Here is a 72089-nt window from a genome sequence, read left to right as displayed (position 1 = left end):
TTAAAAAAAAACCCTTTTAAAAAGGAAAGCTTATTTTTATAAATTTCAGGAATTTGCACATTCACACGTACTTGATTGAAAACAAACGACACCCAATAAAGCTGAAACTTAGCTTTTATTGATAGTACCTCTTCAAAGATGTTGCATTCCAGGGCTTGTTGACCAACCTTCCCACCATAGTCTCTAATGTATATGCCCCCTTCCCTATGACTTCTGCAATTCTGTATGGGCCTTCCCAGGGTGGCATCATTTTTTTGACTATCCCCACCTTTCTTTTCAGAACCAGATCACCAGGGGTAAAATCTCTGTGTTTCACTTTTTTGTTATGACTATTCGCCAACACTTGTTGGTATAATGCTAACCTTATTGCTGCAGCGTCCCTCTTTTCGTCTATCATATCGAGGTTCAATCTTAACATTCTGTCGTTCTGATTTCGACTCCATGCTAAGCTTCTGCTAGTTGGGACCAAGTGCTCAACCGGTATAACCGCCTCAGTACCATATGCCATTGTAAACGGGCTCTCCCCAGTCGGCCGCCTTGGGGTGGTTCTGTAAGCCCATAGGACGTTCGGGAGCTCATCCAACCACTTCCCTTTATGGTCCTCCAGCTTCTTCTTAATGCAGGCGAAAATTGTTCTGTTTGTAATTTCTGCTTGTCCATTGGCCTGGGGATGACTTACTTAAGCTAACTTCTGATTAATTCCATATTCCTCCAGCAGCTCTCTTACTTGCTTGTTGTCGAGGTTCGTGCCATTATCCATGACTATCGACCTCGGAACGCCGAAACGGCAGATAATATTGCTCCAAATAAATCGTCTCACATGAGTCTGAGTCACGCTTGGATATGGTTCTGCTTCCACCCACTTAGTGAAGTAATCCGTGGCCAGTAGCACATACTTGTTCTGAGCTCTTGCCGTTGGCAGAGGACCGACCACATCCATCCCCCATTGCGTGAAAGGCCATGGTGAGGCCATTACGTGCAATTCCTCAGGTGGTTGGTGGATCAATGGTCCATATCGTTGGCATTTATCGCACCTTCGAGAGAACTCCTCCGCATCTCTTGACATGTTCGGCCAGAAATACCCTTGGGTCATTGCTTTATGCGCTAACGATCTTCCCCCAGAATGATTGCCACATACACTTTCATGAATAGCTCGCAGCAACTGCTGCGACTCTGCGGGGGTGACACACTTCAAGTATGGGCCAGAGTAGGACCTCCTGTACAGCTGGTTATGCACGATGGCGTATTTTGCAGCATTCTTCTTGATTTTCCTAGCTTCATCCCTTTGCATAGGCAAAACGCCATCTCGAATATAAGTGATGATGGGGTCAATCCAACTTGGTTCATACGGTATGACATTGACTTGCCAAGGGTCAGAGTCTAGAGGTTCTTCGAAAATAGATGGCTGGGTCAATATTCCTATTGGAATCACCCTCGTCAACGTCTCGCCAAAACTCGAAGCACTACACACTAACCGGTCCGCATCTGCGTTCTGTTCCCTCGGTAACTGTATGAATTCAATCTTTACAAAGTCCTTGGCTTTATGCAGAACGGCAGAACGATATGCCTCCATCGTGTCATCCTTGGTCGCGTACTCACCATTTACCTGCCGCACAATCAACTGCGAGTCACTATAAACAGTCAAACTTTTGACCTGTACCTCTCTGGCCAACTTTAATCCATTCAGCAACGCCTCGTATTCCGCTTCATTATTGGTGGCTCAGAACTCAAGTCTGAGTGCTTGACTCAAAGAAGTACCCTCTGGGGTTTGCAGTTTAACCCCAATTTCAGCCCCCATCTGGTTAGAGGAGCCATCCACATAAAATTTCCAAGAGCCGCATCTAAGGTCTTCTTCCGTATCCTCAGAGTCACATTCTAGCAGGAAATCGGCTACCGCTTGTCCTTTGACAGCTGTTCTCGGCTCATACGTTATGTCAAATGAACTTAACTCTATGGCCCACTTTGTCATTCTGCCCGAGAGCTCTGGCTTGTGCATAAGCACTCTGATTGGAAAAGTTGTTAGAACAGCTATAGGGTGGGATTCGAAATAATGCCTCAACTTTCTTTTTGCATTTACAAGTGCAAGTATCACCCGTTTGGCCTTTGAGTATCTTTGTTCTGCCTCTGTCATTGTTTTGCTTACATAAAATACCGGGTGTTGCACCCCTTCCTTGCAACGAATCAGAACGGCACTTGTCGCGACACCAGATACTCTAAGATATAGAAATAACTTTTCTTCTGGATCCAGGGCTGACAGGACTGGTGAATTCTGCATATATTCCTTCAAATGGGTCAATGCTTGTCGTTGCTCATCCCCCCAGACCTGTCTTCCATGACTCCGAATCGTGTCAAAGAACGGCTTGCAGCGATCTGACAATTTTGAAATGAATCGACTTAATGCAGCTATTCATCCTGTGAGAGCTTGCACCTCTCTGATCGTCTTTGGCTCGGCATTCTTAATCAAAGCCTCTGCTTGAGTGGGGCTAACTTCGATGCCTCTGTGGTTGACCACGTATCCCAAAAACTGACCGGAACTCACACCGAACGAGCACTTGGTTGGATTGAGCCTCATCCCATATCGCCTCAGCACATCAAATACATCTTGCAGATGTTTTAGATGATCATCCTTCTTCCTACTCTTTACCACCATATCATCAATATAGGCTTCCACAATCTTTCCTATTTGATCCTTGAAAATTTTGCTAACAAGTCTTTGATAAGTTGCTCCCGCGTTCTTTAGTCCGAAAGGCATAACTTTGTAGCAGTATGTTCCTCGCTCGGTTACAAAAGAAGTTTTTTCTTCATCTGCCGGGTCCATAGGGATCTGATTATAACCTGAATAAGCGTCCAGAAAGGTTAAACACTCATACCCGGTGGTGGCATCCACCATTTGATCAATCTTAGGCAGCGGGAAGCTATCCTTCGGACAGGCTTTGTTCAAATTGGTGAAATCAATGCATACTCGCCATTTCCCATTCTTCTTCTGCACGACAACGACGTTGGACAACCAATTAGGGTAGTGTACTTCTCTGATAAATCCCGCATCAAGCAGCCTATCAACTTCTTCCGCTATGATTTGATTGCGTTCTGGAGCAAATCTTCGTTGCTTCTGTTTCACTGGTTTGAAATTGGGATTGACATTCAAGGAATGACAGGATACGGAGGGATTAATTCCAGGCATGTCTAGGTGACTCCATGCAAATACATCGGCATTGTGAGACAAGAAGTCAACTAGCTCTTGCTGCTCTTCCCTGGTCAGTCTTATTCCTACTCTGGTAGTTCGTTCTGGCCTGGACTGATCGATCTGCACATCCAGAAGGGGCTCTTCGGTCAAGTCAACTGACTCCTCCACCCTGTTCTGCTTGGGCGGAGGTTCCTGTAATTGCTATCTGGGGCTTGCCGGTCGGACGGACGCCTTCCCTTTCCCAGCATACTTTAGTGTGACGGAATAACACTTTTTGGCTGCAACCTGATCCCCCCGAATGTCTATCACTTTATTTCCATCGGGTCCGAGGCACCTCATGACCTGATGCAGAGTTGAAGGTACACCTTGGACTCTGTGAATCCATCCTCTTCCCATCAGGAGATTATACGAGGGGTGAATTTCTACAACCACAAAAGTTTCCATAAGAGCTCGTTCTGCAGCTTGAACTTCTACTTCCACCATTCTGACAGGTTCCACCCTCTTGCCATCGAACCCTAACAGGGGATTTCCAGTGGGCTTGAGCCTCTCTGGTTTAATCTCGAGCCGATCAAATGTGTCCCTCGGCATGACATTCGCACTGCTCCCGGGATCGATCAGAACTCTGCGCACCAAGCAGTCCGCCACTGTCAAACTGACTACCAACGGGTCTTCATGGGGGACTTGAACACGCTGCAGGTCTGTCCTATCGAACTTTATCTGCATCGACGTGATCTGCTGGTGTAGAGTATTCACACTGCTGACCCTTTTCTTCATCTGCGCCTGCCGTAGGCGCGCTCGGAGTAGCTCATCCGAATCTTCGCTAGGCTCGGGTCGACCGTGGATAGCATTGATTATACGAACTGGTTGTGAATTGTGGGAGCTTTGTTTATGACTCCTTTTTATTTGTTCCACCGGTCGATTCTGCTCTATCGCCGAGCCTTGAACATAACTCGCGAACTCCCCTCTAGCTATCAACATCTCCACTTGCCTTCTCAAATTCCTGCATTCGTTAGTCTGATGACCGAAATCAGAATGGAAAGCACAATGTTTAGTCTGATCCCTCTGTTCGAGGGGTTGCCTAATTGGCAGTGGTGGATGAAACTTATCTTTGTTCTCCTGATATAGCCTCGCTAGAGTGACCTTCAGCGGAGTAATCAGCTCTTCCTCCCTGGACCTCTTTTCTGCCTTCCAGGAGGTCTGACGTTGCGGCTGAGCCTGCTTCTGCCTGATTTTTGCCTTGGACTTTTCCTCGGTCGACACGAGCGACGCTGTCCGAGCATTGGCTGCCTCCTCTTCTTCTAGGCGCACAAAGCCATCGGCTCTTTCATTGAGTTCATCCATAGTCGTCGGCGTGTTCACTACCAAACTGGTGTGAAACGGAGTTCCACGTGTCATGGCTAACTTGAAGGCTTGAACTGCTGTAGAAGGGTGGCATTCGATCACCATACTCTTAGTGAGATTAAACCTGGTGAGAAAAGCCTGGAGACGTTCATCTTTGTGCTGTCTCATTGTGAATAGGCTCGAGATGTCCTTCGGCGGACGCTTGTTCCCATAGTACTGGCTTATGAACCGATCGCACAGGTTTCTGAAGCTACCAATGGAGCTCCTAGGCAAGTTCTTGAACCAGCTGAGCGCCGGTCCAGCTAGGCTTGTAGGGAAACATTTGCACATTAAAGAGTCGTTTTCTGTATTCAGGGCCATTTTCAACTGGATATGGTACACATGATCGATCGGATCGGTTGTTCCGTCAAATAGAATAAAGACTGGCATAGCAAACTTCCTTGGATGCGGGGCATTCAGGATCTCGTCGGTGAATGGTGAATCAACCGTCCGAGCTGCGGATTGGAGTGCTTCATTCTCTCTCTGGAGTCCAGCGGTAGCTCTGTGAGCTACGGTTCTGCTCTCCGAACCGCAATGAGTGATTGTAGCCATGGAGGGCCGGTAAGACGGATCGAACGACCGTTCCTCTATGAAGTCTCTTTGCCAAGGCGACACTACTCGGCGGCGATCAACCTCTATCACTTCCTCTCGGTTGAACCTTTCCCGATGCGGATCGAAGGTCATGGCTTCATTCTGTCTAATCTGCTCATGTCGCGGATCAACGTGAGTCGATCCTTCGTGATCCTCAACTCGATGAACATTTGGCGGCAAATTATCCATCATCCTTTCATCACGATGGTGAGCTGACTGATTGTTCTCGTCCTGCTCACCTTGATACGCGATATTAGATTGAACACCTCCTTCACCGACCGGAAGTGGATGCAAAACCGCAGGTATTTGCTGATGTTGCATTCCAGCCTTCAATTCTGCATTCTCTTTTTTGAGAGCTTCGATCAAGTTCATCAACTCCTCAAGCTTCGTTTACTGGATAGCCTCAATCGGATTGGAGCTTTCACCTATCATTATTCCTGAACGGAGTAAATGCATTAATCTCAAATTCGTGAGTAGATCTGAGCTTCGTGAGTGCGAATTTTTCAGATCTGGTTTCGAATTCTCCGAATTATGCTTATGGTTGACGAGATCTGAATTGTCCGAATTCTAAATCCGTCAGATCCTGCCACAATCGAACAACTCGTTGTTGCGTTGTTCTGAAGCCACTTCCGCCAAAGCAACAGGAACTAAGATTCCTCCAGAGTAGGTCACAATCGCTCAGATCTGGATCCAACTCCCAAAGATTGAGTTTCGTTTCCACGAATTGGTCTGAATCCACACGATATTGATCAGTGATCAATCAATCTTCAACGATTCCCACAGACGGCGCCAATTGAAGATGTAAGAAATTCATACTCCATTTCTCTCTCTAGAATTCTTACATTTCAACCAAAAAATATCCCCTTCTTCTTTCCATTACTTCTCCTATTTATAGATATTTACAAATGTTGACGGACTGCTGGATCTGGGCCTGTTCCTCCATAAGTCCTGGTCATCTTTGATGGGCTTATTCGCGTTCGGCCCATATGGCAGTGTCTTTTTATGGGCCTGACCCATCTATACGGACCGGATGTCGCGTTTGCAAGTCATATTCGGCCCATGTCATCTTGGGCCTCCTCAGCAATATTCGACACTTATCACTAGCACTCATTCTCCATTTCCCGGTGCATTAATATTATCAACTATGTTATCAATAGATGAACTTCCTATCAAATTCGAATCCTTTTTAAGTTTTCTCAGTTGACTACGAGTTTGCTCTATTTCAGAGTCATACAATATTATTGGTTCTGATTAAGAGCGATGACCTAACATGCACTATATCAAATTACACCAATAGTAACAAAAACAAAAATTCTAAGTTAAAGAAAACAACAAGAACTCATAAAAGGTTTAAAAACTAAAGCTTCTATCCCGTAAGCGTCTTTACCTTTGCCGCAAGATTCCTGTACTTGAAAAGAAAAATAAATAAGGTGAGATATCAGAAAATCCTAAAACTAAGAATCAAAATAAAGCTAATTTTCAACTCAATAAACAGTTACATAGTCCCTGGCAACAGCGCCAAAAATTTATGTGAGTTCAATTATAACCACTCGCAATAGCATGAATCTTTGCAAAATAGGGCTATATTAAGGGTGTCGATCCACAGAGACTGTCGTAGTTTATTCAAGCATCCAATTAATATGATTTTGACTCAATGTGAAAAGTTGATTGATTTGGTTGTTTGTCACGAACATAAAATTAAATAAAAACTAAATTAAAACAAAGAAAAGATCAAGAGAGAAAAAGTCTTAGGGATTGACTTCACCACGAATCTAGTACTATGGTCAACCATTCAACCTTAGGAAATTCTTGCTTCAATTGAACTTTGGATCGAGCCTTAAGAACATAGGCTCGAGCCCTGACACTTGAACTTCTCCAAAATTACTATTTTAACTCTCAGCTTACTTCAAATGACTGATAATGACTCTGAAATCTTCAATGTCAGTCTTTTCAGCATAAAAGCTCGGTTTTAACAATTCTTTTGGGAAAGTACCTAAAACCATGAAATAAACATAAATCAGTCTAAAACTGGATACAAGTACTACTGTAGGTCTTAACATATGCGTATTTAGAGGCTCGAATAGGCAATATTCAGCGCTCATCAGAATCCTGAAACCCTATTTGCCAGTTCTAGAATTCGACCCCCTTGTTTGAGGAATTTGATCTCCCACTTTAACAATCAAATCTTCCTCTCTTCTTGATCTAGAATACCTTTAGATATATTTTGTTTGCCTTGGATTCTAGAGGAACAATCCTCTAGTGAGGTAGGGATTGTACTATGTTTATACACTTGTTATGGTTTCTTGTTTCCTTTGTTGTTGATAGACATTGTATGCATATAAACTGATATTCTAGAATTGCATTAGATATATTTTGATTATATCTAACCTAGGGTGTTGATGCGACCCTAGCGTGTGCACAAAATAATGCACAACATTTTGAGTTTAGAAATTAGTGTTAAGTGGGCATCATACTTTAAATCTTTAAACCGCTTAACACTTATACTATGTAGTATGAGTGAGAAAGGATCGTCCAAAGAGATTATACCTGTTAGAATTTAACTTCAACTCTAATGTATCAAATGATTGCAAAGGAGGGTTGATTGTTTGATTACACTAAAATTCAATTAACTAAAATGCAATTAAAATAAAACTAAGTTAAGATAGGGATTTAAGAAATGAGAAGTGAGGTCTTAGGACATAGGAATCGCCACCAAACTCGTTCACCAAACCACACACTTTCAACTAATTAGGAAAAACATTCTTGTAATCTAGATATGACTACCAATAGCAATATTAAGTATGGACCATCAAATTCAAGCGTGAATTGTTTACCTAACCAACATTTAATCTAGAGAATCATGGAATTTGCAATAATATGCCATGGAATATCAAATTCAAGTATAGATTGTCTACCTAACAACAAATAAACTAATGTGTAGCACAACCTATCAAGCCTAAGCATAATTCATCAAATTAATTGACAATCCCATCCAATAAAAACTATCGATATCTATCACTAGATTCTTAATCAACCACACATAGACATGCAATTAAAATAGAAAAACAAGTGTAGAGATCAATTCCCAAATAATCACACATAAGACAACATGTAATCATATAAAGAATCAATAGGAAGAATTAAACCATAGAAATCAAAGGAGAACCCAAGATTCATTTTATACACAAGGTTATAGCATTAATCACAAAATAAATTCCCCAAAAAGTTAAAAAGAAAAGTTTAGAATTACAAACTTAGGGCTCATCTAAGCCCCAAGGAGAAGTCTAGCCAATCATGTAAGAGGTGGGTATAATCTTGAAACCCTCAAGGGCAATCCCCAAACATGGCTCCATCTTCTTCCTCTTCTTCTTTGTTGAATTCTAGAGAAAGAGTGTGTGTAAATCTTGAGATGCGTTCTTGGTGCCTCCACTCTTTTCTTTTCTTCTAACCCTAATCTCTCACTTTCTAGAGAGAGAAAACTCATAATATATAAAACTTACAATATAAAATAAAAAATATCCCAAAAGCTAAAAAGTGAACCCCTAACAAATGGTTCAATTTAATTTATATACAAGTTCCATGGAGTAGTGAACAAGTCAGAAAATGGCCTTCTAATTGGTGCAATCTCGCAACCATGTGGTAGGTAAAGTTCGGGCCAACGGGGGAATAAAACAGCTCGCTGCCAACGTCATTCTCGATCGATCGAAGATAGCTTCAATGGATTGAAGCTTACTTCAATCGATCAAAGCTGACGTGGCATGAAAAATATCTTCTTGGCCTTATCTAGATCGCTGAGCTGGTACCGCCTTCATTTCGATCGATCGACATTGAAGATATTGTCGATCGATTGGGAACTTCTTCGATCAATCAAAAACTGTTGTCCAGTGCAGTTTTTCTGACTTTTTTTGGATTTTGTTCTTGACTCCAAAAAGGAGCTAATAGGATTTTTTTAGCCTGTTTGAACCTTATTAACCTAAAATAGACAAAAACACAAATTAGAACTAAAACGGAAAAATAAGATAGATGAATGGACTAAAATACCCTAACTTAAGTGCTAAAATGTATCACATTTGGGCACTCATCACACCCCCAAACTTAAATATTGCTAGTCCCTAGCAATGAATTACAAAGAAAAGAAAGAAATAAACAACTATAAACTAGAAAGCAATAAAATGATAACGTCACTTTCGTAGGGAACACGATTACATTTGGCGTATGCAACAAGCCTTTTAAACCCCTAGGTTACCCCTAATGGACGAGTGAAGTCTCGTGAGGGTTTCCAGAAATGATACCAACAAACATTAAGCTCTTTCTCACTAAAGAGGCACCAACATTCCAAACAAGTATTGGGAGAAAACTACCTCAAGTATGCAATTTTTCAACCATCTTTAAGCAATTCTCCAAAATTTAAACAACAAGCAAACAAATATAGTCCTCCACACATCAAGAAAGATGATCATGCAAATCAAAATAACTCTAGAATCATTTTTAAGTAAACCGGCATCAAATATGTTACTATCTTAGCTAACTAATGAAATGGTCACAACTGGCCACAAGCTAGCACACAAATCTAGTACCGATCATCAAGACAAATAATGAACATTTTATTAAGATTTATTTGACTAGGTGCACTTATTCTTCTTCTTCTTCTTCTTCTTTTTTTTTTTTAATGGGATCAAAGATGGAAGCATGGTGCAATGTACTGATCTCTTAAGCTTTCTAGAAGATTCATAAGGTTAGCGTTAGGTCAATGACTCCCAAATCAAATGGCTTTATGGCATTAGGTGTAGAGACACCCCTAAGGACTTACAAGCTCACATTTACTAGGTAACAAATCAAAATAACCTCCATCTAATCATTTCCCACTACTCACCTTTGGTAAGAAGTCCTCACTTCTTCTTTTTTTTTTAACATACAAAGTATGTACAACGACAAAATAAAAGGTAAGTAAGGAAAAAATAAAAATAATAAAAATAAAAATGCAAGAAAAATAAAGAATGTAAGGTTTTTTTATTTTTTATTTTTAGGAACAGTGTTCGATCAATCGAAAATTCCGACGATCGATCGAAAATTCGAGATCCCGAGAGCTGTTTTCAAGGCAAAATGGGGGCCTGCAGGCTTCGATCGATCAAAAGGGGGTTTCGATCGATTGAAAGGGCCTAGGTAGAATCAAAATGCTGAAATTTTTTGGAAAATTTTCTAAGGCAAAATTTTTTCAAAACCCCAAAATGCATGAAATTTGTCATGAATTGCAATGGATCGTCAATGAAACTATCTAGACGACACAAGAATAAAAAGAAAAAGAAATAGGGAAGAAGTAGAGTCGAAAACTCTACGAAAACTAGTGTTTAACATTTCTAGCAAGACGTTAGGTCAACTCACTAATCAAAAGAATCAAAAACTGGATATGAAACATCCTTATTGATCCTCTTGTCCATTTTCTCATTTAATGCCTCACTTACAACAATGAAATCATCCTCCAAAAAAATAACTTGAAAAGAAATGAAATAGATGATTTTGTTCCTTTCATCCACGGTCTTGAAAACAAAATCAATAATGGTTGCCCTTGCATCATTTTTATGCTCGTGAAGTGTATTCAAAGAATCACTTTCTTTGTGAATTGGCAAGGCAATGTCTTTCAAAGACTCATTTGGAATATCAAGAAACACCCTCTTTTCATTCCTCTTCTCTTTCTCAAAAATAACCATCTCCTCACCCTCCAAGATAGCTACGGAGTCCATTAGAGAGTTCACTTCATTTATGGAGTTTTCAAAGTCAAAACCACATCTTTCATACATTTTCAAAAGGCACTCCTTGAAAGGGTCCTTGGAGAGAATAGAATGAAGGTTTTCTTCCAGTTTTCCCTCCTTTTCCTCTATAGTGGTCAACATCTCCTCACTCTCAAAAGTATCAACGGTCAGAATTAAATCATTATCAAAATAAGGAAAGTCCTCATAAGTCATGTTGTGCTCTATTGAATTAGTCATTGGTGGACTCATCAATTCTTCTTCAAATTGCTCACTTCCTTCCGGACATAGCTCAATGCCTTAACCAGATTTTTCTCTTTCTCTTATGTCTTCAAGCCGAACTTCATTTAATCATATCTCTCTCATTTCAAACTTTCAAATGGTATGGGTCTCATCCCATAATTCTGACTTGAAATGGCCTTTTTACTCTTGTTAATCTTAGGGTCCGAAGCTAACCCGAAGTTAAGATTACCACCCTTTTCGATTTGATGTGGTCGGAAACAATGAGTAGGACATTGTTATGACATTTATTACATAGTAAGGAGCATAATGACTATTTTGCCCTTACATAGTTATGGACTGAGTTAGGACCTAGTTAAAAGTTTGGACCTTCAGGTTTGAGTCATTACATTGATTAAAACAACAACCCTAAACTAAATACAAACAAACATTATCAGAAATCGATTTTGCAAAAAAAAAATAAAAAAAATTGATATTCTAGAAATTTACACTTACTCATAATCCAGGGCACTTCGATGTTGCCTAAAAATTAGCATGGAGTTCTGATTGTTTTGATGCGATGTCGCAGAAACCTTAACTCCTCGATTTGATCTTGCAGAAACCGTGCAATCCTACCTTTGGGAGGAAAAGCCGTTCGTTGATGCAATCCTCAGTTAATTAAGAACCCCTAACTTTGGATAACAAAACATATACTCTTTCTCTCTCAATACACACACACACACTCTCTCTCTCTCTCTCTCTCGCTCTCTCCCTCTCTCTCTCTCAGTATTTTAGGAAACCCTAACTTTGGATTTCATTTTGGTTAGGAATATGAAACGAGATGTCTGTCATGGAAGCAGATGCAATTGTTGACTATAGTTTCCCTCCGAAACTAAGGCAAATGTATAGCTAAATAACTGACACACTGACGTCAAAGCTAAATGGGTATTTCAGTAATTTGTCATAGCAATGCGAGGGCATTTTAGTCGATTAGATAGGTCCGTTAGTGCATTTGACGGTCCGTCACAATGAAGGGAGCTTTGTGTAGGTTAGTTTCATTTTTGAGGGAGGTCCGAGTAATTTCTGAAACCATAGGAGAGGTCCCTATCGTTATGACATACCATAGGGGAGATCCATATAATTAGCCCTAATCAAAATGTCAAAGAAACTTTTAAAGAGAAAGAAATTGAAAAAAATTTGCTTCCTAACATCTCGAATTTGTTTTCTATTATTGCTTCTTGCATCTTGTTAATCTAAATGGCTCTTTAGATTCTCTATAGCAACCGTTGTGTCTCCATATTGTATTTTGAAGGTTAATGGTATCATCTTCTAACTCAGGGCTATGTTATGGTTGTAAAGATGTTTATTGTAATTGCAAATTGTTGGCTACATTTAAAGACTGCAACGAAAGAAACATGGAGATTGATAACATGGTAGATCAGTATTCTCGCATCGGAGAAAAAGAAACCTTTCAAATAATTTTCTTGTCAAATTGATGTTGGTGTTTCTACCTTTGTGCGCGGAGAAGAAACACTATTGTAATAGGATTTTCTATTTCGATGAAATTTTTTGTTATAAATGTTTTTTTGATCATTTTTGTTGTTTTAATATTTGATTTGGTCGCCAAATAACCTTAAGTTCAAAGATATTATCTCTCCTTCCAAATGGAGAGACTGAGAGTTCCAAATGAGACAATTATGAATAATAGTTGAGTCTGGTGAGACAATAAACCAATAAGCCTAGAAATTCGATGGAGCTTGATAAGCCATACATTTATGTCATTGTAAATGATTCTAGAGCACAATTTTGTAAATGATGAGCTCTTAGACCGGAAATAGTTCTCGGAAAAAGATTTGTGCAAAAAATTGTTAAGCTTCAAAAAATTGTTAAGCTTTCAAATACTACTTCTCTATCTTTGTTTCAACGAATTTTGGGAAAAAATAACTCTTTCAAACTCTATTTTTATCTCAATGAGTGTTATGCTTGAAAGTCTGCAGGAAAAAGTTATCGATCAATTAGAAAAAATATGTATCAAAAACTTTTCATGGAAATAAAAATTAGCCTCTCATGGTAAGCGGCAGGGTTTTGCAACAAGACCAACAGAATTTTTCAAGGGTCCTTTTTCATCAATACTCAAGCTAGACCTCCTGATAAATTTGGTGAAGCTTGATAGATCTTAACCGATTGATGATGATAAGATTAGCCAAATCAAATCTCAGCAATGGAATTTGCCAATACGGTCAAGCAATGAATGGTTTTGAGACGACAAAGAAAGATTAATTCAGAGGTTTTTTTTTTTTTTTTTGGCAATTGGGTTTTCTCAGTTTCTCTTTTTTTAACATAGTATTTTTCATTCATAATCTGATTGTAATTGGTTTCTTTTGAATTACATTCTGTTATTATAACAACTGATTTAGAACAATTATTAACTAATAAAGGAATAAGGTAAAATTATTTCATTTACAAATCCTTATGGTATACCGTATACATAAATAGAGAGAGAGCACGATAGAAACATATATATGTACGCGTGCTTGTGTGTATGGAGACAGATTTCTACCTGTATGACAAACTCAACATTGTGAGGAACGATAGATTTGGAGGGTGAGAGAAGGATTCTTAGTTTAAAAGTTTGAATTTTTCCAATTATTGGTTATATTCTGATCAATTTAATTAATTTTTCTTCTTCAAGTACTTGTTATATGAGCCTGACCTCGTCACAAGGAGGAAGAACAATCATCGAAAGAACAAGTTCTCACAATTCAATAAAGAGAGTTCTCTTCGTTCCTTTTCCCTTCTCCCACATATATATATTTTTTTACTTTTCCATCAACAGAGGTGTCTCATACAAGTTCGGGAAACCTTGAGGTGATGAAATTCTTGAAAATGAGTTTCAATTTTGAAAAAATGTTAACGTAAATGTCAAAAGAAACCCTTTGGCATCAGTTGAGGCACTGAATACGGTTATACTATTAACTTTAAACACATCCTTCCCCCTCCTCCCAAAATGGCAGAATACAAATTCATTTATCAATAAACATAAAATCAATATACTAGAAAAGACAATGGAGAGGGATGGGCAGACATTACCAAAGTTGAACATCAAATGACTCCAAAAAGATGCTATCAATCTTCTAAAGGTTCAACAGAAATGATAACCTTACTGAAGCCACTTCCAACAATATAAACAAATATATTAATCCCAAAAAGTTAAAGCAAGGTCACACGAGTTAAAACACAGGCCGGATGAATTGCAAGATGTTAGTCCAAACATTGACCTCCACGCGAACAAGCAAAGGAACCTAGTCAACTCCCAAATGTCCAAGTTTAGAATTTAATGCCGCAAGTATCTTCCTTCTTGGACCCTAAAACAGTAAAAGTGAACATAAAATGAGCAAGAGACTAAAATTTTTGAGGGCGAGAGTCAAATTTCTTGCTGATATTAACAAAAAGAAAATGAAAAATAAATAAATAAATAAAAAAGGGCATTTCCTAAATCACAACCCATAAAACCAATGATCCACAAATATAGAGACGCTGCCAACTAGCGGCTGAAAGAGATTCAATAAAGCCACACATGTTTTGATCTTCATCTAAGCAGGGCGTGGAGAAGCATATGGTCCACCCAACAAATTATTGTGGGACCTAGATGGGTTGGTTGTTGGATATGGTCTGAATATCAACATATGGGATGACTTTTTGGTCCCCGGTCTTGAAAAAAAAAAAAAAAAAAAAAATTATAATGTTGCCAGAGTAGGGCAAGAAATGTTCTGCTTCTTCTGGGAATGCTCTAATATCAAATTGATGTAGAACCAAAAGAAAAGAGAGGAGAAGAGAAGAAAGATAGGAGAGGGAAAGAATATAGAGGGAGAAAATCACCATATCAATATGCTTATTAATTAATAATCATCAAACAGTGTCCAACTCAATGTACCAAGCCCTACATATATAGCAATGAAATAAAACCCTAATCAAACACTAATACCAAATAAAAACCTAAAATAAGGACTCGTTTGGGGAAGAATTCGAAAGATTTGTTTTGCTTTTTTTAGCTGAAAACACATAAATGTACATAAAAAGGTTCTTTTTTTTGGGGGGGGGGGGTGGTCCAAAACAATCGGAAATCATGTTTATAAGTTAACTCGATGATTGTGGCAGATTTATTAGGTCTTCATTATAGGTTAATGTTAAGTTTTTTATTTAGGGATTTGATTTTTATTCTGATTTTATTTTTATTCACTTTCAATATTTGTAATTTTCCTTTTATATATAATGATTGATAGTGAGGCTCTCAAATTGAGAACGCCAATTTTACCAAGTTACTTTTTGGTATCAGAACCACTTATCATATAATTCAATTTGGTATCAGAGCCACTGCCGGAGATGGCAGCATAAGCATCATCTCCGGCGGCGGTCTAAGGTTCAGCCACCACGCCATCTCAAGGCATCATTTTTTAAATTTCTCTTCCGTCGTTTGATTTTGTTGGAGCTTTCTGTTTTGTGTTGTTTAAGGTTTATGTTTTGTTGGAGCTCTCTGTTTTCGCCCAAGAGAATATTGCACGGCCTTTTTCCTGGCGTTGTTCCAGTATTTCCAGCTTTGTTTCTCTTTTTCATCTCTCGGATGAATCGATCCAGTATATGGAAGCTCTCCTCCCAGGTGGTCCAAAACAGTCGGAAATCATGTTTATAAGTTAACTCGATGATTGTGGCAGATTTATTGGGTCTTCATTATAGGTTAATGTTAAGTTTTTTATTTAGGGATTTGATTTTTATTCTGATTTTATTTTTATTCACTTTCAATATTTGTAATTTTCCTTTTATATATAATGATTGATAGTGAGGCTCTCAAATTGAGAACGCCAATTTTACCAAGTTACTTTTTGGTATCAGAACCACTTATCATATAATTCAATTTGGTATCAGAGCCACTGCCGGAGATGGCAGCATAAGCCTCATCTCCGGCGGCGGTCTAAGGTTCAGCCACCACGCCATCTCAAGGCATCATTTTTTAAATTTCTCTTTCGTCGTTTGATTTTGTTGGAGCTTTCTGTTTTGTGTTGTTTAAGGTTTATGTTTTGTTGGAGCTCTCTGTTTTCGCCCAAGAGAATATTGCACGGCCTTTTTCCTGGCGTTGTTCCAGTATTTCCAGCTTTGTTTCTCTTTTTCATCTCTCGGATGAATCGATCCAGTATATGGAAGCTCTCCTCCCAGGTTAAGAACCCATATTTGGGGGTATCCTCTTAGCATTTGACATGTGCTAAGGGTCTCTCGATGCTATTTGTGCCTTGTTTAGGTTGTCGGTATGTTCGGTAGCATTGTCCTTTACCTTGTTGGGATGTCGGTGTGTTCGGTAGCATCATCCTTTACCTTGTTGGGCTGCCGATGTGTTTAGTAGCATGGTGTTCACCGTTTCCACATCTCCAACAGTATTGTTGGCACAAATGCCTTTAATTTACACCTCTTACTATTTTGATGATTACAAACAAAGATGAAAAGTGCATTTAACATATCTATATTGAGATGCAGCAAAACAGGATCATCATTAAGAACAAGGCATGGAAACACCATGGAATGGAAAGCACAAAGGAGAGCGTATATATCATCAGCAGGGATAGTATAGAATAGTGAGAGTAGATTATATGCAAGGCAAGATAGTTTATAGCCTTTGGTTTAAAGCTCAAACTGTCATTCATCTTGCATCATTTCATACTTCATGCAAACTAAGTAATCTTACTCAAACTAACCGATCAGATGGCTAAAGTAACCGATCAGATAAATGAATCAAATGAAAAAATATGGTGTCTGATGTAATCGATCACTTCAGTCATGTAACCGATCAGATTGATCCAAGTGATTGATCAGATCACCTCATAGTATCGATACGATGCCAAAACAGTGAAGTTTCAAATTTCTGAGACAGCATGTAACCGATCACTTCATCTATGTAACCGATCAGATGAAAGGATGTGATCGATCAGATCACTCCATCGATAGGATGAAGAATCCAATGAACTTGAAAGTTTGTGATTTAACCAAGTGATCGTTCAGATCAATTGATGTAACCGATAACATGATTCAAAACTTAGAAAGTGCGGGGAAATAGGATCTAATCCTACCGATCTGTTCCATTATCTAACCAATCAGATGCTCCAACTGCCCAAACAGATGAAGCATGTGTCCGATCACTCAAGACCAAGTCATCACACAGATGACTCATGTGATCGATCAAATGGGTAAAAAGTCAGATTTCTTTTGCCTGTAACGGTATTCTTGGCAAGGCTTTTAAATCCTATCTAATGCCATATGAACCTCTATATAGACACATCAAGGTTTTGATTATAATATACTTCTTACACTTCGAGAGAAAAACCTTGTGATCATAAAGAAACTTGCATTGATCATTGTCTCATTCATATCATTTAAGCTTTAAACCTTTCACTATATTCTAAATCTACAATAGGCGTGTGAGCTTTGATCTGCGTATCAAATTCAAAGAGTTTCTTTGTTATTCAATTGTGTCCTTCAAAATATTGTTGTACAGGTTGCTGTAACCCAGAAGAAGTCTAAGAAAGAGGTTTGTTCTCTTAGCAAGAAGATTCAAAAGCGGTGTGCTTCTTGTACCGGTTTGCTCTCCACCCTTAAGGAGAAGCCATATTGGGTTTTGGGAAGTCTCAGGAGGGATCTGAGCCGAGGAGTAAGAGTTTCCGAACCTCGCTAAATCTTGGTGTTATGAGTTTGCTTGTCTCTCTCTTTACTTTGCATCTTAATTAATATTAATTGTTTTTCAATATCTATTTTTGAAAAACAAACTCATAACACTGACCTAATCTCTAGCATAAAGATCTAACCATCTTAGAGAATCGATCATCGCTAATGTTAACGGTACCACTGACCTCGTTGGTTTGATGGAACCAACTATAGTTATTAGAAAAACAGAATGAGGGATTTTCTTCAAGCTATAGATTATCAAATTTGGCATGTTATAATTAATGGCCCTTGTATTCCTATGAAAGAAGTAGACAAAGTCAATAAGCCAAAAGAGTTGAGTGAATGGAATGACACTAATTACAAGCTCATCTCCATTAACGCAAGGGCAAAGGTAAACTTAAATTGTGCCCTTAGCCCCTCTGAATATAATAGAGTTTCAACGTGTAACACTGCCAAAGAAATTTGGTATAAGTTAGAGATTACCTATGAAGGCACCTTTGAAGTTCGTGAATCTAGAATTGATCTACTCATGCATCAATATGAACTTTTTCTTATGAACGAAAATGAATCTATTAGTGATATGTTTATTCGATTCACCGACATTATTAACAATTTAAAGCATCTTGGTAGAAATATCTCTCTCTATGATATTGCAAGGAAAATTCTCCGCAAGTCTACCTACCAAATGGGATGCTAAGGCTGTTGCAATTAAAGAAACACATAATCTCAACACGCTTAGGATAGATGAACTTCTTTGATCCCTCCTCACCTGGGGAATAACACTAAAAAGTAGAAAGGGCGAATCAAATCAAAAGAAGGGTTTGGCTCTTCAAGCTGCCAACTATGACGACATGGATGAATCTATTGAGAAAGAAGATGAGGATATTGCTCTCATTACTCAAGCCTTCAAAAGAATACTTCAAACACGAAAACTTAAACAAAGAAATCCAATGAGAAAAGGTGAATCCTCAAATGGACAAAACAGAAGGGAGAATCCAACATGCTTTCACTGTGGAAAGCCTGGACATTACAAATCCGACTGTGCCAAGTACAAAATCTTCCAAGAGAATAGGAAAAAGAAGGCAGCCATGCAAGCTAAATGGGACGGTGATGAATCTGATGCCTCTGAAGGTGATGACGAAATAAAGATTGCAAATCTCTATCTTATGGCTTTTGATGATGAGGTATCCTCTAATTCTGAATCTTATTCAAATTCTCTTCCGTCATATGATGATAATAGTAGAATCATACAATGACTTGAAAGATGTTTTTAAAGACCTACATGACGAATTAAGGAAATCAATGCTAAAGAGTGCATCTATTAAAAGAGAAACTTCCATCCTCTCTCTCAAACTGTCAAAGGTTGAAAGATAACTTGTCTCCCTCAAGGAGGAAAAGGAATGTTCCCTTTTAACAGAAATATCGTCTCTTGACCTAATCTTAGAAAATGAATGTCTAAAAAGAACCATTGAAGATCAAGTTGACATTTTGGCAAAATTCACCCAAGGTAGAGAGAATTTAGGAATTACACTTGGCAAAGAGCAAGATACATTTTCTAAAGAAGGTTTAGGTTTCAGCTCTTATCACAAGGATGCCCGTCTACTGAAAAAAAATAAAAATAAAAATAAAATAAAATAAAATGAAGGGGAAACATTTTACAAAACCTTCACTAAGAGTTCCTCATCCCTACCACATAATTCAAGACACAACCATCACAAACATTATGGTCGTAGAAGTTGTAACTATCCTGCTGCACAACCCATAACTAAACAAATTTGGGTGGTTAAAGGAACACATGTATCTAACCAAGTTGGACCCAGACATAAATGGGTACCAAAACAAGTTACTTGAGCTCTATTTTGCTATATGCCTGAGGTCATCATCCTCAAGCGACTAGTGGTTCCTAGATAGTGGGTGCTCAAGACATATAACCAGAGAGAAATCCAAATTTCTCTAACTAAAGCCACACAACGGAGGAAATGTCACATTTGGAGATAACTCCGAAGGTAAGGTACTCAGAACAGTAACCATAGGTATATCTTCTTCCTTATCTATTGATAATGTTCTGCTTGATGGTTTAAAGCATAATTTGTTCAACATCAGTCAATTATGTGACAAAGGATATAGTGTAGTATTTAAATCAAATAAATGCATAGTCGAGCTTAATGGCAAACTGATTTTTACTGCAAATATAAATGGTAACCTATATACTCTTTTTCTATGTGAATTGCATGCTTAAGATGTTAAATGTTTTATCTCATCATCTACTGAGAGCAGTTAGTTGTGGTATAGACGATTAGGACACACTAGCATGGACCAAATCTCTAGATTATTTACCAAAGACTTAGTTAAAGGTCTCCCAAAGACTAAGTTCATAAAAGATCGAACATGTAGCTCTTGTCAATTAGGGAAGCAAATCAAGACGTCCTTTAAAAGTAAAAAGGACTTCACCACATCCTGACCACTAGAACTATTGCGCATGGATTTGTTTGGTCTTGAAAGAACTGCTAACCTTGGAAATAAATTCTTTGCTTTCGTTATTGTTGACGACTACTCGAGATACACATGGGCCTTATTTCTTACACATAAAAATGAGGCTCGCTTTATTTTTCTCAAATTTTTGCAAAAGAGTCGAAAACGAAAAGGAGTGTACGATTAAGAGGGTTTCATTGTATTCTTTTATGGTCCGTTAGATACGTATTAACGTCTATCTTTTGATTTTAACAAAATGGTTAACGCTGGAAGAAGACGGGAAAGAGAGCAGGTTAGGAGAACAGGGCAACAAAGGAGAGCGGTGCGTAGGCAGCAGAATCTACTACGACGTCAGCGAGTTGCAGAGGAGCAACAATTGCCTTTGTTTCAAGAGGAGGAGGAACATGTTCCTATAATTCAGGAGGAGGAGAAACAGACTTAGGTGTCTCAGGGTCAGGACCAACATCAAGGCAGAGGTTTAGAGTATCCTCCTCAGCTAGCTGACATCATTGCTCAGGCTCTAGCAGCAGGCGTAGCAGCTGCACTTCAAAATCAGCCACATGTTCAACAGGCTCCTGTACCAGTACCGGTAGTTCAGGCTAATCCTTGGAAGAAGCACAAAAATAGTTTAGATGCTCAGAGAGATGGGGCATCTATTCAGAGGCAGTAGAATAGGGCACCTCAAACAATACAAGGTTAACCTCAGGGTAACCAGTAGAAGAAACAGTTTGACATTTTCAAAGGCTTTTGCTATGGTTATGGAGAGCTTGAGCACACAGCTAAGAGGTGCCCCAAGGCTATGCAGGGATATCATGTGCAACAAGGGTGGCGACCGCCATTTCCCTTACCTGCTCCACAGGTGTCGCGCATTCAGGGACAGGTGTTTCCAACTTTACTAGCGCCACTGCCACCACGGGGACAGGCACCGCAGCAATTGCACTATGGCAGGGTGTATAACCACATGCCACAGGATGTTCAGACTCCTCATGCTATCAAGGGTATGTTTCCTATACACGGTAGATGTGGGCGTGTTTTGTTTGATACGGGGTCCTACACATTCAATTGTGTCTAGTACATTTGTTGCCTTATCTAGGATAACTACACAGTTATGTGATCGACCCCGTAGCATTGGTACACCTATAGGTGTTACTTCCATTTTGCATGAGAGTGAGGGGCTGTGACACTAGATATTGGTAGACTTAGATTTCTAGCCAACCTACTGGTCTTGGACATGCATTCTTATGATGTGATACTTAGGATGGATTGGTTATCTCACTACCATGCTCAGGTTAATTGTTACAATAAGTCTATTGTGTTTGCTATACCGGGTCAGGATATGTATATAATTGCTATGCCACGTTCTAACGAGGGGTCGAGCACTCGTTTATTGTATATTGAGGAAGAGATTATTATAGCACTGGATAGTATATCGATTGTACAGGAATTTCCGAACGTATTTCAACAAATTCTAGGGTTGCCACCGCACCTATTGCCAGGACACCATACAGGATGGCACTGATGGAAATGCGGGAGCTAAAGGATCAAATTCAGTAACTTCTCAGCCAGGGTTTCATTCGTAGAAGTACCTCACCTTGGGGGGCACCAGTGTTGTTTGTGAAGAAGAAGGATGGCTCACTTCGTCTGTGTATAGATTACAAGGAGTTGAACAAGGTTACTATTCGTAACAAGTATCATTTGCCAAGGATCGACGACTTATTTGATCAGTTGAAGGGAGCTAATTACTTCTCCAAGATTGATTTGCAATCTGGCTATCATTAGCTTCGAGTTAAGGAGTAGGATGTTCCTAAGACAGCATTTCTCACTAGATATGGATCTTATGAATTTCGGGTCATGCCTTTTGGGTTGACTAATGCGCCAGCTGTCTTTATAGACTTGATAAACAGAGTCTTTAGGAATTACTTAAATCAATTCGTCATTGTTTTCATCAATAATATTGTGGTTTATTCTAAGTCGGAGGAGGACCATGCTAAACATCTTTGCATAGTGTTGCAAACACTTTGTGAGCACCAATTGTATGCCAAGTTTGAAAAGTGTGACTTTTGGCGGCAAAAAATGAAGTTTTAGGGTCACGTAGTGTCAAAGAAGGGGATAGCGGTGGATACAGCCAAGGTCTCAGCTGTTTTAGAGAGGGGATAGCCTACCTCGCCCACTAAGATTCGAAGCTTTCTGGGATTGGCAGGATATTATCGCATATTCGTCCAAGGGTTTTCAAAGATAGTAGGACCACTCACCCATCTGACTAAGAAGGGTGTACCGTTTGTATGGGATGAAGCATTATCAGACTGCGTTTGACACATTGAAGAGCAAGTTGACTTTTGCACCTGTTCTAGCTACTCCCTAGAGTGGGATAAAGTATCTTGTCTACACAAATGCTTCTTTATAGGGTTTGGGGTGTTTTTTAATGCAAGAGGAGTGACTGGTTTCTTATGGGTCTCGTAAGCTTAAACCTCATGAGCTAAACTATCCGACGCATGATTTAGAGTTAGCAGTTGTAGTATTTGCCTTACGCATTTGGAGGCATTACCTGTTGGGGGAGTCCTTTAGACTATTTAGTGACCACAAGAGTTTGCAGTATCTCTTCGCGCAGAAGGAGCTGAATATGAGACAGCGTAGGTGGTTGGAGTTTGTGAAAGATTACCACTTCTCTATACAGTATCACCAAGGGAAAGAGAATGTAGTGGCAGATGCACTCAATTAGCCGACCCTATGCTAGACTTTCTGCGATGTTTGCTACAGAATGGAATACTTTGAAGACTGTAGATGAGTTGTCTGATGCTTTTGTGGCATGCATAGTAATTACACCTGCTATCATCCACAAAGTACTGAAGGCACAACTTATGGATCAGCAATGCATCGACAAAGTTATGGAGTTAGCTTCTCTTGATGTCCCATTTTACTCTGTTCGGGCAGATGGAGGTACAAAGGACGCCTAATAGTACCTTTTGCTGATGATTTGAGGAAAAATGTGATGACGGAGGTTCACAAATCTGAGTTCTCTATCCATCCAGGTGGAGATAAGATGTATCACGACATGAAACGATAGTTTTGGTAGGCAGGTATGAAGAGGGAAATATCCATCTTTGTCTCCATAGTGTAGTACTTATCAGATGGTCAAGATTGATCCTCAGAAACCGCCTGATTCCTTGCAGCCACTTCCTATACCGGAGTGGAAATGGGAGAGTAGTTCTATGGATTTTGTGGAAGGATTACCCAATTCTAACAAGAACCACAATTCCATTTGGGTCATTGTTGATAGGTTAACCAAATCAGCTCATTTCTTGCCTATTCGCACCGACTTCACTTCAGAACAGTTGGCAAGGCTTTACATTGCGGAGATTGTGAAGCTGCATGGCATACCAATGTCTATTATATCAGACAGGGATTCGAGCTTTGTATCGGGATTTTGGGGGAGTTTTCAACAGGTTTTGGATACCGAATTACATCTTAGCACTGCTTATCATCCTCAGACTGATGGGCAGACTGAAAGGGTTAATCAAATCATGGAGGATATGCTTCGTGCCTATGTCCTTGATTTTTATTTTTATTTTTATTTTTATAAGTAATAATTGAAATAAAATAGGCGTTCAAGAGGGGAACGCATCCCTTATACAAAAGTGGAACTAGGGATTAAGATCCCAAAGAAGCTAAAAAAATAATTAAATCTTCGGAAGAAGAACAAGACTTCCTCTTCACATAACTAAAAAGAGAGCGTATGATGTGAAGTTTCAGAATCGCCGTGGACGATTCTTTCCCTTCAAACATTATACTACTATTCCTCTCCTTCCAAATGCACCACCAAACACAATGTGGTACAACTCTCCAATAATCGCGAACAGCGCTACTCACACGGCATCCTCTTCATATACAAATCAAATCCTTAGGATAACGAGGCATAACCCAACGCATACCAAACAGACAAAAGATAAGATTCTAGCAATCCCTCGCCATAGGACAATGCATGAGAATGTAAGCAACTGACTCGCCATCTTGCTTGCATAAGCAACACCAATTAACAAGACAATTGCCCCTTTTCCTTAGATTATCAATCGTAAGGATCTTACCCCAAATAGCGGTCCAAACAAAGAATGCCACTCTAGTTGGAGACATAGAACGCCAAATAGTCTTCCATGGAAAATTAACAATATCGAAATCAGAAAGGCATAAGAATAAGGAACGAGCTTCAAAGCGACCATGGGAAGAGGGAATCCATGTCATATCATCACTACCTCTGCCAACTGCCTCCTGTCGATACAACAAATCCAGGAAAACATATACCTCGTCCACCTCTCAATCCTGAAAAGAGCGTCGAAATTGCACGTCCCATATAATCCCTCTGCTATCAAGTTGATAACAGTTGGCTACGTAGGCAAGTCTATCAACTGCAATACTATATAACCTGGGAAATAAACAAGATAAAGGCTGGTCTCCACACCAAAGATCCTCCCAAAAGCGTATGCATTTGCCATCACGAACTTTGAATCTGATATTAGTAGAAAAAGTATCCCATCCCTTTCTTATGAATTTCCAAGCCCCAACTCCTCCCACAAGAGAAACCGGACGAGTCAACCAACCACCACTCTCTTCCCATATCGACATGAAACTAGCCTTCGCCACAGGCAATTTCTTTCCCTTCCATACCTCCACAACCATTTACACAGAAGAGCTTGGTTAAAGGGGACCAGTCTTCTGATACCAAGACCACCAAACTTCATTGGCTTGCAAGCTTGTTCCCAATTGACAAGGTGACACTTAAATTCATCACCTCTTCCACCCCAAAGGAAATCCCTTTGAATTTTTTCAATCCTATCAGCAACATAGCATGGAATTTGGAACATAGATAAAAAATATATGTGGGAAGGCTCGATAAAGTGCTCTTTATAAGCGTAACTTTCCCTCCCTTAGATAAGTATTGCTTTTTCCATCCTGCTAATCTCTTCGCATACCTATCAATCACAAGGTCCCAACACCCCATTGTTCTAGAGGAAACCCCTAAAGGCAAGCCCAAATACTAAATTGGAAAAGAACTCACCCTACACCCAAGGACTTCCGTTAAAGAAGAAATATCCTAAACATCTCCAACCGGAACAAGCACACTTTTAGCCACATTAACTTTCAGACCAGAGACAGCCTGAACATAGGCCAAAATGCATCTCAAATATCTAAGCTGAGACACATTAGCATCACAGAAAACCAGAGTGTCATCTGCAAAAAGTAAATGAGAGACCTCCATCAGATGGACAGGATCTCTTCCCACCATAAAGCCCTTGATGAAATCAAGATCCTCTACTCTTCGCGTAAGTCTACTTAAGCCCTCCATAACAATAAGAAAGAGGAAAGATGACAGGGAATCTCCTTGTCTTAAACCCCGAGAGCACCCAAAGAAACCAACAGGAGACCTGTTCACAAGAACAGAGAATTTGACAGACGAAAAGCATGTCTCAATCCATTTCCCCCATTTACTTCCAAACCCCATTCTCTGAAGCAAATAAAGTAGGAAATTCCAATTCACATAATCATACGCTTTCTCAATGTCAAGTTTGCACAAGACTCCGGGAACACCACCTCTCAATCTGGAATCCACACATTCACCTGCAATAAGAACTGAATCAAGAATTTGTCTTCCTCCAACAAAAGCATTCTGGAATCTAAAATAATCCCATCCATCACTTCCCTCAACCTAAGAGCAAGGACCTTAGCCAGAAGCTTGTAGATACATCCCACTAAGCTGATAGGACGAAAGTCTTTAATGTCAGAAGCACCTCCCTTCTTAGGGATAAGGGCGATGAAAGTTGCATTAAGCGACTTCTCAAAAGCACCAGTAGAATAAAACTCCTGAAAAGTGCTCATGACGTCGTTTTTCACAACTGTCCAACTTTCCAAAAGAAACCGCATAGTGAACCCATATGGCCCCAGAGCTCTGTCCCCATTACAACTAGATAAGGTCTTTAGAACTTCTTCAGTAAAAGGAATCTCAAGCCCTTCCCTATCGATCTCGAAAATGGCCTCGAAATGAAGACCATCAAATTCTCATTACGCACATCTTCCTCCCTCCACAACTCTACACCTTCTATCCGAATACGTCCTATATGATTACTTCTACTATGAGCGTTAGCGGGTCTCTGAAAAAATTTTGTATTGCGATCTCCCTCTTTTAACCAAAGAGCCCGGGATATTTGTCGCCAAGATATCTCCTCCATAGTAGCAATCTTAGCAAAAGCTGTCTGACAAGAAGCTCTCCTAGAACGCAAAAACTCCACATCCCCACCCGCCTCTTCTAGGCGATCAATCTCATAAAAATCAACAAGGACTCTACTCTTCCTCCATTCAAGATTTCCAAAAACGTCTTTATTCCACTTTTTAAGATCGAATTTGAGAGCCTTCAACTTTGTAGTTAGCATGAAACTAGATGAGCCTATGACAACAACTCCCTCCCACCAAGACTTAACTTTCCCTTGGAAGTCCTCCGCCTATGACAACAACTCCCTCCCACCAAGACTGAACTTTCCCTTGGAAGTCCTCCGCTCTTAACCACATATTCTCAAATCGAAATGGAGACCTTGAGAACTCAAACCTCCACAATCTAAAACCAAAGGAACATGATCAGAAACGGCCCGAGCTAAAACTGCTTGAACGACATCCGGGAATTTCTCTTCCCACTCCCCAGAAATCAAGAAACGATCCAGCCTTGAAAAAGTGACTGGGTCCCTGCCATTAGACCATATATAGGTTGCGCCTTCCATAGGTAAATCAATGAGAAGATGCTCGTCAATGAAATCAGAAAACTGATCCATTTCAGAAGACCTCCTACCTCCTGTGGACCTCTTTAATGGGAATCCAACAGAATAGAAATCCCCACCCAAGCACCAAGGAAGAGACCACATTTCTTAAGCATGATTAAGCTCCTCCCAGTGAAAACCCAACTGAAACTGTCCTCTTCCAATTTGAACTTGCAAGACACTAAGAATCTCCCGACCCATACATCCAACCGAGACACCCTTCTACAATCCCACATAACTAAGATACCGCCCGAGGTACCTGTAGCATTCAAGACCTCCTATTCTACAAACCTTCCTCCCCACAAGCTCCTAACCACCCCATCCGTAATGGATGCCAACTTTGTTTCTTGCAAACAAACAACTTGGGCCCCCCACTTCCTCAAAGCAACCTTAACCACCCTCCTTTTATTCGGGTCGTTGAGACCACGAACATTCCAAGAAATAATTCGTAGCTTCATTAAAAACCAAATAAGATAATCTCCCCACCTCCTCTCTTCGCGCTCCGGCTCCTAGTCCTTCCCCTGTCCTTCGCCACCCCTTTTTTTCCTTCATAATTGACTTCAGAGATCAGATTCTTGATCTCCTGTGCCCCTTTGCAGGATGATAAAGGCCTCGGGTTCACTACCTCTTCAGTCACAGCTACCTCTCTGCCTTCCACTATTGCTTGAAGAATGGAAAGTGTCTGGTTACTGTTTCCCTCTGAAGAAACACCTAGCAACTCACTAGCAGCTCTTATGTTTTCAATCATCCAGTCCTTAACCAAATCAACATTTGTTACTGAAGAGCCAGATCTCTCAATTGCCAAAGGTTCCTCCCCTATCACTTCAAAGAAATCATTCTCTATCCAAGGTACAAACTCGTTAGAACAGACTTCTTGGATAGAAACCAAATCAATAGCCGCCTCCTCATCACAATCCCTTCCAAAATCAAAAGGCTCTGAAAACGAGTCAGAATCAGTACAGTCTCCCAGTCCACTACTCAAGAAACTAACCAATTTATTGTCCTCTTCCCCATCAAACGATATGTAATTAAAACCTTTTAAAGCAACATAAAGGCGAAGTTCTTTGAGCAGAGCCATGGTTGACTCATTAGACAGCTGAAAGTGAAGGTCTCTTCCAACTCGGACCAAGACCCCATCTGATGAGTCCTGAACTTCACAATTGAGTGAATCAGCTTGGCCTGAAGTGACAATTTCACTGACAGTCTTCTCTGTAACCAACCCATACTCTTCAGCAGGTGCCGAGGGCACATCAGACATAACACAACTCTTCTCCATTGACATCTCAACATCGCCCCTCACCTCTCTAGAAAGGGTGGAAGCAGAAGAAGGTTCTTTAAGGGAGCTCTGAGAATGAGAAACAGAGGACATACCTGGGTCAGTGGAGGTCCATTTTTGTTTATCTTTCCTCGACCATCTATAAACATGGTTGCTTCTATGAGAATCCCGAGATGAAAGTCTAGAGCTGCTTCCCATTATCCGAGATGTAGCTGGAGGGGGCTTGAGTGAAGAATCAGCGCAACACTGTAGATGACAAATTCTTGTCTGTACCGACACCAGCCTCATCTTCACTTAATTTCATCCACCTCCTCTTCTCCGGTGAGTTCCAGAAATTCACAGAGGGAGCATGAGGAAGATGACCCTGTATATGATCAACAATTGGTTCGGTGGCTGGACTCGGTTTTGTATTAAAAAAAAAAAAAACTGACTTCTGATTATTGGGCCCCAATGAACCATTCTTTTTAAGTCTTCAAATGTCCCAATACGTAACTTAGAATTGTTTCGGCCGGACTTGGGCAACTGTGGGTTGGGTTTATCATTGAGGAAAGAAATGGATAGCTTATTGTTGGGCCTCCACATAACATTCCTTTTAAGTGAACCTTGTGGTCCATAAGAACCTAAAGGCCCATTGTTCAGCCCAGAAAAAAGAGCTCATACTTACGCCCATCTAATCCCGCTGCATGAAAGGCCCTCGTGAAGCCACGTGGTTGATTACCATCAAGGCGATCAAGACGAGGATTTGAAAAGCGTTGATGACAGGCGTTATGCGTACACCTCGGAAATCTGTCTACCAGACTCGCTGTCGGCGCGTTGGCGAACACTCTTCGCTTTCCTTGAGAACTCAGTTGAGTCTGCAAATACCGATGACGCCCACCGTTGAATTCTCCATCAGACGGAAGGGAAGAAGCCTCACCAAACCTATAATAGGATTTTGGAAGGATGCAAGGTGAGGTTTCCTCAATCAAACTGATCTCGAAGGCTACTCATTGGTCTTCAACAAAAACAAACTCCGACACCACAACTCCGGCGGAAATAAGGAGAACTCGTTCGCCTCTCGCTTGATCATCCACTTCCACTCCTCTAAACCCACCGCAGAGGTCTCCGATGGCAACGAACAGTTTGTGGCACCAAAGATGGAGGGGCAAGCCGAACAACACCACCCTTCGTAACCTGTTGCGATCAACCACGGCTAAGCAACCCACCGTGAAATCCCACTTGTCAATGTGTAGGGAAGCTTCACCCCATCTCTTCCTCCCCACATTCAAAACCTGGAAGCTTCGGCCTCCAATGGTAGACGGAACAAGAACAGGCCGTCAAGTAGGGTTAAAACTTTTACTCTACACGAGATCTACCAAGATTTCGTCGCCCACTCCTCGATCCTTTTAGTGCACCCCACATCACGATCAAACGACCAACCATACAAGATTTCAATACGGATTCACGTTCTGCAATGCTCTGATGATCAACCCTAAGGACCACATCTCTATCAATTGAACAACTTTTGATCTTCCCGTGAAGATTGAGACATGGTAGGGTCGCTACTTTGAGATACGAACGTAGCATGATCTGTCGAAACCAAAGATCCAACACCAAGAAAGAAAAGAAAGAGAACGATAGACGCCGGAATAGAAGACTCCAGCGTCAAAAGAGAAAAGAAAAGTTGAGAGGAAAGTCAAACATCGTATACACAGTAAGAAATTAAAAAATGCCTGTGTCCTTGATTTTAAAGGTAATTGAGAAGATTATTTGTCACTTATAGAGTTTGCCTACAATAATAGTTTTCAGAAGGCTATTGGTATGGCACCGTTTGGGCGTTGTACGACCGACTATGTCGATCTCCTGTTTGTTGGTTAGAGGCCGGTGAGAGTAGATTTTTGAGTCCCGAATTTATCAAGGATACCTCTGAGAAGATTGCCCTTATTCGAGACCGCATGCGCACTGCCCAAAGTAAACAGAAGAGTTATGCAGATTGTCGTACTCGTAATTTAGAGTTTCAGGTAGGGGATCAGGTGTTGCTCAAAGTGTCTCCCATGAAGGGAGTAATGCGCTTTGGCAATAAGGGGAAGTAGTCACCACGTTTTGTCGGTTCTTTTTTTTATTTATTACGGATCGAGTTAGAGCCGTAAATTATCGGTTGGCACTTCCGGATCATCTACATCGGGTTCATAATGTCTTTCGTCCATGTTGCAGAAATTTCAGCGAGATGAGGATCGCTATCAGCATATAGATGTTGGCGAGATTGAGTTGCTGCCGGACGCGACATATGCTGAGCCACCGTGTTGTATTCTTGATCGCCGTGATCAAGTGCGACACCTGCTCAAAGTGTCTCCCATGAAGGGAGTAATGCGCTTTAGCAATAAGAGGAAGTTGTCACCACGTTTTGTCGGTTCTTTTTTTTATTTATTACGGATCGAGTTGGAGCCGTAACTTATTGGTTGGCATTTCCGGATCATCTACATCGGGTCCATAATGTCTTTCATGTGTCCATGTTGCGGAAATTTTACAAGATGAGGATCGCTATCAGCATATAGATGTTGCCGAGATTGAGTTGCAACCGAACGCGACATATGCTGAGCCACCGTGTCGTATTCTTGATCGCCGTGATCAAGTGCTTCGCAACAAGACTATTCCTCTTGTGCGTGTTCAATGGAGCTATCGTAATGAGGTCGAGTCCACTTGGGAACGGGAAGATGTCATTCACTCAAAATTTCCAGAATTACTGAAATAAGGTAAAAGGTGAATTCCGTCAGAATTCCTTTGTTAGGGGAGAAAAATGTAATACCCCTAAATTTTCAAGGCTTTTATTTATTTATTTTATTTCAATTATATTTGGCTACGTGACTATTTGAATTGTTTGTCCATTTGTTTTAGGATTTTATTTGGTTGTCATTTAAATATTAATTATTTAGTGTTTATTTTATTTTTATTTGGGTAAAGTGCATTAAACCCCCCCCCCCCCCCCCCCCAAACTATGACCTGATTGCAAGAAACCCTCCTGAAGTAAGTAAAACCCCCTGAAGTATCATATTGTTGCAACAGTTAACCAGCTGTTAACAGAAAAAGAAAATTACCTTTTAGTCCTTAAGTTGAACAACAATGTTTTTAAGGTCATTCTAATTTCAACTGCTAACGTGGCAAATACAATCTTACCTACAATAAAAAAAAAAATGACAGCACATCAACCTTTTCTGACCTTTTTTTTAATCCATTCTTGTTCGTTTTTTCTTTAGTTCTTTAGTGCTGCTTCCCTTTTTCTTTTTCCAAGCCCAAGAGAGAATCTCATGCGGGCACCGAGGAAGAAGACAAAGATGGAGCAACGCGGTGGCAGTGAGTCTTTGAATGGCAAAGATCGAGTTACCGCCGGAGTTTGGTCGAAAAAGTCTGGAAATGAAGACGACATGATGTCTACGTGCTCTGAACGGCGGCGAGCACAGACTATTCAGCGGCGCATTGATGCAACAGAATTGAAACACACCGGCGACAAACTAAAACGCACCGGTGAGCACAGACTATTCAGCGGCGCATTGATTCAACAGAATTGAAACACACCGGCGACAACCTAAAACGCACCAGTGGGAAGAAAACAACAAATCCAAAAAAAATTAATTGTAAAAAAATTAAAGACAACGTATCCATCAATTAAATTGATTGAAAAAAAAAAAAAAACAGTTGAGGTTTTTCAATTCTTCAATTAATGGTTTTGGGCGGTTAATTTAACGCCCAAAGAGAAGAATTTGACGGCGGCTGGAAATAGGAAAATGGGTGAAATGTTGCTGTTGGGTTTGGGTTTGAATTTGTATTTGCATTTACAGGGGTAGAGAGAAAAGAAAGCGTAGATATCGCCAATTGTGGAGTTGGATTTGTGGCGCTAGTTTTTTTTTTTTTTTTGGGTTTTTTGTGGGTTTTGATTGTGGGTAATGGGTCCTTCGGTGATTGGCGAGGTGAGGATTGTGGCGGTAGTTTTGGGATTAGGATGACGGTGGTGGTTGGTGGCTGATGGTGGTTGTTCATAGAGAAAGGAGAGAGAAAGGCCAAAAATAGGTCATGGGTTTTGCAGAGTGAGGGAGGGTGCCGCCGGAGAAGGTGGCGGCAAGGACGGTGGGGCCCTCTTGGATCCGGCAGCCGCAGACAAATACGAGCCTCTTCATCGGAAGTGAAGCACCGGGGACTTGTCCTTCAACTTGATCCAACACCACCGACTCCTTTGCCACTGAAGTTTCTTGAAGACCGGCATGACTACAATAGCTCCTCCACACCACTGCTAAAGATGGATGAGAGAGAAAGTTGAAAGGGAATGAAGAGGAAGAGATGGAAGGATTACGCGCCACATCAGAAAATATATATATATTTTCTATATATATATATATAATATATCCTATTTTATTCCTTCACTGTTGTAGGGTCAATTTTGTCTTTTTAAAATTTTAGACCCCTCACGTGACATGCATGCCTTCATTTCTGTCAAATTTCTAACGGCAAACTTAACATTTGCAACAAATAAGATAGTTTGGGGAGTTAAATGTCTTCCGAATGGTTCAGGGGGGTTTATTGAGAAAGAGAAGAAAGTTTAGGGGGGTTTAGTGCACTTTACCCTTTTTATTTTTATCTACTTGGCTATTTGATTTGTTTGTGAAGTGTTTAATTATTGGAGATTTAAATGTTAATTATTTAGTAGGATTTCTTTAGTTAATTATAATTTTTTTCATTGGTGTTATTTTTTTTTTTAAGTTGGTTGTTTGGATGAGTAGATTTAAATATATATATATAATATATATATTAAAGTATTATGTATGTAAAATTTTCACTATCATTTATGAGGTTTTGGTTTTTCTTCTCTGTCATGCGCTCGTTCTTGGAGGTTGCTAGATTGCCTCGCTTGTTCCAAGGTGGATCTGTTAGATCTGCAAATCCGTATAGAGGCCCATCTATTTTCTTGGATGATGATTCGGTACGAAGAAGAAAAGAAGACCTTCGGTCGTGTCTGGTTGGAAAATTTGATAAGGAAGTGGGTGATGGGGCTCAAATTGCTGCCTGGGCTTCGCGTGCTTGGAAGGTCTCCTCTGGTGTGATGGTCTCGTCTCTGCCGGATTCTTTATTGCTTTTCCGGTTTCCTTCCTCGACGGAAGCTTCTCAAGTTCTCAAGAGGGGTCGCTGTGACTGGGGAACGGCTTCTCTCTCTCTGGAAGCTTGGAATTTTAGGGTAGGGTGCTCGGAGGTGTTGAAAGAGCAGGGTCTGAAAAAGGTGACGCTGTACGGTCTTCCTCTCCACATTTGGAGCCATGCTCTGTTTGTGACAGTTGGTGATCTTTGTGGTGGGTTCATTTGGGTGGATGCCGATGAAGCTTTGGATGCTGAAAGAGTCCGTATCACTGTCTCTGATGGGAAGGTTTGTCCTCCGTTTGTGTTCATTCATGATGACCAGTTCTGCTATAAGGTGTTTGTTTGGGAGGAGAAGCATCCTGAGCTTGTTCCGACGACTGATAGCCTGGAAGGCGGGGATGGTTCGCACTTGCTTAAGGAGAAAGTATGGTTGAGGTGGGAATCCATGGGGAAAAAAGGTATGGCTGAGTTCCAGGCATGGAAGGAATGGAGTGAAGACTTATGGATTCGCAATTCGGAGTGTTTTAGAAGGATTTACAATCAGAATCGCAAGGATGGGCTTTCCTTTTTGTCGGATCGCCGATGGCAGGAAGCGTCTCAGAAGTTGCAGTGGGGTGGAGGTCTCGCCGGAAATAGTCGTAGATGGACTACGACTATAGAGCCTGACTGACCTAACGGTTGATTGACATCAAAGGTGGCTGGGGCGATTTTTCAATAAATGTTGACCACAATTTTTCAACTAGTTTCAATTGTAGGTAATTTCGAAAAACCTCAGCGGTGGTACTTCACCATAAATCCTATATTTGCAAGTCTCAATCAGCCAAGCAATAAAGTTTCTAAAGGTGTAACAGTAAATAGAGGAGCAATAAATATTAGTAGGCCGAGTCCAGTTGAGTTTACCATTGGTAATCCTAAAGCCATGAGTTCCTCATTAGTCATGTGTCCAAGGGCAGCCATACCAATCTGCATAAAAAGCATGAGGTGTCAAAAATAGTGATATAATTTATTAAGATAATAGTTAAAACCAAAGCCAGCACATAAAATTGCACAAAACAAAGGATAGCTATAAAATTCACATACTTGCTTATTTTTGAATGACATTGAATATTTTTGAAGGCCCAGCGATTGCAGGAAATAATCCACTGATTCAGCCTGCACCAAACATGTATCACTTATATGTACTAAAAAACAGTAAATTATTGTATTGAGTACAGAATCCCCATAATTTATATTTAATTTCATTAGAAAGTCTTCAGCTAAGCTGATGTTTAAGATACACCCTGCAACCCCCAAAACAAAACAGTGGAAAAAAAGAATCTACAGCTTCACCAAGTATAAATTTATTGGCATCCTACCAAGTTCAACCATTCAAGTTGAACAACCAACATAAATTTAGGTGATTGGTATGAGAAGTGCTAATAAATTGACTATTTAAAATGAGAAGTTTCATGGGAAAGAAATAGAGTGATTGTCTAACTACATGATCAGCATATAATAATATAAAGCCAACTCTTAAATACTTCTCCAATCAGTTTGAAAGCAGTAAAAATAAATAAATAAATAAGGAAAGAAAGAAATTCAATATGAGTTGCTCCAAAAGTACCAAGAGAAAGGGCCATTGGGCGAACAAAGGCGCCTCTCAAAGTAGCGTACTTTGCTTGGACATCCGTTTTGGGAAAGATTTTGACTTAGGACAATCTTCAGAGAAGAAGACAGATTGTGGTCAACTAGTGGTTTATGTGCAAGAATGATGGGTAGATGTTTGGCAATCTTCTCTTACATTGCCCAGTGGCTAGAGATTGTTGGTTTTTGTTTCTGGGTTTGTTTGGGATTCACTGGGTTATGCCACGGTCTACCAGAGGCTTGGAAAGGGTGTATAGTGGGGACCCAAGCTCGGGACTCTTGGAGGGTTACTCCTTTATGCATTTGGTGGTGTTCGTGGCTTGAAAGAAATAGGAGATCCTTTGAAGGAAAGGAAAATCATATTGGGTCGTTGAAGTTCTCCATACTTAGCACTCTTTTTTGTTGGGTTCTAGAGAGAAATTGTAAATCCTTGGATGAGCTTGTAGAGTTTCTGGATTTGTTGAGGGTTTACAGGCCCCATTTGGCCTTTTTGTTGTTTTTGAGGGATGCATTCCCCTTTTGAGCGCTTTTAATGAATTCTTACTTATCAGGAATAAATAAATAAATAAATAAAGTACCAAGGGCAAAAACCCAGTAGTATCTCCTCTACTCCAAAAATAAAAGGTGCAATCCCATAAGAGCAAATGGGTGTGTGCTAAGTTAAAAAAAAAAAAAAAAAATTGCACCGAAAGGGAAAATGAAAATTACTAAATCCGTTAAATTGAGTGGCTTTTCTTGCCACTCCCCAAGGGGAAGATGAGGTCGTAATTCCCATTGGGACACACTTATGTTTGCCTTACCCACAAGTGAAAAAGAAATAAAAAGAATTAATGTAATTGCAAAACACCCTAGAAAAATGAAGACATCATTCTTTGTAAAAGTAGTAAAATGCAACGACAGAAGAAATATTTGAAAAATGGAAAACAGTATGTTCTAGAAACTGAGGCTGAGTACACAACTCTTTTTCAAGCAGGTTGACTGACCTCAGGTTCTGGCATTGGTGGATTGGGATCCTCAAACTGCTCAGACAGAATCTTAGGACCTCCTGAAATAAAACCTTTTCCACTTTGAGTTCTTTGCTGAAAAATCCTTCACTAAAGTTATGAAGTAAAATATAACTAAATAAAACAATACAAGCCATTGACATTCAGTCAAACTAATATGTACAAAAATCTCCTATATATTATTATTTTATTATTTATAATTACAGCAGAATTTATATATAAGTCAAATAGAATCATAGATGCAGCCTTTAGAGGAATACAATTGTATATCAAACAATTCATACTTGTCCAGAAATCAGTCTTCGAGCCATATTTACTCGACCTGCAAAACAAATGACATCGAGTCAAATAAAATAAAAAAAATTAACAGAAAAGATAGAAGACTTTGTGCCTCAACATATAATGGCATTACACCTTGCATGCTAAGGAAACAAAATGAAGAAAAATGGAAGTACATCCACGAAATTTTTTTACTTAATGGCTCACAACTGTAGACCAGGCATAATTTATTACTTTATTTATATATACATATACACAAGTATAATATCTATTATATGAATATAAGAGAGAGAAAAAAAATATTCTAATATCTCCTCATATTTAATAAAAAAAATACATCAACCTTCTTTATCAGTCAGTTTCGGGAGTAGTGGTAAAAATTAAATATTGTGATACCAACATTATAAGAATACCAACAACAATAATGTTAATTATGCTAATATTTATAGTTGTTAACCGTTGAGTGGTAGATGACAAATTCTATAACTACTCTTTGTACATGTTAATTGAGTTTTGTTAAGTTTATTAAGTTAAAATGTCAAACAAAAAAAATTTCTCTTAATACTTCATCAAGGTAATAATGACATGTATTTCTCCAAGTGGAATCAAAGAAATCAAAATTTTCTTTTTAAAATATTGAAACAATTGTTGAATTAATTTTAATTCTTGAAGAATGTTTTTCTTTTACAAATTCTCCTTTTACCTTTTACTTTCTGCTTTCTCCTCTTACTATTTTTTTTTCCCTTTTTCGTAGCTACTTTTTAGGTTAATTTTTCTCTTTTTCTTTTGCATTTTCCTTAATATATATACTAATAGGAATAATATTATAACGAAAATTATAATACGATAGCTTTATAAATTTTAAATTACATAGTACTAATTCGGCCTCTCTCACTCTTGCACTGGACTAGTGATTTTTCCCCATTTTTTCCTTTTTATAATTCAGCCCCCCCAAATTAAGATTTCTGGCTCCACCCATGATGACAAACGCAGTGAACCAAGAACAAATCACAAAAGAAAATAAACATGCCACACAAAGAACACAAAAATTTACGTGAATTGGCACAAGTTGTGCCTTCGTCCACGGTGAAGATCCGATGAAAGATTGCAATGTGCGAAAATCAAGATATTACAAGTTTCAGCCGCCAAATACTAGCTCTTGCCCTAACTTAGGGGTTGTAAACGAGCCGAGATGAGCCAAGTAGTGGACTGGTTGGCTCGGCTAGGCTATTAAAGAATAGTGTTTGAGCTTGGCTCGAGCCAAGCTCACACCACAGTGTTCAAGCTCAGCTCGAAGACGTCCACAATCTATTCGAGCCCAGCTCGAAGCGCGTTAAAAATTCCTTTTCAAGGAAAATAAATAAACTGAGCCAAGCTCACACCACAGTGTTCGAGCTCAGCTCGAAGACGTCCACAATCTATTCAAGCCCAGCTCGAAGCTTGTTAAAAATTCCTTTTCAAGGAAAATAAATAAACTGAATATATGACACTATATATATTGGGGTACAGTAATTTACAGATAATACAACAATCTCAAGAAAAAAAAATAAAATAAAAGTATTACAGATCTCCCAAAATTATTAATTGTTGTGAGTGTGAAGTTGTTGTGCAATTCTTTACTTCTTTTGCGCTGGCAGTTGATTACAAAGAGAGACTGTTTTAAACCTCCATAGCCGGAGATTAGCCTAAGGTTGTATGTCACAAATAGCCAAAGACCTAATTTTTTTTTTTTTTTGACTAGTTTCATAAAAGGCGCTCAAAAGGGGAGTGTTGCCAAAGGAAACAAAAGCCGTCCAGGACGACCCTATAACCTTAAGCTATCAATAAAATCCAAAAGACAATCCATAGAATTACAATACTGTCCATTTACCCAAAAGAATAAAGAAGTAAGAATGTTGTATTTAAGAGCCCATATAGGAGAATCCTCTCCCTAAAAGTAGCCTCCTAATTCTCTCGCGCCACAAACCCCATCAAATCCAAAGGGGAGTAGACCTCCAAGCATCTCTGACTCGGCTCGCCACTGTACATGCTGCCAAGTCTCTAACAAGTTGACAGTGGATTCTAGGAACACCCATGGAAGACCAAACGCTACCAAAAGCATATAGACCAAACATCCCTTGCCACCGAGTAATGAATAAGAAGATGGTTGACAGATTCACCCGACTTCTTACAAATATAGCACCTGTTAACCACAATCTAACGTCTCTTTCTAAGGTTGTAAGGATGCTTCCCAAGGCAACAATCCACGAGAAGAGAAACACCTTCAGTAGCTTTCTAAAGGAAGGCGGGGCCAGGAAGCTCCAACATACTATAGTAGAACTTCACCTCGAGCACCTCTCTCAAGGTACCCACCCACATCATCTCGTCCATGCCCAACCTGACCACCACCTGGCTATAAATGAAGGCTAGGAAACCTATAACCTCTAAGAGTTCCCAATCGTGGAACCGTCTACAAAACTGCACATCCCAAGTCACCCTCCCATTATCGAGACGATAATAGTCAGCAACCGCAACATCTCTATTCACAGCAATCTGGAAAAGTCGAGGGAACCTATGGGCTAAAGCCGAGTCCCCACACCATCTGTCCTCCCAAAACCTGACATTTCTTCCACTTCGAACCTTGAAACGTATACGTTTGGAAAATTCATCCCAAACTTATTGAATAAGTTTCCAAGAACTCACTCTTGCTAGGGTTATAGCCTCCCTAATCCCTCTCCATAATGACAAGCAATAATACACCTCCAAAGCTTGGACCCCTCCCCCCTAAATCTCCACAACTGCTTGCCCAACAAAGCTATATTAAACACAACCAACAATTCCCAAACCCCCCTTTTTAATAAGGGAACACACTCTCTCATAGTTCACCAAACGGTACTTGAACTCATCTCCTAACCCGCCCCACAAAAACTTCCTCAAAGTATAAAGTCTTCGAACAACTATCATAGGCATCGGGAAAAGTGACATAAAGTAGGTCGGGAGTTTTAAGAGTGTGCTTTTCATTAGAGTAACCGTCCCCCCTTTTGACAAGTATTCCTTTTCCAACCTGCAAGCCTCCTCTCAAACCTCTCAACAATCGGATCCCAAACTCCCAAAGGGAGTCCCAAGTAGGAGATCAAAACTGAATCCAGAATTTGGCGCCCACCAACAAAAGCATTTTGTGAATCTGAGATCACCCCGTCAAGAACTCTCCTCAGCCGAATGGCTAAGACTTTCACAATGATCTTAGACACAGCTCCAACAAGACTAATGGGTCTGCAGTCCTTTGTCTCAATGGCTCCTCCCTTTTTGGGGACAAGAGTGATAAGGGAAGTGTTGAGACTCTTCTAAAAAGAACCATGCAGAAAGAAAAAAAATGCGATTGCCCCCATCACCTCAGCCTTCACCGCCTCCCAATTATGCTGAAAGAAAGGTAAAGTAAGCTCATCTGGCCCAAGAGTTTTATCCCCATCACAGCTCCTCAAAGCCTCCAACACCTCGTCCTCCCCAAACGGCATCTCAAACCCGTCTCTATCACCATATGAGATAGCCGCAAACTCAAGGCCATCAAGCAAAGGTCTCCAACTAGCAGTCTCCTCAAAAAGCTGCTTGTAGAAGGATATAAACCCATTTCGGATATCATCTTCCCTAGTGACCATAACGCCATTAAAGTGAATCCTTCCAATGTGTTACTTCTATATGCGTTGGCCAGTCGGTGAAAAAACTTCGTGTTTCGATCACGTTCCTTAAGCTAGAGGGTTCTAGACTTTTGTCTACAAGAGATCTCCTCCATCTCCACAATCTCTCCAAACTCAACCTTGCACTCCTCCCTTGTGCTAATTTTGATACAGGAGCATCTACAAAGCTCTCCAAGACTAATCGGGCCCGCTAGCTAACTAGGCTTGGGTTCTAGTTATCTTAGTCCTAGTCTTTTTAAATAGTCATGTGACTGTCATGTGAGTTTTTAAGTACTTCGAAGGGTTGGAATTTATTAGTTACCGAAGTAATCAAGGGCTAGGATGCTAGGGCTGCTGTAGCCCTAGTATAAATAGTCTATTAAGAGTCATTGTATGCAGTTTTTATTCCATAAAATCATATCCAGAGTTTCTTTCGGGTCTCTTTGCCCTAGAACTCACTTATCTACATTCCAACTTTGATTCGATTGCTTTATCTCTCTGTTTTCAAGCTTGTTTATTGCTGGAAATTCCTTTCTTTTGTTGTTTTACACTGCTACAGTTGTCGGACAGCAGCTTATTGCTACTGCCCTGCACCAAATTGGTATCAGAGCCGAAAACCCTAGATATACACCATGGTTGGACGTGGTAGAGGTCGTGGAAGAGGAACAAGCCCAACAAACAGAGATGGCTGAGATAAGGCATATGATTGAAGATCTGTCAAGAGCGGTGCAGGCTCTTCAATGACAGGAACGTGCGGAAGCCCATATGGAGATTCCGGAAGGCAACCGTGGCCCCTTGAATGTACCAGAAGGTAGTCTTGAGGATGACTATTTTGAAGAAGAAGAGGAGAAAATCTGGATCACGGCAGATTGGAAGGGCAGTTGGTTCGTGCGTTGGATTTGCATGGTGGAGGAATTAAAATTGAAGTTGCTGACTTCTATGGAAAGATGCATGCCGAAGATTATTTAGATTGGGAGGCAAGCTTGGAGAGTTACTTTGAGTGGAAGCCCATGGCAGAAGATAAAAAGGCGTTGTTTGCAAAGCTCAAGTTGAAGAGTACTGCACTTCAATGGTGGAAGAGAGTTGAAGAACAGCGCGCTGGGCAATGGAAGCAAAAAATCAACACATGGGAACATATGAAATCAAAATTGCGAAAGCAAGTTCTGTCTGCTAATTATTCAATGGAGTTACATGAAAGGTTTCATAGTTTGAAAAAACAAGACATGCTCGTTGAAGAATATACATCTGAGTTTAATAATCTCTCGATTCGAGTTGGCTTAAACGAGAGTAATGAACAATTGACATCTCGTTATCTTTCTAGTTTGCATCAGTGTATTAGAGATGAGATGGGATTGGTCCGTTTGTTCAACCTAGAAGATGCTCAACAATATGCCTTAACGGCGGAAAAAAGAGTGCTGCGTTGTGGCGGCAGAAGAGTTGTTTCTGGTCGCCCAAATGCTGTTTAGCAGAGGAGTACAGCTGGAGGTGCTCGAAGTGCTCATGGTGCTATCACAAGTGCCCAAACAGGAGGTAGGAACATTTGGGGTGCTGATAGGAGTGAAAAGGGGAAGTAAATAGTAAGATTTGAACCACAAAATAGTGTTGGTGTAAGCAATTCAAAGGGTGGCAGCACTTCACAAGTTCGTTGTTTCGGTTGTGGAGAGAAGGGGCACACATCTTACGCTTGTCCTCAACAAAGGGTGAATTTAGCAGAGTTTGAAGATGAAAAAACAGAATTACATAATATTTGATGAGTATGACGACGGAGAGGGAGTTATTGATCTTTTCCCGGTAGAAGGAGAGTCTTTGGTGGTGAGACGAGTGATGACAACACCCTAAGTCGAGGAAGAAGACTGGAGACGACACAATATATTCCGGACACGAGTCCTTTGTGGTGGAAAAGTGTGTAACGTGATTCTTGATGGAGGTAGTAGTGAAAACATTATTTCGCAGGAGGCGGTAGACAAACTCAAGCTACAAACTGAGAAGAATCCTAGTCCCTACAAGGTTGCATGGTTTCGAAAGGGAAACGAGGTGCCGGTCACTTCACGGTGTTGGTTAAATTCACTATGGGTAATACGGTTAACGATGAAGCTTGGTGTGATATTGTTCGTATGAATGCTTGTCATATCTTATTAGGAAGGGCATGGTTGTTTGACAAAGAAATGATCCATTATACTAGAGCCAATACTACTCGTTTCATAAATGTGGGTAAAAGTTGACTTTGCAGCCACTTAAAGAAGAAATCACCGACACTCCTAAGGCTGCCAAAGTTATTGGGTTTTTGTAGCACACGAGTTTGAACTTGAGAGCAAGGAGATCGGAGTTATGTATGCACTTGTTGCTAAGAAAGTACTAGAGGACCAACTTTTAAAATTTGATAGAGTATCGAATTAAAATTCAGCATATACTGATGGAGTTCCAAGAGCTGGTTGGTGATGATTTACCACAAGGTTTGCCACCAATGAGGAGTATTCAGCATGATATTGATTTGGAGCATGGTGCAGCTTTACCAAACAATCTTGCTTATAGAATGCCACCCACACAACAAGCTGAAATTTAAAGGCAAGTTGAAGACTTGATTGTTAAGGGTTTTGTGCATGAGAGAAAGAGTCCTTGCACTGTTCCAGCATTGCTAACACACAAAAAAATAATAATAAATAAATAGATCATTGAGGATGCGTGTGGACAGTCGTGCATAGTAAAATACCGATTTCCCATCCCTCGATTAGAGGATATGCTTGATATGTTATGGGAGACCAAGGTGTTCTCCAAAATAGACTTGAGAAGCCGTCAGATTCGTATGAGTGGTGATGAATGGAAGACAGCATTCAAAACTCCGAATGGGCTTTACAAGTGGTTAGTTATGTCATTCGGACTATCCAATGCTCCTAGCACATTTATGTGAGTTATGACCAAGGTACTCGTACCTTTCTTGGGCTCATTTGTGGTTGTTTATTTTGATGACATATAAATATATAGTCATACAAGTAAAGAGCATTTGGTCCATTTGCGCCAAGTCATGGAGGTTCTCCGTAAGGAGAAGCTGTATGTAAACTTGAAAAAGTGCTCTTTTCTATGCGACAAAGTTGTGTTTTTTGGCTTTATTGTTTCAGCTAATGGATTGCAAGCTGATCCTGAGAAAGTAAGAGCCATTAAGGAGTGGTCAATACCACATTTTGTGGGTGACATTCGCAGTTTCCATGGATTGGTTTCATTCTCCAGGAGGTTCATTCGCAATTTCAGCTCCATTATGAGTACAATCACTGAATGCACAGGGGGATAAGGAAGGACACACGTGGCGCAAAGAGATTCGCCAATCCAGATTGCATTATCTTCTCGTCAGCTTTTTCGAACGGCTCTATGGATAACATTGGAGTTAACAATAAAGCGAGGGAGGCACGTGGCCCTCCTCTTTCCAAATGGGCCGGGGATTACGGAAGGAATGGTAATAGTTTTGAAAACTAGGTTCAAATTGAGCCCATTACGAGGAGGGCCCGTCCATTTATGCCGAGAAACTCTAATGAAAGAAGAGGATCCAGTTCGCGATTGGGTCAGGGGAGAGAAGGCCTGAGTTATGGAGATGGGCCTAATCAGGTGGGCCAGAAAGGTAGTTCATATGTTAAGCCCCGGATGTTTGGGCCTCCTATGCATAATTCCTTTGAACCATTGGGTGAGGTTAGTGACTTTAGTTTGGAAGAGGCCCAAGTGGGGACCTCATTGACTGGCCTTGACCAATACGGGAGTAATTTTAGGGCTATAAATGGATTTTTTACTTTGAAGGATCCTCTTCAACGAGCCACCAAGGTAGATCCTGAAGGAAAATCGGTGGATGGGGGGTATCAGGAGCTTCTCTATGAGGAATTCATGCCAAAAAGGTTTGGGGGCGGTCAAAAGGCAGAAGATGGTCTCAGAATCAGAAACAAAAATGGGTTGCAAGTTGCAACTGGTGGCGGTGTTTCAGGTACGTCCTCTGGTCTGTCTCCTGTCCTCTACTCTCTCTCTCTACTCAAGCTTCTTCTTCTTCTACTCCTTTTGGAGTGGTGAGGACAGTGGGAAAGAAGAAGGGTGGGGGGATGGGTTCGTTCTCTCTGACACTTTCTCCGGTACCAGAAGCGGTGTGTGAAGGAAGTGTTCAGAGACTTCAGTTAGGGATGTCGACAGGTATGATATTTCAGAGGATGACAGTGAGATGATTAAGCTGATTCCAACTGAAACTGGTAATGGGAGTGCTATTCTTTGCGTGGAACATGGGATTAAGCTGATTATTGATGGTGGATCTGCCGATGGGTTGCGATCAGAATTAAAGATGCGTGGTGAAGGGGTAAGTGCGAACGACAATTTTTCAGGTGGGGGTGACTTAGGAGTTGGGGGTAATAACAAAGATGGAGGGCCGCTTTTTACCTCACCAGTTTCCACTAAGGAAGTCATTAGTGCAGTTCAGCCGTAGACTTTCTTCCCCCCTGTAAGGGACAATTGTGTTTGGGAAGTGTTGTGTAGTGTACTATTTTGTTTTAGCCTAGAACAGAACAAGTGTTTTGTAGTGTGGTGTTCTGAAATGAGAACAAAACATGTTTGGGACAAAAATTTGGAGTGAGAATTTTGGAATAGAAATTTTTGTTTTTTTTTTTTGGATGATTAAATTAAATTAATTACAGAACTTGATTAGTTTGCAAAACAAGAATTAGAGAGCTTGATTAGTTGATTTAGAAAAAATATGGATTTTGATTTTTTGATCAATCTGAAATAACTCTCTCTCTCTCTCTCTCTCTCTCTCTCTCTCTCTCTGTCTGTGCAACTGGAAACTACAAAATCTACAAGAATCAGAACATCATAAAAAATTTCACCAAATACGTTTTAGGAAAAAAATTAAAACAAAACCCATACACACAAGGAAAAGGAAACTCATACACACTGGAACAGCGGGCGATGGAAACTGAAAGATATGGGTTTTGATTTTTTGAACAATCTGAAATGATATGCCGATATGGGTTTTCAATCTGAAATGAAACCCATTCTTGTAGATTTTGTAGTTTACAGTTGCAGAGAGGGAGAGAGAGGGCAACTGATTCTTGTAGATTTTGTAGTTTGCATTTGCAGAGGGAGAGAGAGGGCAAGTTCAGAGTTTTTTTTTTATCTGAAATTAGGGCAATTTCAGAGTTGAGAACGAGAATAGAGATGGAGGCGATTGAGAGGCTGAAATGCTTTGCCGTGAAATCGCAACTGGGAGGCAATTAGGGAGGCGATTAGGGCAAGTTCAGAGTTGAGAACGAGAATAGAGATGGAGGCGATTGGGAGGCTGAAATGATTTGCCGTGAAATCGCCACTGGGAGGCGATTAGGGCAAGTTCAGAGTTGAGAACGAGAATAGAGATGGAGGCGCGTTTTTAACTTCTGATCCTTGTAGATTTTGTGTTTGCAGTTGCAGAGAGAGAGAGAGAGAGAGAGGGAGCAAGTTCCAGAGTTGAGAACGAGAATAGAGACGGAGGTGATTAGGAGGCTGAAATGATTTGCCCGAAAAAAAATTTATTATTATCCCCGCTACAGTGAAAAAAAGGGGGCCTGGAACAACATAGAACTCAAAATTGTTGTTCCAGCTTTTGGGCCAAATATTGAAAGTGTACTGCTACTGTTGGGAACAAAACAAGGCGGGCCAAACATGTTGTGGACTCAAAATGGGTTACTGTAGCGGCCCGGGAGCATTACAGAACACTTGGGAACAAACACCAAACAGGTCCTTAGGATCCCTATTTTGGCTTTGACTTAGGCCTCTGTGTATTCTTGGGACGCATTCCCTTTTTGAAGACTTTCTATACTACTTATCAAAAAAAAAAAAAAGATGATAGGGTCAAGCAATCCAGGGAAAAGGATTTTGACCATGCTATTACAAGTAGGGACAACTATATCAATACCAAGTCTGAGGGAGAAGATTCTACTGGTTTCAGTGATCAGGTTTCTGTACTACTTGCGGAATGGCACCAGATATTCAAACTTCATCATCGTTTTTCGAAAATGGAGCACTTATCTCTTATTCTAAGACTTTCGATGCTGTCCACATTGCCAAATCTTTTTTTCAAGAAGTTGTCCGGGCCGTCCGGCTACATGGGTTACACAACACCATTGTTTCTGATCGCAATCGGAAGTTTACGAGTTGTTTTTGGCGCAAATTATGGAAGTTGCTGAAGACAAGGCTGAAATTTTCTTGTTCTTTTCACCCACATCCTGATGACCAAACTGAGGTTATTTCTTGCAGCTTGGGTGACTTGCTTCGTTGTCTTGGTCACCATATTCCTAGTTGGGACCAGAATATTCCTATAGCTTAATTTGCATATATCAGATCTGTAAACAAGACCACTGGGCGCAGCCACTTGGAACTTGTGACAGATTTGCTGCCAAGGAAGCCAATTGATTTAGTCCCTTTACCAATTGAGGCACACCCTAGTGTTGAAACTGATGCTTTTAGTAAGCATATTTTCGAAGGAATATTGCAAAAAGTAATGAGAGTTACAAAGCACCAGCTGATTTGCAGCGAAAGTTTACTAAATTTCATGAAAGGAACATGGTTATGGTGCGAATAAGACCTGAATGCTATACAAAAGGTGCTTCCAGAAAATTTCATTCAAAGAGTGCTGGGCCACTGGCCCATACAAAATCTTCAACATGGGTATACGAAGTTCTCAAACATTTATTGTTAAATGGAGAGGACGCCCACTTTTTGATTGTACTGGGATTCCCTTTAGTGAGTTCCACTACGTAGCTCCTTACCATTATGAGCAATTCCATCCCTTTAACTCGTTAGGGTCGAGTACAAAAGGCGTGGCAAGGAGGGTTCTAAGGCTCAAGCCTTAATTTGGCACATGCTAGACGATGGGGGGGTCCACTTGGAGTCTTGCATAATTGGGGGGTTTGGTCAAATTTCATAATTATGGTAACTTGCATTAGTTAGCATTAATTACTTTTATTGGGCTAGGGTCAAGTATTGATTACCTCAATTATGGGGTAATCCTAGAGTCAAATTTTGATTACCACAATTATGGGGTAATCCAAGGGTTACTGCATTCACAGAATGTTATAAAAGGGAGAGAATGTAATCTTGAGAGGCAGTCTATGAATGAATAAAAATGCATTTGAACTTTTCTTTGTGAGTGATTCACAAGATATGAGGGTGTGATGCCTAGACCATATTGGTGTGATTCCACTAGGTTTATGTTATTCTATTTCTCCTCCTTTGTTTTTCTACATTTCTACTATTGAAGCTCCAAATTTCAGCCCTAGTTCTTTGAATTTGCAGCCCCTGAATTCTTTCTTAACTCTTTAAGGCTTCTCTCTTGTCCTACATTAGCTATCCCCTTGAGAACTTTTTGATTATCTACCAAAATAACTAATAGGAATGATTTCTACTGGTTCCATAGCTATTCATTCCATCTTTCATGGCAGCAATAGGCATTAGAACAATGAATACAGAATGCTCTTAGCTAGATAAATCATTGTTGTTATCTTAGCTAGATATATGATGGTCGGGGGGGGGGGGGGGGGGGGGGGGGGGGGGGGGAGGTGTGGTGGTTTGTTGGTGTGGGTTTTGGATTATGTGAGGGGTAATTTGGATCCAAATGTATGGATTCTTGTCAAATATGAAATTATTAGTGTAAAGTTGTCGTATTTGTAATATATTTTGTTAAAGTGGCTTTTTATACATTCATTCTTTTTGAATACACATAAGACTTGTTTATTCTTATTTTTCTATTCATCCTAATACACATCACAGTTTAAGACACAAATGTTATTGCTTGTACTAATACTGATACCATAATCTGTGTTTCATTTGTTGGTGGCTTCAAGTTCCTTTCCATCCATTCCATAAGGAATCAATGCAATCTTCGGTTATAGTTTCAATCTGCCATTGCAAATTTTGTGCCGGGACAAGTACGTTGCCGACTGTCAGTAAATGCAGCTGAAAATAATAGCATTCATATTGAAACATATGGAACTTGGGCTTTCTGGTATGTTTTAGCATTCATATGGAAATGTTTGGTTTTTGGGTCTTTGGGTATGGTTTAGAAACATCTGAATTGAAGTTCCACTCATAATTCTTCTCTACTTGATATTAATGCTGGCCTAAATCCCTCGTGCAAAATAGGAAACCTTGAAAGACAATGTTGACCAAGAATTGAACCTTTGTACTTCTTTAAGTACGAGTTTTTAATGTTACTTTACTAAGGGCCTCTTCAACGAGTCTTGAACAATCTCAGATCTGATCCTTAACGAAAATGATCAGTTCAAGTATGATGACGCTGTGATAGCATTGGGCATAGAGAAAGAAACAGTTGCCAGGAAAGAACTCTAGGAGCAAACATGCAGAAAGGAGAGAGATGCAAGATTACAAAAAAAAAAAAAAAAAAAAAAGGTATATTGTCCATTTAAATAAAAAAAACTCAACTCTTGCCATTGAGCTTATTAAGCATTCAATAATAAGTTTTTTCACTTAAAATTTCAACCTTACAAGGTACCAAACATCAATTTATTGGAGAACAACTCAATTTGTTCAAACATCTAAGACTGGACTGGATTCCTCAATCGCAAGTCTTTTATCCCCTAAAACCTCATACCTATGTTCTTTAAGATTATACTTCTTGAGTAGAGCAATCCAGTTTTCTCATATAAAATTTGTCCAAAATAAGGTCGGCTTGTCCTCAAAAGTGGACAAGCTTCAGTTCACCATAGTCTAATCAATGGGCTTGTACAATATTGATGTCATATCTTTGTTAATTTAATTTATTATAGTTCCAGTCTTTGTTACTCATATACTACACTATACTATATATATATATATATATATATATATATATATATATATATATATATATATCTCTTTATCCCTTATGAAAGGGGATTCTATTTTCATTATTTATATACATTTATTTTAGTTTTTTTATAAATTCATTAAAATCAAATCTTCTAATTCAAATAAGAGACATGATTCTTCACTTATTTGTTTTCCCAAAAAACATGACTTCTCAAAAACTATTCAAACAGAAACCTTCTAATGGCAGCTTCTTCATACGTATTCTAAATTAATATATATTTTAACATTCTCACCAGCCAATTTTTAAAAACAAATATAGTTCCCCATACCACACGTCGATTAAAAGAATCTGTTAGAACAAATTTACAAAAAAAGAAATATTATATTCTAACAGGTATTCAGTTCTTCTAATCTAAAAAGGAAACCTTGTAAATTGTAAACACCTCATTTAATTCTAAAATACTAACAATTTTAATATTGTCGCAATGCATGAAATAGCCATTTACAATATCATGCATGAAATGCTAGCGGTATGTACGATTTTCAAATTAAATTCGTTTGAAAGCACTAAAATGACAAGTGCATGAATGAATAATAACAGTAAAAATGTAACCCCAAAATCAAACACAAAAAAAAAAGGTTTGAATCTTTTAAATTGTATATAATATATAACAAGTACTCTGACCTTAAACATTTTTAATTTTTAATTTTTAAATTTCTACTGCACTGTGTTCTTCTTGGAATGTAAAATGTATGAATAGTCATTTACAGTATCATGCATGAAGTGCTAGCACTAAAATGACAAGTTCATGAATGAATAATAATAGTAAAAAAGTGACCCCAAAATCAAATACAGAAAAAAAAAAAAAAAAAAAAAAAGTTTTTATCTTTTAAGTTCTATATAATCTACAACAAATACTCTTGACCTTAAGGTGTCTCTCATTTGATCCTGATGTTCGTTTTCCTTGGAAGTCTGTTTGGCGCTCCAAGGCTCCTCTCAAGGTGGCTTTCTTTGTGTGGTCTTCGGTTTTGGGAAAGATCCTAACCCAGGATAATTTGCGAAGGAGAAGCCAAGTGGTGATCAATCGTTGTTTTATGTGCCTTCGTAATGAGGAATCAGTGGATCACCTTCTCATTCATTGCTATGTGGCTAGAGAGTGTTGGGATTTGATGCTTGGCTTATTTGGGCTTTTTTGGGTTATGCCTAGATCTACAAGAGGGTTGATTGAGGCTTGGAGAGGTTGCCCTGTGGGGACTCACAGTCAGGATGCGTGGAGGGCTACGCCGCTTTGTGTATGGTGGTGCATTTGGCTTGAAAGGAATAGGAGATATTTTGAAGGAAAGGCGATGTCGATTTCGGTGCTTAAATTCTCGATTATTTCCACTCTTTTTTGTTGGGTTTTAGGGAGAGATCATAGATCTTTGGAGGAAATTGTTGATTTTTTGGCCTCTTTGAAGGATTGAGTGGCTTTTTGTATTGTTCTTGGGTTCCGCTCCCCCTTGGAGTGTTTTTTTTATAAAATTTTTTATTTATCAAAAAAAAAAAAAATACTCTTGACCTTAAACGTTTTCCATTTTTAAAAAAATTCCTACTGCATTGTGTTCTTCTTGGAATGTAAAATGTATATTTCCATTCTTATTAGAGGAAGTTAAAAGTAGTCTTTCACCATTTAAGCCTTTTTTTTTTTTTTATAAGTCACCATTTAAGCCTCTTGAAAACCAAGAAATGTTCCTTTTTTTTTAAATAAAATTTTTCAACCTTCTATCATATCTTCTTTGCATCCTTCGTGTTATATATATATATTGATAAATAAGCAATTCTTTAAAAGCGTTCCGTCCCTACAAGACTACAAGACCACAAAAACCTGAGTACCCTAAGGCCACAGGGAAGCCAAAAACTCAATAGTCTCGTCAGCAAAGGAACATAGTCTACCCGAACCCCAAAAAAAGAGAGAGCTAATAACAGAAGATTTGAGAACAATGACCGAAGATTCCTCTCCTTCAAAGGATCTTCTATTCCGCTCCCTCCACAAACACCAACAAATACACACGGGCACCATCCTCCAAAACCCTCGAGCCTGTGCTCCCACCCAACCCCCTCTCCAGGTGTCCATCAAGCCTCTCGTAGATCTAGGCATGACCGAGTAAACTCCAAATAGGCCTAACAAGATATTCCAACATTCAACCGCTACTGAACAATGCAAAAGAAGATGGTCAACCGACTCACCATTACACTTACACATGCAACACCAATTCACCGTGATATGCCATCCTTCACATTATAGATCAATACCAAAAAAAATGTTTATCACATTTCCTCGGCATAATTCTTGATTGATATATGACATATATAGATTCAAAATTACTAAAGTAGAAATAGTGGTAATAGTGGAACCGGAATTTAAATTATGGTTGTTTATTAGTTTTTTAGATAAATTAATTTAAAATTTGCTTTTGTCTAACCTAATTATCTTGATGTCTTTACAGATAGAGGTCGAACAAAATACATGCTAATTCAAATAAAAGCGGATCAAAAATACAAGTGACTGAAAAATTTATACTTTACACTTTAAATTTTTACCTCGCTTTCAGTTAAAAAATATTCATATATTGTGGTGGATAATGTGTACCACTTTTTACACATCAAATATTAAGCACATATAGCCTTCAATAGTATATTCCCTTAGTGTTTAAATTTTTGCAAATTTTTTTTTCAACATGAACTTTACTCAAAGAGAAAAGAAATAAATAAAATTAAAAAATATTCATAAACATTTATCACCACGTGCAATGCACGTTACCATCTCTAGTATATATATATATACACACACACATAAACCTCTTTGACTCACAAATGTATCTTTTAAAAATTGAGCATATCTTTTGACCAATTTTGTTGAAAAACTTATAAGCCGTGAAAATAAGGGAAAGATAAACAACAACAATAGAAATACTTACCGGAAGTCCACACAAAGTGATGTTAAATTTGCCGGACCGAGGTTCTCTATATCCAAGGCGCAAATATTTGAATACAAAATTGAAAGCTTCATCTCATGAGAAACTTTGACGATCAAGATGGAAACACATTGAAAGTTGGAGGGCTGAACATGGAAACCAGTCTTCATCATACAAAATATTCTCCCTCCCAAATGAACTAAGCAATTCTCCGAAATTGACATCTCATAATCCAATGGTAGAGTTTCAAAGTGCAGTCCGGTAATTTCCTTAGGAACGCCAAGAGATTTAATGACACCATCACCTTCATCAGAAAATATGACACGACAAGCAAATAAGTTATCATAAAATCCGAAAGCGTATATGCAATCCTCAACATATTCAGCCTTTCCACTGAAGGCCCTGTGTTTCTTTATCTTGTCTGCCTTTTTGACGACCTGCCACTCCTTCATTGAACTCCCGACTTTGTAACAATAGAATTCAGTTATGGGAATAATGGAAATAAAATCATAAACTGAAATGAGAACACAGTCATTGATGACGGCATAACCAGAGACAGTCTTGGCTGATCCTTCCCAGGAGCGAGTCTCAGGTAGGGAAGAACAACTCCACCCTTCATCCCCCAAATGTTCGAAATGGGGAGGCTTGATGCGGAGGCGTGGAGAAACCATGGTACCTCCAGCAAGCGCAAAAAAACTTCCACGGACAGCCATCACCTTGGGAAAAGGTTTTGATGCATTTGGCCAATGCAAATCAGAAATCTTTTTGGTAATTGTATCAAAAAGAAGGGGTCGATACTGATTATATTCCTCCTCCTTAATGAGCCAATATGAATACATCAAGCACATGTGCGATCCTGAGATATCACAACCAACCGGTGAATATGGTCTATCTTTCTCTAAGCAGCTTTTAAACGCTTTGTGCAGAGGACTAACTCTTGCAATTTTAGATCCTCCTCCTCCTCCTCCTCCTCCTCCTCCTCCTCCTCCTCCAAATTTGATTTCATAAATTGCAGCCCAATATGGCCCACCAACAAAAGTCGCAACCAAAAACAATGATACTTCCTCATCCTCCATCTTTAGTTACCTCCCTCCTCCGTCGGAGCTGCAATGGGGCTATAACATTGCAGAAGAGATCTCTCTCTGCTGCGGCGTGTAGATGCGTTCTAGGGTTTTGGTGCCTCTACCCCTCAGTCTCCTCCCTAGATATAAAAGAGTAATGAACGGCATCCGTCTGCCGCTTGCTTTAGCTAGTTCTACAAGGACATTGATACCCTTTATGAATCCTTTTATTAATTACTTCTAACGGGCCTCACAAATAAAAAAACCTACTACCCCACGAGTCTATATGACTAATGAGATTCATTTAAAAATATGAGGTAATTAATTATTTAAAAAATTATAGTTCATTTTTTAGCATTCATCTTTATATAGTATCTTTGTTAGTTATTCAAATTTCAAAAACCATGCCTATCAAATTATATTTGTATCTCTATACCTATATTTATATTTATATACTATTCTAAAAGTGTAACTAATTTCTTAACATTTTTAATTTATTATTTTTTATAAAAATTATCATTAAAGCACCTAATGATCCATATCTAATTAAAGTACTTAATGATTCATCTAATCATTCATACTGTATTTTTTTTTATGTTTCCTTTTTATCTTATTCTTATATAGCAATTATATTCTTATTCATTTCCTTTTATGATGGACACAGATTTCTACTTTTAATATGAGTGGGATATTTTGAATTTCAAATATTTTTTACTATTTTTTATATTAGTTAAAAGTTTTTAAATTAAATTTCGATTACTATTAATTTTATACTATGTTTTCTTTAGGTGAATACCACCCAAAGGACACAAACGTTTATTTGACATCTTATTCCAACCATAAAATAATTATATTGTTAAATAGGAAAAAATATTATATTGTTAAAAATGTTTCCTTTTATTTATGACGGACACAAACCACTATTTTTAATATAAGTTAATACCTTTTAAATTTTGCTATCTATTCCTATATAATAATTATATTGTTAAACGTTTCCTTTTATAATAACGGACGCACAATTTTTAATATGTGTTAATGCCTTTAAAAAATCAAATTGTGTTTATTATAATTGTATACTAAGAAAACCAAAAGACACAAAATATTAATAAGATAAAATTAAAGTTCCTAGAGAAAAACATTGATATATATATATACATAAGGTAAGGAGATTGATGAAAGTAGAAAGGAATTTGAGAATTCTCAATTGATCAAATTTCTAGATCCTCTAAGTTAAAATGTTTCTATATTATCTTAAGTTGAATTGTTATGATTTTAACATATGTCATCTCACCTAAATTTAGGGCTGACAACGCTCCACGTAATTTAGTAATAAAAAAGGTTTGAAACGACAATGTTTTGAAGAAGAAAAATAGCTTTAAGTTTCCAACCACCCACCTCGGATTCTCTAAGTTAAAACTTCTCTACATTATCCTAAGTTGAATCTTAGAAACTTTGACAAGTGGCCTTTATTACAAATCTATGACTTATAATGCACCACATCAACAAATAAAAAATAAAAACTAAAGTTGTTTAACCAGTGAACAAAGAAATGTCATTAACGAATGCTAAAACTTCTTCAAGTCTCCATTTTTTTCTGGTCTATAATGCCTGAAACTAGTTGGTTCTTCTTGGATTGGTACAGAATTGGTGGTGAAGTTTACAAATTTGTGGTGATCATCGGTGAGATTAAACCCTAATTTTTAGTTTAGATTGAATAACTAGCACTTTGACAGAATCAAATGCAGTTACCAACTTGATGTAAATAACAAGGGCAAAGTACAAAAAGCCTCCCTTGACTTATAGTCTTTTCCAATAAACCCCCCTCATCTAATTTTTTACCAAAGAACCCCCCTCGACTTGTAACCATTTTCTAATAAATCTCACTTATATAATTTTTTACCAAAGAACCCTTCTCAACCATCTAAAGGGTGTAAAAGAATTGATATTTAGACCAAAATGCCCTTTATTTAAATCTTAATTTTCTCGAACTTCAAAAATCCATATCTCACAAACCGTATATTCAAATATTGCAAATAATATATGCACGGAAAGCTTATAAAATAAGAATTCCAGAAATATGAGATTTGTTTAACAAAACTGTTGGAAACTAGTTGTGTAAACTAGTGTTTTAACATGTGAATGAAACTTGCCCGTATATAGAATACAATGCTGGTGGCGATTAAAAATTTAATGAATTATTGGCACGTGATTCAACGTGGTTGAGGATGGGTTAGAAAGTTTAGGGATGCATTGCACTTATAAGGTGTGATAAAGGATTCTGAAAGGTGTGACAGTAGTACGTTAATTCAACACAAACCTTTGAACCATTAATACATCTGGTGGTTGTGTCTCGAACAGACACCGTGTTTCAGATATTTCCATAATAACGATGAATTGCATTTGATCTGAAACATTGTAATGGATGGTGAAGTGACGCACACAGTCGCAGTAGACACCACTTGTCTATAAATACTCCTATGGGCTGCATTAATTTAAGATACAATTTATTATTCTCTCCCTCTCTCAAGTTAAACCCAACCCAAGTGGGTGTGAGTTCAAGCCATGGTCAAGTGGTCTGAGCCACTTAGGCCCAAAACCAATTTAACTAAGCCATATTAAATTTGGTCCGAGCCATTTGGTTCGGATTGCACCCAATTCAGCATTTATATAGTATAGATGTATTTTTGAGTCAGAAAAAGTATTACACGAAAGAGGTTCGCCGTATCCACGAGTTTGTAGTGCTGCTACCGGTGGATGTAAACCGTTGTATCCTGGGAGATAGATGTCATTGAGTCTGTTAGCACCATAGCCGGATGAATTTGTCTTAAGGACATAGTATTCAATACTAGCCTCGGTCCAGGTTCTTTATTTACTATTTATTAATTTATTGCTTTATTTTGCATATTTAATTAAATATATAGTTGCATATTTAATTAATCAATTCTTAGTATATTGTTAATTATCTCATATCATATTAGTATAAGAGTTGTTATATCTTAAAAGTCATATTAAACATATATTTTACCAACAATCTTAAGACAGATTCACGTCTTGCATAAATTTTAATATATGCTTCTATTTAAGATTTAAACTAGTAGATATTATACTAATGATTGAGATATAATAAAATATTGTTATATATATTATTATATGATAATATGCTTCATATTGATGTGTTCAATATTACGTGAAATTGAAGCAAGTTGTATAAGTAGATTATTGAATTATTTATATAATTCAATATTGGTTAAATAATTTTAATTTTATACATAATATTATGTAGTATATTATATTATCTTAAAACATTTGTGACAACTATAGATAGAAAAAGGTATTTCATTCTTCTTATCAATAATTGCACAACACGATGTTATCCATATTTGCTACAAAGTAAAGATAAAGCCTTAGAAATGTTTAAACATTACAAAAATGATGTTGAGAATCAACTTGGCAAAAAGATCATGGTATTAAGAACTAATAAAGGTAGTGAATACGAAATACCATTCGCTGACATTTGTTTAGAATATGGTATTATTCACCAAACTATCGCTCATTATTCACCTCAACGGAATGGTGTTGCTGAATGCAAAAACTGTACTTTAAAAAAAATGATGAATGCTATGTTGACAAGTTCTAGTTTAACTTAGAATTTGTGAAAGGAAGTTTTGTTTTTTACAAATTATGTTATCAATAAAATACCTGAAAAGAAAACTAATGTGACACCATATGAATTATAGAAAGGTCGAAAACCTTCCTATAAATTCTTAAAAGTGTGAGGGTGTCTAACTAAGGTTGCAGTTCCTACTCCTAAGAAAGTTAAAGTGAAACCTATAATGTGGTGTTATCTTTAATTGGTATTAGGCATTTTGGAATAAAACAAAAAAACAAAACATACGGGCTTGGGCCCAAAATGGATAATATCATACCATGTGGTTGAGTGGATCGTTACATAAAACCTTTGATAGGTTATCCTCATAACAGTAAAGCATATTATTTTCTTGTGCATAAATCATACAATGAAAATGACGATGAGTTTAGATGTAATAAAAGAGCTAGAACGTTTAAATCTTTTATTCCTGATTTTTTAGCCTGTTTATTGAAGAATAAGCCACAGAGCTTTAAGGAAACAAATTCTTCTCTTGATTATTATTATTTCTTAAATTAATTATGTGATATAATTAATCATATGATATAATATTAAACTATATTTATTTATGCGAGTTCAATATTGTAATTATAAATGTTTACTATAATATTGAACTATGTAGTTGAATTACTTAGTATACATTATAATTTAATTTTACAACATAGTTTATTTAATATGTGATATTATTGAATTTATATGAATTCATGACTGGTTTGTGTATGTAATACAACAAAAAAAAAATTGACTAGTCCAATTGTGTCAATTCTCCCGATAGTTAAGGGAAAAAGATCTATATTAGTGTTTAAGACACGTATAGCTGTGAATAGGCTAAATAAGAGAAGATTTTCCAATAACTCTAAAGAGTTTAATGGAAAATGCTATGAATACACTAAACAAGTACACCGAGACAAGCTAAATCAAGCTAGTTAGCTCTGATGTACAATTTAGCTAAGAGTTAAAATGTTACTGAGTTGTAAACTAGTTAGCCTAGTTACAAGCTAAAATGATTAATGAAGTGCACAGAACCTAAGAGGAAAATAAAAATCTGTTAGTTGGTTTTATCTCTCAACTTGGTAGTAAAAAAAAGAAACACGAGGGTGATGAATAACCATTTTAGCCATAAGCTATTTGAGCTATACATCATATCTGCTTATGTAGGAGGAAATAATACTACTTATAAAGTAATAATTTTTGAAGAATATTCTTCGAAACAAATTACTCTACTACCAAGGTAAACTATTTAGATAAGTGTGTATTAAAATTAACAGCTACTAAAATTGATAATTGACCAAACTTAACTTCAAGTTAGTGGTAATAGCAGAGAAGTGGGTGCTCATTATAAATTAGTAGTAATTAATAAGAAGAATGTGCTTAATCTAAGCTAGTTAGAAACTCATTTTTAACTAATAATGATAGCTGAGAAGTGAGTGTTCACTGTGTGGTGATGTATCCAAAGCTTAAATAATAAGCTAGTAATTTGCTTAAATGATTGAGTTATGTGATGTGTGACATTTGAAATGTTATGACATGTTAATATGACTAACTTAACTTGAACCTAAACATAAATATGTGTAAGCAAATATCAATTAGAGCTCAATCTAACTAATATCTTTAGCATTGATTCACGGTAATGTCAGTGAATTATTATAAGAATATGCTACAGATAAAGTGAGTGCATATGCACTAAAAATTGTTATACATGCTTGTTGAGAAACGAATATGAAAAGATGGGTGAAGTATTTAGTATATGGTATTTCAAGAGTTAGAAAACCATAATAAATACAATTTCATAATTATCCCAAAATTGTGGGGCTAATACTTGTTACGAGACATCTCATCTTAAAAGAAATACTTATAAATGTGGTGGAGTCCTAAGAGCTTTAGGATAGAATCAAAAACCATTTATAGTATTATAACAATAGTGCATGTTGTTTCCTATGAGAAAAATACTATGGAACAACTAGAAGAGTTCTTTTTTCAGCAGAAAAGCTGAGTTATTTGTTATAATTGAAGAGTAAAGTGTGCAAGCTTAGAAGTCCTTGAGTGAATTAAAGCTGGTACTGAGATAATGACATAAATGTGATGCATAAGTCATTATATGCCTTTTAAAAAAAAATGATATACTAATTGATATATTTGATATGAAAGATTTAACATCTGATAACATAGTATATTCTCAATAGAGTGAGATTGGGATAATACTAGTTATGATAACAAAAGCCTATCTAACTTTTGTAGATGAAAATCTCAAATATAAATACTAGTCAAAGTATATCATTAGTTGAGATTGCAAGGCATCTTAATAACTGTGTTTAATTGCATATTTTCAATCCAGGATCGGATCACTGAAAAACAATGAATTGGGTAGTTGAGATACACCCTAAGTCCAATATTGCATAGATCAAGGTATCTAACTAAATTGGAGGTATAACAGTGATGCAATTTGGATGTGGGATATTAAAGACTTCAAATCCAAGAGTGGATATGTCTTTTATATTAAAGGTGTAGTTGTATATTCTTAATATAACTCAAAGTTAAAAACTTTGAATAAATCAAATAGGAAAGTCAATAGACTTTACCTAGAGAACATTTCAAAATAAGTTTACACCTGTGCCACTAAAGAAAATGATATTGCTAACAATACACAATTTTAGGGCACAAAGTATACATTTGCTCTCAATTGGGAAAATCTCTGCAGAGTATAATATTTCTATATACAACCATGTGGCCACATATAAAATTGAGGGTTGTATTAGAGAGCAATTGTATAGATCATCGAGGGGAATGGGATTAAAAGCCAAAAGCTAACGAGTCATCTTAATGGAAACCCAACCTAGTTGACTGGAGATCCCAAGATCTAGGTTCAAAGGGACAATAGAAATTCTGCATGGCTCACCAGAAGCACTGGGAAAATATAAATCTTCTACCCATTTCTATGATGAAACAATGTTACCTATAGCGAATATTAGGATAAGCTACGCTTTTAATGACTCTTATACCTTGAAAATTCAAGTGGGGTTTGGTAGGATACTCTTAATAAGAAGTAACCTATATGAGTGTAAAGTAGGGCCGCTTCTATGAGAACTATAAAGGCTAAGTTTTCTAGAACACTCATTGAATACCAGGACTTGTTCAGGGCCAAAATGAACACAACAATGAGAACCAATTTTGTGAGGAAGGGTACTGTGTGTTTGTTATTGTCTTGGTTTACACAAACGGCTGAACAGTTCAAGATATCACATTCACTGGTTAGCCAGTAAATCCGATAACAATACACTAGGGAAGGTTCAAGGCCAAAAGCTACCTATCCCGATGCAGTAACTTTCCGACTATACTCTCTCTAGTGTCTGCATAATCATTTTTTGCATTTCAGCAGCCAATTTTCATTCATGTGGGGGATTGTTGGAAACTAGTTGTGTAAATTAGTGTTTTAATGTGTGAATGAAACTTACCTGTATATAGAATACAATGCTGGTGGCGATTGAAAATTTAATGAATTCTTGACACGTGATTCAATGTGGTTGAGGATGGGTTTGAAAGTTTAGGGATGCATTGCACTTATAAGGTATGATAAAGGATTGTGAAAAGGTGTGACAGTAGTACGTTAATTCAACACAACCCTTTGAACCATTAATACATCTGGTGGTTGTGTCTCGAACAGACACCATGTTTCTGATATTTTCATAATAACGATGAATTGCATTTGATTTGAAACGTTGTAATGGATGGTGAAGTGACACACCCAGTCCCAGTAGACACCATTTGTCTATAAATACTCCTATGGGCTGCATTAATTTAAGGTACAATTTATTATTCTCTCCCTCTCTCAAGTTGAACCCAACCCAAATTGGTGTGGGTTTGTGCCATGGTCAAGTGGTCTGAGCTACTTAAGCCTAAAACCAATTTCATTGAGTCATATTAAATTTGGTCCGAGCCATTTGGTTCGGATTGCACCCAATTCAACATTTATATAGTATAGATGTATTTTTGAGTCAGAAAAAGTATTACACGGAGGAGGTTCGCCATATCTATGAGTTTGTAGTGCTACTACTGGTGGATGTAGATCGTTGTATCCTGGGAGATAGACGCCACTGAGTTCGTTAGCACCATAGTGGGGTAAATCTATCTTAAGGACATAATATTCAATACTAGCCTCGGTCCAGGTTCTTTATTTACTATTTATTAATTTATTGATTTATTTTGCATAGTTAATTAAATATATAATTGCATATTTAATTAATCATTTCTTAGTATATTGTTAATTATCTCATATCATATTAGTATAACGGTTGTTATATCTTAAAAGTTACATGAAACATATAATTTACCAACAAAAACTTCATAACCAGAGATAATTAGACAATCTAAAAATCTATTGCAACAATCTTATTTTATTTTATTTTTTATAAAATACTCAGGTTATTCATAAGAAAATTTTCAGAATTATTCATTTTCATATGGAACATAACATATAAAAAAATTAGCCCCAATAGAGACCGAATATTCATTTTTATATTTTTTTAAATGGTCAGTCTATAAAAGAATGAAAATACTTTGCCGCAAAATACGATATCTCATAAAATTGATCTTTGTTGGGGTTAAATTTTTTACATATTCGGCTCCATAAGTAAATGAATAATTCTGAAAATTTTCTTACAAATATCTTGCGTATTTTATTTTTTAAAAATAAAATAAGGTTGTTGGAGTAGATTTTTAGATTACTTAATTTTCTTTAGTTATGAAAGTTTGTTGTATAAATCTTATATTTCTGGAATTCTTATTTCATAAACTTTCCGTACATATATTATTTATAATTTTTAAATGTACGGTTTATGAGATATGATTTTTTGAAGTTCGGGAGAATTAATATTTAAATAAATGGCATTTTTGTCCAATTATCAACTCTTTTACCCCCTTCAGATAGTTGAAGGGGGTTCTTTGGTAAAAAATTAGACAAAGGGGATTTATTGTAAAAATGATACAAGTCGAGGGGGGTTCTTTGGTAAAAAAAAAAATAGACAAGGGTTACTGGAAAATTTTACAAGTCGAGGCGGTTTTTTTATACTTTGTCCAAATAACAAATCTTATATTTAAAAGAACACATTTATCTCATTGATATAAATAATAAAGAAATAAAAAAGAAAAAAAGAAAAATTAAACAACCTAGCTTTATGTCCAATGGGAGAAAATTGGAAGGAGGAGAGTTCAGGTTTAAACATAAAAAAAAAAAAAAAAAAAATTAGAATAGAGGAAAGATGTCATACCCCCTAATTTCGAAACACGGGTTGATCAGGTCTGCGCACAAAATCAGGGGAGATCAACCAATTAATAATAAATAAGCACAGAATACAAGAGGAAAAATAATAATAAAATTCATAAATATCGCTGAAAGAGAAATCTAAAATAATAATTAAATAATAAATTATCTGATACCATAATCTCCAATTAGCCAAGTAGATAAAAATAAATAAATAAATAACACTAAATACTTAACATTTAAATGACAAACAAATTAAAACCCTAAAACAAATAATTAACAATTCAAATAGCCACCTAGATAAATAAAATAAATAAATAAAACTTTGGAAAATTTAGGGGTATTACAAAAGACAATGAAAGGTAAAAAAAATTGGAGAATCAAATTGCATGATATGAAACGAAAAAAAAAAAAATCAAACCAATAATACTTGTAGAGAGATGTGGGGGTTGGAAACCTAAAACTGTTTTTCTTCTACAAAACATTGTCATTTCAAACTTTTTTTATCACTAAATTATGTGGAGCGTCGTCAGCCCTAGATTTAGGTGAAATGACACATGTTAAAACCATAACAATTCAATTTAAGATAATGTAAAAAGATTTTAACATAGAGGATCCTAGTTTGGCGAAGAAAGGGTAATCATTCAACACAAAGATGGACCATGTGTTGGTGGTGGGTTTTTTTTTTTTGGGTCAATTTGTATTGTTGATTTAAAGTTATTATCTCAAAAGGTTCGATCTTTGTACTGAATTTTTTTAAATTGTTAAATGTTAGTCCAATTCAAATTGAATTTAAATTGTGTTAATTTCAGGGTTTTTATTAGATTACAATACAAGGTAAATACTTAGTTGTGTCTCTTTTTGTAATATTTGAGTTTTAATGATTTAATTTTTTTTTCTTTTTTTTTTTTTATACGAAGATTGAGAACTCGAAACTGATCAAATTGGTTGTTGATTGAACTATGTTGCAACGGAGGGACACCCGATTGATGGCGAAAAAGGGATAATCATTAAACACAAAGGGATGCACCAGAAGTTTTTTTTTTTCTTTTCATGTAAACGAAAATGAGTTTGTATAATGGAGATTTAAAATTAAAAGAAAATGAGTCTATTTTTTATTTATTTATACATTAAACGAATAAATTGGTATGTAAACAGAACCATTTGCAAATTGATTGAATTTACATCTCTATACAACATATATATATATATATATATATATATATATATAGTGAGAGAAATTGATTTATAGTCTTCAACTTTTGTGCAGACATGTGATAGTTCAAAAGAGTTTTGTGCAATTTATCCTAAAATATAAATTAATAAAAAAAAATTTATTACTTCTTTTTATAGAATAGATATTCTTTATTATAAAGTCATCCAAGATTGTTTTTTTAATTGAATTTGCATTAGGTTGATTATTATTTAAGTTCATAATGCAATATTATTAAGTAACTAAATCTTTCATAAATACATATTGTTACCCAAGTATTGACTCTAGAGAGGGGTGAATAGACTTAATGACAAATAATGGATAATTTTCGCAATATAGAAAAGCAATTTCAAGCAAAGTACTTAACACAATTGTGCAATTATAAAGAAATGAAATAAACAATTAAATAGTACAATTATAAGATAGATAAGGGACGAGATATTGCAAACTATAACACGACAATTTTTGCGAAGTTCGAAAACTCCTACTCCTCAGCTCAAGACCCCTCTTGAGACTTCCCAATCACGGGTGGAGAACAAACCTTTACATGAAGTAACTCCTTGATTCGCTTTGCTAAGAAAACAACCTTTTCTTAGTCTTCCTTTGGGTCACACCAACCCAGTGGGTCAAACCAACCCCTTACAATTGATAGTAATAAGAATAATGAAGTACAAGAAATATCTCTCAAAGATTGATATACAATTTTAGCTCTCAACTAGAATATATATGAATATCTATGAAGCTCAAACTCTATAAATGAAATGAATGAGAGAAGATGAAGTATGTGAAGAATGTAAGCTCTTAAGAACTCAATACAATCTCTCAAGTGTATAATAGAGCAAAAACTCTATGAAGATTCAAACATGAGCAAAAGCCCTTTGAATCCTTACTAGAATCTCTCAAGATTAGTATATAAAAGAATGAGAGAGATGGGGAGAAAATGTGAGAACAAAAGCTCTCTTTTATGCCTAATGAGGTCTTTCAAATGTTGGCTCTCTTGCTTACTTCCAATGTCCAAACATTGTGTATTTATAGCCCCATTGAAGAATAAATCTGTTTGGGGGCAATATAGTAAAGTCCTATCAGGTTCTATGGTCAAACTAGCCATTATTTCAAATTTGTCTCTATGTCGATCGGCCGATGGTACACTTTCGATCGGCCGAAAGTCCCTTGTCGGTTGGCTAATGCCTTAAACCTGAGAACTCTTTTATGTGAAACCCTTATCGGTTGGCTGAACCCTCATGTTCGGTTGGCCGAAACGTCTCATTTGAGAACTCAACTCTCTGTTTTGTTAGTCAGCTGGCTGCCACATACTGGGCATTTTCACCAGTCGGCTGACAGATAAAAAATCTGTCCTGAGAGTTCTAATTTCAGTTTAGACTATCTGCCAAACTTTCTGCATACCTTATTTTCATTTAAAACATTTAAATAAATGTCTATTTACTTTAAGTTTACAATGTAAATAAGGAAGTACCCACCATTTGGATTCAATAAAAAATATAAGAAAATTGAAATCCGACTAAATCAAAATGTGAAAAATCAATTTTCGTACAAAATGAGGTCCCCGACAGTTTTGGTAAATCTTGATCCTCCGTGTAGGCTAATGTAGAAATGATGAAAGAGTTATTACCGGAACAAATTATTTTAAGATAATCATTATTTCAAAAATTCATTTTTCACACTTAGCCATTTTTCATTCTTAGTTAAAAATACAGTTTTTCATGACGCGCATTTTGGGGTCCTAAAGTCCGTTACCAACTCATGGTAATGAAGGCTTCATATTCCTTAATTGTTGACCAATATGAATCACGTGATTGATGTGCATGGTCTTAGAATTTATAGCACAAGTGATGAGTTCTTTCAAAGCTTAAGCGAGCTTAAACTAACTCATTCTTTAGCAATGACTTCATGTGCAATTATATATGAATGAAGTGCATAGTCTATTGCTAATATATATAGGAACATATGAATGATGATATGATATGTATGGTCCTATAGAGATGAACTTCAAATTGATTCATAAATACTTTGACATTGAATCATAAACACTTACCATCCTATCTACCAATTTCTTTATGCTTTGGCCATGATCGTTTAGGTTTTGAGGTATTCTTGCTTTCTTTCTTCATTTGACTTTCTTGCTCATTGTAGTCCAAACTATATTTGGATGAACTTTGCATTTGGTTCCTTGCAACTTCATGTTTTCATTGTTTTCATTTCTTTATTTGATGTGATCTTGAATAATAGAATACTTTGAATGATCTTTAATGCTTCATTGAGGTCATTATTTGAATATGAATAATCTATATAACACTTAATGTAAATATTAGTCCTTAAACAACATTAATGGTTTGTTATCATCAAAACATCTAGATTGTCCTTTGATGAAATCCTTAAGGTCAACAATCTCCCATTTTTTAATGATGACAAAACATTGATGTGTTTATAAGCAACTGAAGTGGCATTTGGAAAATGATTCCCTTATCAAAGTGCATATAATGAACATAATGTCATAAAATAGCATGCTTGTACATTCTTAATAAATTTTAGATATTTATGTGCATACAAGATCATTTTAAGCTCTAAAAGATTTCTATAAAATCTCCCCCTGTCAACATGCTTCCATTAAAAGATATATATCATTCTTTTGACATGTAAGAATAATGAGATAATGATATATATAACATCAAACTTCTAAATCACATCACACATATTTCTCCCCCTTTGTCATCTCAAAAAGGTGGGAGGCCTAGACAACTTCATTTAGCATAGATCATTTAGCATAGTTAATTGTCATAGTGAACCAATGATAGTCAAAAATTGGCAATACAGTTGTAATAACTATAATATGCTTTATAATGAAATATATAAGCAATTATATCTTAAGAAGCCAATTTCATTGATATCATCAGTTCAATGCATCATTAAGGTTAATGGCATATACAAAAGTATACATAAAGCTTAAACCAAAGATGAAAAACAAACTCAAATAAGCAAAACGTATACAAAAGTATACATACATACATACATACATACATATATATATATATATATATATATATATATATATATATATATATATATATATAAATGAAACATGGACTAGTATAAGCCAAAAGGCAAAAACCTTTGTAAAGGCAAATCTAAGAATTTAAATGTGCTTCAATCATAATATATGTTTCCCATTTTATATCTTCAATAATAAGGGAAAATTTACCTAAGTCATGAAAGTTTATAAGAAATGAATATAATGACCAAAAAGTCATTTTAAGGCATGTTTTGACAATATACAAGATAAGTCAATTAAACTAAGAAAATCATGCAATATTCCTTCACAAGAGATTACTAATAATCTCCCCCTATCAACATGCTTCCATTTACATCAAGAATACTAAGTGGTAGAAAGTGTGAAGGGGAAAGTGAAGGGCATGAAGGTGCCCAACAGACAAAAGTAATTCATTCTTGCCAACGCCCTCACCGGAACAAAAATCAGCGTCGGAAGGATACTTGGCTATTTCCACACCCTCAGGAATCTCAAATTCCTCCATCACGGAGTTAACAGAGAAATTAATGCAACAGACCGATAAAATCATCTTTTTCTCTTATTGGGTAAAGATCTCTTCAGATCTGGAAGTGGATTCCTCAACTTGAAGCGAAGAATCATCCTTCCTCATATTTGAATCGTCTAAAACACCTAGAGGATTGGAAACTTTTGGGGGAGGGGTTCTAAGAAGAACAAGTGATGCTGAGGGGTAACCTCATAATCCACATTCTCTATTTGATTGTGGGTGGGTTAAGTGTCCAACTTGAGAAATCAACAAAGAAAAGTACAGACTAACCTGAAAAAAAGACGAAGCTACGAAACAAGCTGATGATAGAAATGAACTTTGTAGAGCTTTTTTCGTCAGAATATCAACAGCTTGTATAAAACCGCCTCTTATACTTCCAGCAACCGTGCAAATTCAATTCCCGGAGCCGTGGTTCAATTTAGGAGGGAATTGGGGGCAAAGTGTGGAAGAAAAAATCCCCCTACCAATAAAAGTCAACCACGTCATTAAAAGAGTTGTTATTTTTTTATTTCAACCACTATCCAATTCTGGTTAAGCCCAATTAAAGCGATCATTAGCCCAAAGTGATTAATATCAACTCCTTGGCCCATTATAAGACAAATCCAATCCACTCACGTTATGACACAGCCCAACCATTGCATTCCTGTATGGTAAAGGATTCTACACAGAAGGAAACTCTGTACAAAAAGAATCATATATGGAAAGAGTCACACAAGGAAAAAAACATGTATATAAAAAAAGCTTTACATAGAAGAAATTATATATGGAATGAATTTTATATGGAAGAAACTTGGAGGATAAGCATAACTAATCTCATCATAATTCTACCTTAATTTGTATATAAATAGAGGCACAGACCTTCAATAAAGATGATCAAATATTACAAACTTCTCTCTGATTTATTTTTATTGAATTGTTCTTTTATTTGAGTGAGTTGTTTTTATTCTTTGGCTTTTTAAAGTTAAACGAATTTTTACACCTACAATTAGCATATTGGGGTCACGCTACTTCGAAATACCCCAGTTATTGAAAAAAAAAAAAACTAATAATAATAATAATGGCTACCTAACTAATATAGTCTTAAAACCAAACTCGCCCCCATTTTTTTTTTTTTTTTTTTCTTTCTCTTTCTTTGCCACACCAATCATGCCTGTTTCATCAATTAAAGAAACTTAATTGGTAAAGTTACCTAATCAGATCTAGTTGTTCCATTCCGTAGCTCTGCTCTTCTGTAAGACAGACCCTAGACCAAACTCGCCCCCACTCTCTTCTCTCTTTCTGTGCCACCAATAATGTCTGGTTCATCTTCTTCTACCTCCTCATCAAGATTATTAAAGATAGGTATAGTAGGATTTGGCACCTTTGGTCAATTCCTGGCAAACACCGTGATCAAACAAGGTCACACTATAACGGCAACTTCTCGATCCGATTACTCTCAGCTGCGTGCCCAATTGGGTATCTTATTCTTCGGGTATATAGATAAGAATACATGTCTGCAAATTTTTTTTTTTCCTGAGTTTATAGATTAGTACATGTTTATGCATTGGCAGGGACATAGAGGCATTTCTTGGAGAGGACAACGATGTCATATTGTTATGTACATCAATTGTATCTCTATCAAAGGTCCTCAAGTCAATGCCATTCCACTGTCTGGAGCGGCTAACATTCTTTATCGATGTACTCTTAGTCAAAGAACACCTATGAGATGTTTTATTGCAAGTATAGTTTTATACCTAGTTGATTTCTATTTTGTTTATTGTGTATGATGAAATGTGTTAATTTATGTATGTATGCTACTATGCCCTTATTCTCTTAAGGTACTGCTGGAGGAGTTAGATGTGTTTTGCACTCACCTGATGTTTGGGCCGGAGAGTGGGAAGAATGGGTGGAAAGACTTGAGGTTCATGTATGATAGAGTTCGAATAAAGGATGAAACTATATGTTCAAGTTTTCTCCAAATTTTCGAAAGGGAGGTAAACATTCTGAGCAAATACATTTTGCTTTGAATAGATAATGATATCTATATGTATATATAAGTTTATCACAAAGTCAAGTATTTAACTGTCCTAAAGCTAATCCATACCAATGGAACATGTTTTGATAGGGAAAAATAAACATACCTTGACCTAACGATAGAGATAACTAAGTGGTGACAAGCCGTCAGACCAATAAACCTACCCTACCTTGGATAAGAAATATTAGATTTCATTATCAAGGATAATGAAATCTGACGTGGTTCAACGGGGTAAGGATAATCCTATCACAATTGGAGGAAGTCAAAAGGGTTAAATCATATCCCCATAAATCTGGAAACAAACGGATCTCCTTTGATCTCGCATAAGCAGATCTCCTTTGATCCCGTAAATAAACTGAGGGAGAACGATTATAAGAAGGAGATCCTACCGGTCAATAAAGGTACTACAAAAAAACTATTACTAATCCTTGTCTTTCTTTTAGACCTCCGATGACTGACTTGATCGTCGGAGAGCTCTTAGTAGGCACCACACCGGTGTCGTCAAGCTTCATCGATCTTCTATTCTTTTTTTTACAGGGAAACAGTGTTGTATCGGACCGCGGTGAATTTCAGCCTCAACAGTTGGCGTTGTCTGTGGGAAATACGATTTCTTTATATATTGTTCAGTTGGGTATATGCGTTTGCGGTCCAGTATGGTTACCAAAGGAACATCGTTGCTGGGATCTGGTCAAGGGGAAGAGTCGGGTGAAAACCTAGACGTCCCAAATGACCAGTAACGACTTGTAGCGTTGGAACTACAGGTCCAAACTCTGAATCAGGGTATGGACCTGTTGATCAAGCAAAATGCAGCGCTCCAGCAACTTCTTGTTCCACCGGTTCAACAGAACTTGCGACGACAAGACCTCTCAAACCCAAACAGAAGTAATGGGAATTTTTAGGAGCGGGATAATCATCCTCCCTGAAATAAGACCGAAGTGGAACAAAGCCAGGTGGGGAACCGACATAGAGAGGTGGTCCACCCATTTCTTCCACGAAGTTCCCGACCCCATGAAGGCACAACCTTCTGTGTTAAGGAAAAGACAAAGACAGTTACCTATGTCGACCTGCAGATCAAGGATCTCAAGGGGAAAATGGAAAATGTAATGCAGGCTATGAAAGGGAAAGGTCCTGCCACCATAGATGACCTGGTGCAGAGGACCAGTTTGCCGTTCAGCCCCGCCATTATGAAATGCCTATTGCCTAGCAAATTCAAAATGCCCTCGTTCGAAAGCTTCGATGGGACCAAAGATCCTCTCGATCACCTGGAAACCTTTCAAACTCTTATGTATGTACACGTTGTGCCAGATGAAATCATGTGCTGAGTTTTTCCCACTACACTTAAGGGATCAACAAGAGTTTGGTTTAACAAGTTAAAGCTAGGAACCATCAATACCTTTGAAGAACTGAGTAAGCAATTTGTGAGCCACTGCTTTGTAGGTCAAAGGGATAAGAGGCCGGCCACTTACCTGCATACCGTGAAGCAACAGGAAGGAGAGTCAGTCCAGGAATACATCACCCGATTCAACAGAGATATGTTACAGGTAGAAGAGGTGGACGACAAGGTAGCCTTGACCACTTTCATAGGAGGACTCCAAACCTCCAGATTCTTGTTCGCCTTATCTAAAGAACCCTCCACTAACATGGCGGAATTATTAGTCAGGGCACAGAGACACATGAACACTGAAGACACCATGAGTGCACGGAAGGGAAAGGAAGAAAAGGACAAGAAGAGGTCTGCCCCTCTTGCCAGGGATGAAAATTATACTAAATATAAGAGATCGTTCTTCAGCCAGAGCGATAGCACATATCGTGAGAAGGACTCAGATGAGTATACCGACTAATAATTATCTCACAGTTGGAATTAGCTTTATCAAGTCATTCCGAATAAAGACTGGGGGCATCTGTGGGAACATCATTTCACGTGTTCTTTTATTTTCCAATAAAACACCAATGAGATGGATGACCCTCAATTTCTACGCAATAAAATATTACGTTTTCAGTTACCTACTTGTGTGGTAATATTAAGCTCATAATAATCTATTCATCTCGTTAAAGGGACAAGAAGCCGACTACTCCTTCTACACAAAAGGGTGAAATAATTAAAGCTTCCTTCATTTATTAGAGAGACAAGACGACTACCTCCCCTATTACAAGGGATGATAATCAGTGTTTTGAATTAAAAGGATCCGGGCTGAATGAGTTCCGTAATCAATATCTGTAATGACCCGGTCATTTGACTCCTTTTCCTTTTTTCTAAAATTTTACGGATGAATTTTTTCAGTTTAATTTTCTTTTCTAAGCTCTGTTTCTCATCACTTAGTGTCGTCTCGAGTGCTTGGAAATGGTTTCTGAGACTCTTTCATTTGGATTGACAACTTCCTTTGAGGAGCGAGTCATTTCCACATTTTCACTTTTCAGACACTATGCACTATTTCAACTTTTCCCTATTTTGCCTTTTCCCTATTTGTCAGTTTTCGGCACAACCACATTTTTCATGCTCGGAGTTAGATTTTGACTTCACGTATCTTCATTCGAAGTGGTTTCCACGAAATACGTATCTTTACTTTTGCAAGAAAGTACTCTATGCACGTCATTTATCATCAAATAATTAAATTAAAAAAAATCTCAATTCCACAATTAAATTAAATACACACAAATAGTAATAAATCAATTAGGCAAATAAAACAATTAAGCTAAACAAATAACAAATAAGTCCAATTATTAAATAATTAAAAAAAAATGAAATACAAATCAAAATTGAAAAATTAAATTTCATTCCCATTTTATCCTTTTGAAAACTAGGGGTATTACAGATGTCACTCCTCATTTTCACATTTAAAACCGTCACTTTCAAACTGTTAATATAACCCGCCCTTTGGTGACCCCACAGCGAAACGAGGGAAGGATTGGCTAGTGTCCTTGACCCTTGGAACCCCCGCGGCTTCATTATGGGCCTAGCTAGCTCAACCACACTAAGGCGACTCCCTAGTTCCCTCTAAGCTATATTAACCTCCGGCCCTTTGGTACCCCTGCGGCGACCTGGTTTTCTCAAAACCGATTCAAAACAACTTCTCCCGAAAATCCCCTTTTCTTTATTTCAAAACATTTTCCTTCATGCAATCCCAATGATATGCAAGCATGTCTCATGCTTTTAATGCTTTAACAATAAGGAATTTTCACCTAGCAAAATGAAGTATGCATTCATCCATCATTTTTTGGCATGTTAACAACATAATAGGCATAAAAACTCATCATACAAGCATGCTCTTCACATAAAACAATTAATATATGTTCTCACATACCCACATATACATAATCAATTCATGTTAAACCACAAGTAGCACAATTAAACATATTATAGCACAATTCATTTAGATTAACTCACAAAGGTGCAAGATTGTACGAATTAGAAAGCCCCTACCTCAAATTGACGCAAAACCCTCAAAATAGGTCCCTAATTTGAAGGCCAAATGAAGTTTTAAGGCTGAAATTGCTGGTATGAACGCGTAGAGCTCGTCGTGGGCTTCGTTTTGCCT

At 37.7% G+C, this 72089-nt stretch overlaps 1 protein-coding gene and 1 pseudogene across 1 annotated transcript; one reads left to right on the top strand and one right to left on the bottom strand.

The window, feature by feature from the left end:
- Positions 1 to 14129: 14129 nt before the first annotated feature.
- LOC132269575 (uncharacterized) lies at positions 14130 to 53029 on the bottom strand. The gene is made up of 6 exons (XM_059770813.1): positions 51797 to 53029; positions 36389 to 36426; positions 36084 to 36145; positions 34558 to 34629; positions 34378 to 34440; positions 14130 to 14486 (listed from the first exon to the last, which is right to left on the bottom strand). The coding sequence occupies exons 1-6, from the start codon at positions 52867 to 52869 to the stop codon at positions 14424 to 14426; spliced, it is 1371 nt and encodes a 456-aa protein (XP_059626796.1). The 5' UTR covers positions 52870 to 53029; the 3' UTR covers positions 14130 to 14423.
- Positions 53030 to 67672: 14643 nt separating this feature from the next.
- LOC132269781 (arogenate dehydrogenase 1, chloroplastic-like) lies at positions 67673 to 69270 on the top strand (annotated as a pseudogene).
- Positions 69271 to 72089: the final 2819 nt, after the last annotated feature.

The sequence above is a fragment of the Cornus florida genome, unplaced genomic scaffold (genome assembly GCF_030987335.1).
Source record: "Cornus florida cultivar Cherokee Brave unplaced genomic scaffold, ASM3098733v1 CherokeeBrave_3.0.0_Hap2_Chr08, whole genome shotgun sequence".
NCBI classification, from domain to species: domain Eukaryota; kingdom Viridiplantae; phylum Streptophyta; class Magnoliopsida; order Cornales; family Cornaceae; genus Cornus; species Cornus florida.
The sequence above is the reverse complement of the archived record's forward strand: the minus strand, read 5'-3'. Positions and strand labels throughout refer to the sequence as shown.

Excerpts from the sequence above, each read along its gene's own strand:
- LOC132269575 (XM_059770813.1), bottom strand. The coding sequence starts at position 52,869 with ATGGAGGATGAGGAAGTATCATTGTTTTTGGTTGCGACTTTTGTTGGT. Across the intron at positions 34,630-36,083 it reads CACCAATGCCAGAACCTGAG|GCTGAATCAGTGGATTATTT; the intron begins GTCAGTCAACCT and ends TGTTTGGTGCAG. Across the intron at positions 14,487-34,377 it reads TGGCTTTAGGATTACCAATG|GGTCCAAGAAGGAAGATACT; the intron begins GTAAACTCAACT and ends TTACTGTTTTAG.